General features: G+C 49.3%; 2 protein-coding genes across 5 annotated transcripts in view; one reads left to right on the forward strand and one right to left on the reverse strand.

The window, feature by feature from the left end:
- Positions 1 to 16740: 16740 nt before the first annotated feature.
- Positions 16741 to 21419, forward strand: LOC100281561 (uncharacterized). 4 transcript variants are annotated; one of them, XM_008656697.3, is made up of 4 exons: positions 16741 to 17066; positions 17684 to 18997; positions 20256 to 20711; positions 20975 to 21419. In XM_008656697.3, exons 2-4 carry the CDS (start codon positions 17936 to 17938, stop codon positions 21263 to 21265), a joined length of 1809 nt encoding a protein of 602 aa, XP_008654919.1. In that variant the 5' UTR covers positions 16741 to 17066; positions 17684 to 17935; the 3' UTR covers positions 21266 to 21419. The 4 variants fall into 4 exon arrangements, with proteins under 4 accessions (XP_008654919.1, XP_035817334.1, NP_001354959.1 ...); XM_035961441.1 differs by lacking the exon at positions 16741 to 17066 and adding an exon at positions 17122 to 17484; NM_001368030.1 differs by lacking the exon at positions 16741 to 17066 and adding an exon at positions 17279 to 17471 and having other exon boundaries at positions 20975 to 21396.
- Positions 21420 to 71506: 50087 nt separating this feature from the next.
- Positions 71507 to 72089, reverse strand: part of LOC103637251 (uncharacterized) — a 1803-nt gene continuing 1220 nt past the window's right edge. Inside the window, exons 5-6 of the mRNA XM_020543106.2 lie at positions 72076 to 72089; positions 71507 to 71779 (exon numbers count right to left, since the gene is read on the reverse strand). The exon at positions 72076 to 72089 is cut by the window's right edge and continues 51 nt beyond it. Coding sequence (XP_020398695.1) covers positions 71507 to 71779; positions 72076 to 72089 — 287 coding nt within the window. The remainder of the gene's footprint in view (positions 71780 to 72075) is intronic.

Below are 72089 nucleotides of genomic sequence, written 5' to 3' on the forward strand. Positions count from 1 at the left end.
CGGTGCGCCAGACCAGGGAGGCTTCCGGGATGTCTTTAGCACTCTATTTTGAACCCAACTTTGGTCCTTTTAATTGGCTTGTTGTGAACCTTTGACACCTGTATAACTTATACACTAGAGCAAACTAGTTAGTCCAAAGATTTGTGTTGGGCAATTCAACCACCAAAATTATATAGGAACTAGGTGTAAGCCTAATTCCCTTTCAATCTCCCCCTTTTTGGTGATTGATGCCAACACAAACCAAAGCAAATATAGAAGTGCAAAAATGAACTAGTTTGCATAATATAAGTGCAAAGGTTGCTTGGAATTGAGCCAATATAAACACTTACAAGATATGCATGGATTGTTTCTTCATTTTTAACATTTTGGACCACGCTTGCACCACATGTTTTGTTTTTGCAAAATCTTTTGTAAATCTTTTCAAAGTTCTTTTGCAAATAGTCAAGGGTAAATGAATAAGAGTTTGCAAAGCATTTTCAAGTTTTGAAATATTCTCCCCCTGTTTCAAATGCTTTTCCTTTGACTAAACAAAACTCCCCCTAAATGAAATCCTCCTCTTAGCGTTCAAGAGGGTTTTGATGAATCAATTTGAAATACTACTTTCTCCCCCTTTTTATCATAAAGGATACCAATTTGAAATTTACCAATTGAAAATCTCTCCAATTTTAGAATAGGTGGTGGTGCGGTCCTTTTGCTTTGGGCTCTTACTCTCTCCCCCTTTGGCATGAATCGCCAAAAACGGAATCATTAGAGCCCTTTAAAATACTTTCTCCTCCTTTGGTCGTAACTAAAAGAGTGAAGATTATACCAAAGTAGGAGGCCTTTTGCTTTGCCCTCTCCCCCAAGGATAGAGAGCGGCTCGGAGTGACGGCGAAGGATGAGTTACGGAGTGGAAGCCTTTGACTTCGCCGAAGATTCCAATTCCCTTTAAATACACCTATGACTTGGTTTGAAATGGACTTGAAAACACATTAGTCATAGCATATGAAAGAGACATGATCAAAGGTATATTCATGAGCTATGTGTGCAAGTTAGCAAAAGAAATTTCTAGAATCAAGAATATTGAGCTCATGCCTAAGTTTGGTAAAAGTTTGTTCATCAAGTGGCTTGGTAAAGATATCGGCTAATTGATCTTTAGTATTAATGTATGCAATCTCGATATCTCCCTTTTGTTGGTGATCCCGAAGAAAATGATACCGAATGGCTATGTGTTTAGTGCGGCTATGCTCAACGGGATTATCCGCCATGCGGATTGCACTCTCATTATCACATAGAAGAGGAACTTTGGTTAATTTGTAACCATAGTCCCGCAGGGTTTGCCTCATCCAAAGTAATTGCGCGCAACAATGGCCTGCGGCAATGTACTCGGCTTCGGCGGTAGAAAGAGCGACCGAATTTTGCTTCTTTGAAGCCCAAGACACCAAGGATCTTCCCAAGAACTGGCAAGTCCCCGATGTGCTCTTCCTATTAATTTTGCACCCTGCCCAATCGGCATCCGAATAACCAATCAAATCAAATGTGGATCCCCGAGGGTACCAAAGCCCAAACTTAGGTGTATAAGCCAAATATCTCAAGATTCGTTTTACGGCCGTAAGGTGGGATTCCTTAGGGTCGGATTGGAACCTTGCACACATGCAAACGGAAAGCATAATGTCCGGTCGAGATGCACATAAATAAAGCAATGAACCAATCATCGACCGGTATACCTTTTGATCGACGGATTTACCTCCTGTGTCGAGGTCGAGATGCCCATTGGTTCCCATGGGTGTCTTGATGGGTTTGGCATCCTTCATTCCAAACTTGGTTAGTATGTCTTGAGTGTACTTCGTTTGGCTAATGAAGGTGCCCTCTTGGAGTTGCTTGACTTGAAATCCTAGAAAATATTTCAACTCCCCCATCATCGACATTTCGAATTTCTTTGTCATGATCCTACTAAACTCTTCACATGTAGATTCGTTAGTAGACCCAAATATAATATCATCAACATAAATTTGGCATACAAACAAATCATTTTCAAGTGTTTTGGTAAAGAGCGTAGGATCGACCTTTCCGACTTTGAAGCCATTAGCAATAAGGAAATCTCTAAGGCATTCATACCATGCTCTTGGGGCTTGCTTGAGCCCATAAAGCGCCTTAGAGAGCTTATAGACATGGTTAGGGTACTCACTGTCTTCAAAGCCGGGAGGTTGCTCAACATAGACATCTTCCTTGATCGGTCCATTGAGGAAGGCACTTTTCACGTCCATTTGATAAAGCTTAAAGCCATGGTAAGTAGCATAGGCTAATAATATGCGAATTGACACAAGCCTAGCTACGGGTGCATAGGTTTCACCAAAATCCAAACCTTCGACTTGTGAATACCCCTTGGCCACGAGTCGAGCTTTGTTCCTTGTCACCACACCATGCTCGTCTTGCTTGTTGCGGAAGACCCACTTGGTTCCTACAACATTTTGATTAGGACGTGGAACTAAATGCCATACCTCGTTCCTCGTGAAGTTGTTGAGCTCCTCTTGCATCGCCACCACCCAATCCGAATCTTGTAGTGCTTCCTCTACCTTGTGTGGCTCAATAGAGGAAACAAACGAGTAATGTTCAAAAAAATGTGCAACATGAGATCTAGTGGTTACCCCCTTATGAATGTCGCCGAGGATGGTGTCGACGGGGTGATCTCGTTGGATTGCTTGGTGGACTCTTGGGTGTGGCGGCCTTGGTTCTTGCTCATCCTCCTTTTCTTGATTATTTGCATCTCCCCCTTGATCATTGCCATCATCTTGAGGTGGCTCATCTTCTTGATCTTGTCCTTCATCAAATTGAGCCTCATCCTCATTTTGAGTCGGTGGAGATGCTTGCGTGGAGGAGGATGGTTGATCTTGTGCTTTTGGAGGCTCTTCGGATTCCTTAGGACACACATCCCCGATGGACATGTTCCTTAATGCGATGCACGGAGCCTCTTCATCACCTATCTCATCAAGATCAACTTGCTCTACTTGAGAGCCGTTAGTCTCATCAAACACAACGTCACATGAGACTTCAACTAGTCCAGTGGACTTGTTAAAGACCCTATATGCCCTTGTGTTTGAGTCATAACCAAGTAAAAAACCTTCTACAGTCTTAGGAGCAAATTTAGATTTTCTACCTCTTTTAACAAGAATAAAGCATTTGCTACCAAAGACTCTAAAATATGAAATGTTGGGCTTTTTACCGGTTAGGAGTTCATATGATGTCTTCTTGAGGATTCGGTGTAGATACAACCGGTTGATGGCGTAGCAAGCGGTGTTGACCGCCTCGGCCCAAAACCGATCCGATGTCTTGTACTCATCAAGTATGGTTCTAGCCATGTCCAATAGAGTTCGATTCTTCCTCTCCACTACACCATTTTGTTGAGGGGTGTAGGGAGAAGAGAACTCATGCTTGATGCCCTCCTCCTCAAGAAAGCTTTCGATTTGAGAGTTCTTGAACTCCGTCCCGTTGTCGCTTCTTATTTTCTTGATCCTTAAGCCGAACTCATTTTGAGCTCGTCTCAAGAATCCCTTTAAGGTCTCTTGGGTTTGAGATTTTTCCTGCAAAAAGAATACCCAAGTGAAGCGAGAATAATCATCCACAATAACTAAACAGTACTTACTCCCGCCGATGCTTATGTAAGCGATCGGGCCGAATAGGTCCATGTGTAGGAGCTCCAGTGGCCTGTCACTAGTCATGATGTTCTTGTGTGGATGATGAGTGCCAACTTGCTTCCCGGCTTGGCATGCGCTACAAATCCTGTCTTTCTCAAAATGAACATTTGTTAATCCTAAAATGTGTTCTCCCTTTAGAAGCTTATGAAGATTCTTCATCCCAACATGGGCTAGTCGGCGGTGCCAGAGCCAACCCATGTTAGTCTTAGCAATTAAGCAAGTGTCGAGTTCAGCTTTATCAAAATCTACCAAGTATAGCTGACCCTCTAACACAGCCTTGAATGCTATTGAATCATCACTTCTTCTAAAGACAGTGACACCTACATCAGTAAAGAGACAGTTGTAGCCCATTTTGCATAATTGAGATACGGAAAGCAAATTGTAGTCTAATGAACCTACAAGAAAAACATTGGAAATAGAATGGTCAGGAGATATAGCTATTTTACCAAGACCTTTGACCAAACCTTGATTTCCATCCCCGAATGTGATAGCTCGTTGGGGATCGTGGTTTTTCTCGTAGGAGGAGAACATCCTTTTCTCCCCTGTCATATGGTTTGTGCACCCGCTATCGAGTATCCAACTTGAGCCCCCGGATGCATAAACCTACAAAACAATTTTAGTTCTTGACTTTAGGTACCCAAACGGTTTTGGGTCCTTTGGCATTAGAAACAAGAACTTTGGGTACCCAAACACAAGTCTTGGAGCCCTTGTGTTTGCCCCCAACAAACTTGGCAACTACTTTGCCGGATTTGTTAGTCAAAACATACGATGCATCAAAAGTTTTAAATGAAATGCTATGATCATTTGATGCAATAGGAGTTTTCTTTCTAGGCAACTTGGCATGGGTTGGTTGCCTAGACCTAGATGTCTCACCCTTATACATAAAAGCATGGTTAGGTCCAGAGTGAGACTTCCTAGAATGAGTTTTCCTAATTTTGCTCTCGGGATAACCGGCAGGGTACAAAATGTAACCCTCGTTATCCTGAGACATGGGAGCCTTGCCCTTAACAAAGTTAGACAAGTTCTTAGAAGGGGCATTAAGTTTGACATTGTCTCCCCTTTGGAAGCCAATGCCATCCTTGATGCCAGGGCGTCTCCCATTATAGAGCATACTTCTAACAAATTTAAATTTTTCATTTTCTAAGTTATGCTCGGCAATTTTAGCATCTAATAATGCTATATGATCATTTTGTTGTTTAATTAAGACCATGTGATCGTGAATAGCATTAATATCAATATCTCTACATCTAGTACAAATAGAAATATGCTCAACATTAGATGTAGAGGGCTTGCAAGACTTTAATTCAACAACCTTAGCATGTAGTATATCATTCTCACTTCTAAGGTTGGAAATAGTAACATTGCAAACATCAAAAACCTTAGCCTTAGCAATCAAATTTTCATTTTCTACTCTAAGACTAGCAAGAGAATCATTCAATTCCTTAATCTTAGCAAGCAAATCATCATTATCATTTCTAAGAATGGGAATTGAAGCATTACAAACATGGGAATCAACCTTAGCAATTAATCTAGTATTTTCATTTCTAAGGTTGTTAATGGTCTCATGGCAAGTGCTTAGCTCACTAGATAATTTGTTACATTTTTCTACCTCTAGAGCATAAGCATTTTTAACCTTAACATGCTTTTTATTTTCCTTGATTAGGAAGTCCTCTTGGGAGTCCAAGAGGTCATCCTTTTCATGGATGGCACTAATTAGCTCATTTAGTTTTTCCTTTTGTTCCATGTTAAGGTTGGCAAAAAGAACGCACAAGTTATCCTCCTCATTGCTAGCATCATCCTCATCACTAGAGGTTTCATATTTAGTGGAGGATCTTGATTTTACCTTTTTCCTTTTGCCGTCCTTTGCCATGAGGCACTTGTGGCCGACGTTGGGAAAGAGAAGTCCTTTGGTGACGGCGATGTTGGCGACGTCCTCGTCGGAGGAGGAGTCGCTTGAGCTTTCGTCGGAGTCCCACTCCCGACAAACATGGGCATCGCCGCCCTTCTTCTTGTAGTACCTCTTCTTCTCCTTTCTTCTCCCCTTCTTGTCGTCGCCCCTGTCACTATCACTTGATAATGGACATTTAGCTATAAAGTGACCAGGCTTACCACACTTGTAGCAAACCTTCTTGGAGCGGGACTTGTAGTCTTTCCCCCTCCTTTGTTTGAGGATTTGGCGAAAGCTCTTGATGACGAGCGCCATTTCCTCATTGTCGAGCTTGGAGGCGTCGATTGGTTGTCGACTTGGTGTAGACTCCTCCTTCTTTTCCTCCGTCGCCTTGAATGCGACGGGTTGAGCTTCGGATGTGGAGGGATCATCAAGCTCGTTGATCTTCCTTGAGCCTTCGATCATGCACTCAAAACTTACAAAATTCCCGATTACTTCCTCGGGGGTCATTTGTGTATATCTTGGGTTGCCACGGATTAATTGAACTTGAGTAGGGTTAAGGAAAATAAGAGATCTTAGAATAACCTTAACCACCTCGTGGTCATCCCACTTTTTGCTCCCGAGGTTGCGCACTTGATTCACCAAGGTCTTGAGCCGGTTGTACATGTTTTGTGGCTCCTCCCCTTTGCGAAGCCGGAACCGACCGAGCTCCCCCTCGATCGTCTCCCGCTTGGTGATCTTTGTAAGCTCATCTCCTTCGTGAGCGGTTTTGAGCACATCCCAAACCTCCTTGGCGCTCTTCAACCATTGCACTTTGTTATACTCCTCTCTACTTAAAGAGGCGAGGAGTATTGTTGTCGCTTGAGAGTTGAAGTGCTCAATTTGGGCCACCTCATCCTCATCATAATCTTTATCCCCTATGGATGGTACCTGTGCACCAAACTCAACAACATCCCATATACTTTTGTGGAGTGAGGTTAGATGAAATCGCATTAAATCACTCCACCTAGCATAATCTTCACCATCAAAAGTTGGTGGTTTGCCTAATGGGACGGAAAGCAAAGGTGTATGTTTGGAAATGCGAGGGTAGTGTAGGGGGATCTTACTATACTTCTTGCGCTCTTGGCGCTTAGAAGTGACGGATGCCGCGTCGGAGCCGGAGGTGGATGCCGATGAAGAATCGGTCTCGTAGTAGACCACCTTCCTCATCCTTTTCTTCTTGTCCCCACTCCGATGCGGCTTGTAAGAGGAAGATCTCTCCTTCATCTCTTTGTGGTGAGAAGAAGATTTCTTCTCCTTCCCTTTGTTGGAGGAGCTCTTCTTCTTCTTCTCCTTCCTCTTGGTGCGGGACTCTTCCGATGAAGTGCTCCCGTGGCTTGTAGTGGGCTTTTCGCCGGTCTCCATCTCCTTCTTGGCGTGATCTCCCGACATCACTTCGAGCGGTTAGGCTCTAATGAAGCACCGGACTTTGATACCAATTGAAAGTCGCCTAGAGGGGGGGGTGAATAGGGCGAAACTGAAATTCTCAAAAATAATCACAACTACAAGCCGGGTTAGCGTTAGAAATAGAAACGAGTCCGCGAGAGAGGGTGCAAAACAAATCGCAAGCAAATGAAGAGTGTGACACACGGATTTGTTTTACCGAGGTTCGGTTCTCACAAACCTACTCCCCATTGAGGAGGCCACAAAGGCCGGGTCTCTTTCAACCCTTCCCTCTCTCAAACGATCCCTCGGACCGAGTGAGCTTTCTCTTCTCAATCACTTGGAACACAAAGTTCCCACAAGGACCACCACAAGTTTGGTGTCTCTTGCCTCAATTACAGGTGAGTTTGATTGCAATGAAAGAATTAAGAAAGAAGAAAGCAATCCAAGCGCAAGAGCTCGAAAGAACACAAGCAAATCTCTCTCTCTAATCACTAGAGCGTTGTGTGGAATTTGGAGAGGATTTGATCTCTTTGGTGTGTCTAGAATTGAATGCTAGAGCTCTTGTAAGTAGTTGGGAAGTGGAAAACTTGGATGCAATGAATGGTGAGGTGGTTGGGGTATTTATAGCCTCAACCACCAAACCTGACCGTTGGTGGAGGTTGTCTGTCGATGGCGCACCGGACAATCCGGTGCACACCGGACATGTCCGGTGCCCCAGCCACGTCATCAATGCCGTTGGATTCTGACCGTTGGAGTTCTGACTTCTGGGCCCGCCTGGATGTCCGGTGGCGCACCGGACATGAACTGTTCACTGTCCGGTGCGCCAGCATGGGCGAGCCTGACGCCTGTGCGCTCTGGCGCGCATTTATTGCAGTTGCAGGCGACCGTTGGCGCGAAGTAGCCGTTGCTCCGAGGATGCACCGGACAGTCCGGTGCACACCGGACATGTCCGGTGAATTATAGCGGAGCAGCCTTCGAAAAATCCCGAGGCTGGCGAGTTCCAGAGCCGCGACCCGTTGGAGCACCGGACACTATCCGGTGTACACCGGACAGTCCGGTGAATTATAGCGCGCCGGCTCCTGGAAAATCCCGAGGCTAAGGAGTTCAGCGCGAGGCCCCCTGGTGCACCGGACACTGTCCGGTGCGCCACCGGACAGACCGGTGCGCCAGACCAGGGAGGCTTCCGGGATGTCTTTAGCACTCTATTTTGAACCCAACTTTGGTCCTTTTAATTGGCTTGTTGTAAACCTTTGACACCTGTATAACTTATACACTAGAGCAAACTAGTTAGTCCAAATATTTGTGTTGGGCAATTCAACCACCAAAATTATATAGGAACTAGGTGTAAGCCTAATTCCCTTTCAGTCGGGCTCCGGCTCGGATGTCCAGCGAGTGCTCGGCGACATCCCTCGGTATGCCGGGCATGTCCGAGGGACTCCACGCGAAGACGTCGGCGTTCGCGCGGAGAAAGTCGACGAGCACTGCTTCCTATTTGGGATCGAGCTCGGAGCCGATCCAGACTTGCTTGGAGGCGTCACTGCTGGGGTCGAGGGGGACGGACTTAACCGTCTCCGCTGGCTCGAAGTTGCCGGCATGACGCTTCACGTCTGGCACCTCCTTAGAGAGGCTCTCCAGGTCGGCAATGAGGGCCTCGGACTCGGCGAGGGCCTCGGCGTACTCCACGCACTCCACGTTGCATTCGAACGCGTGTTTGTACGTGGGGCCGACGGTGATGGCCCCGTTGGGACCCGACATCTTGAGCTTCAGGTAGGTGTAGTTAGGGACGGCCATGAACTTCGCGTAGCATGGCCTCCCCAGTACCGTGTGGTAGGTTCCTCGGAACCCGACCACCTCGAACGTCAGGGTCTCCCTTCGGAAGTTGGAGGGTGTTCCGAAGCAGACGGGAAGGTCAAGTTGTCCGAGGGGCTGGACGCGCTTCCCGGGGATGATCCCATGGAAAGGCGCAGCGCCTGCCCGGACGGAGGACAGATCGACACGCAGGAGCCCGAGGGTCTCGGCGTAGATGATGTTGAGGCTGCTGCCTCCGTCCATGAGGACCTTGGTGAGCCTGACGTCGCCGATGACGGGGTCGACGACGAGCGGGTATTTCCTCGGGCTCGGCACATGGTCGGGGTGGTCGGCTTGGTCGAAGGTGATGGGCTTGTTGGACCAGTCTAGGTAGACTGGCGCCGCCACCTTCACCGAACAGACCTCCCGGCGCTCTTGCTTGCGGTGCCGAGCCGAGGCATTCGTCGCTTGCCCACCGGAGATCATGAAGCAGTCGCGGACCTCGGGAAACTCTCCTGCCTGGTGATCTTCCTTCTTGTCGTCGTCGTGGGCCCTGCCACCCTCCGCGGGTGGCCCGGCCCTGTGGAAGTGGCGCCGAAGCATGACACACTCCTCAAGGGTGTGCTTGACGGCCCCCTGGTGGTAGGGGTACGGCTCCTTGAGCATCTTGTCGAAGAGGTTGGCACCTCCGGGGGGCTTCCGAGGGTTCTTGTACTCGGCGGCGGCGACAAGGTCTGCGTCGGCGGCGTCGCGTTTCGCTTGCGACTTCTTCTTGCCCTTCTTCTTGGCGCCGCGCTGAGTTGACGCCTCGGGGGCATCTTCCGAAGGGCAGCCCTGGGGCTGCTTGTCCTTCCAGAAGATAGCCTCGACCGCCTCCTGGCCGGAGGCGAACTTGGTGGCGATGTCCATCAGCTCGCTCGCCCTGGTGGGGGTCTTGCGACCCAGCTTGCTCACCAGGTCGCGGCATGTGGTGCCGGCGAGGAACGCACCGATGACATCCGAGTCGGTGATGTTGGGCAGCTCGGTGCGCTGCTTCGAGAATCGCCGGATGTAGTCTCGGAGAGACTCTCCCGGCTGCTGTCGGCAACTTCGAAGGTCCCAGGAATTCCCAGGGCGCACGTACGTGCCCTGGAAATTTCCGGCAAAAGCTTGGACCAGGTCGTCCCAGTTGGAGATCTGCCCCGGAGGCAGGTGCTCCAACCAGGCGCGAGCAGTGTCGGAGAGGAACATGGGGAGGTTGCGGATGATGAGGTTGTCATCGTCCGTTCCACCCAGTTGGCAGGCTAGGCGGTAGTCCGCGAGCCACAGTTCTGGTCTCGTCTCCCCCGAGTACTTCGTGATAGTAGTCGGGGGACGGAACCGGGTCGGGAACGGCGCCCGTCGTATGGCTCGGCTGAAGGCCTGTGGACCGAGTGGTTCGAACGAGGGACTCCGATCCTCCCCGCTGTCGTAGCGTCCCCCACGCCTGGGGTGGTAGCCTCGGCGCACCCTCTCGTCGAGGTGGGCTCGGCGGTCACGGTGATGGTGCTCGTTGCCGAGGCGACCCGGGGCCGCAGGCGCGGTGTTGCGCGTGCGCCCGGTGTAGACCGAGGCTTCCCGTATGAATCGGGAAGTCGCGGCATGATGCTCCGAGGGGTACCCCTGCCTTCGGGAGGCGGAGCTCTCGACCCGTCGGACCGCGGCGCCTTCCAGGAGATTCTTGAGCTCTCCCTGGATTCACCGCCCCTCGGTGGTTGATGGCTCCGGCATCGCGCGGAGGAGCATTGCTGCTGCAGCCAGGTTCTGGCTGACCCCACTAGATGCGGGTGGCGGCCTGGCCCTGACATCGTCGGCGATGCGGTGCTGGAATCCCTGGGGTAGATGACGTATTTCTCCGGCCGGAGGTTGGCCCGCCCATGCCTGCCCGACGTCCCGGCGGATTGGCTCAAGCGCTCCTGCTCCCTCGTCGAGCCTGGCCTGCACCCCACGGATTTGCTCGAGCTGTGGGTCATGGCCCCCCGCCTGAACGGGGACCACAACTAGCTCCCGTGGGATATCAACGCGAGGCACCGGCCTAGGGAGATCACCGTCCTCCGGCATGCCGAGATGGTTGCCTTCGGAGGGACCCCCTAGATCGACGTGGAAACATTCGCGACTTGGGCCGCAGTCCTCGTCGCCGAGGCTACGGCTACCGTCGGAACAGTCGGAAAGGCAGTAGTCACATGCGGTCATGAAGTCCCGCATGGCACTGGGGTTGCCAAGTCTAGAGAAATCCCAACAGAAGCTGGGCTCGTCGTCTTCCTCGGACCCAGAGGGCCCGTAGGTCGAGACGTCCGTCAGCCGGTCCCAAGGTGACCGCATACGAAACCCCAGAGGGTTTGGACTCGCCTCCACGAGAGCGTCCGCCAAAGCGAAGCCGCTAGGCGGGTCGAGGCTGGATCCGAAAGACGTGGGTTGGGAATCGGTCGGTACCTCTTGGTCGACGGGCGGCGATGAAGTCACGTCGGGGACTGACTGCACCGTCGTCTCAGGTACAGGGGTGACGTCCAGCAAGCCTTTCGCGAGCGCGCTGGCGTCGTCCGTTTGCTCGGGATTGGCGTGTTGCGGGGAGACGGCGCTCGTCTTCGTCTCAAGCGCGAGGTCGATGCCCGGTGCACCCCCCCATTGGGGTGCTGGCACTATCGACTCGCTCGACAGCCGACGAGGCGCTGCCTCCTGCTTGGCCTTGGTTGCCCCGCCTCCCCCTCCGTCGGCGGGGAAGAGGGCGGGGTGAGCTCGAAGGTTGTTCTTCCACCACGCGGGGAAGACGTCGTCGATTCCGCCGCCGGCGGGCGGGCTGTCGGGCTCCATTGTCGTTGTCGCCCGGCGGTGGAATGAGTATCATGTCATAGCTGCTGTCGAGGGACACAAACTCAAGACTCCCGAAACGGAGCACCGTCCCGGGTTGGAGAGGTTGCTGGAGACTGCCCATCTGGAGCTTGACGGGAAGCTGTTCGTCAACACGCAGCAGGCCCCTACCTGGCGCGCCAACTGTCGGCGTTTCGAGACCGGGGGGTCCCTAAGCCGACGAGTGAATGTCGCCGCGTGCCCCAGCCCAGATGGGTCGACGCGAGGCCGAGCGCGAAGGGGGAAGTGAGGTGGCCGGAGACAGGCGTGAGAGAGGTGGAAATCCCGCGGCCTTCGTGTTCGTCCCGCGCCCAGGTCGGGTGCGCTTGCAGTAGGGGGTTACAAGCGTCCACGCGGGAGAGGGAGCGAGCGGCTTCAAGCGAGCGCCTGTCTCGTCCTCGTCCCCGCGCGGCCAACCCTCTCTAAGAGGGCCCTGGTCCTTCCTTTTATATGCGTAAGGAGAGGATCCAGGTGTACAATGGGGGGTGTAGCAGAGTGCTACGTGTCTAGCGGAGGAGAGCTAGCGCCCTAAGTACATGCCGTTGTGGCAGCCGGAGAGATTTTGGCACCCAGCTGGTGTGATGTCGTGGCCGTCGGAGGAGTGCCGGAGCCTGGCGGAGGGACAACTGTCGGAGCTGTTGAGTCCTTGCTGACGTCCTCTTGCTTCCGTAAGGGGGCTGAGAGCCGCTGTCGTCACAGAGTATGCGGGGCGCCATTAGTGCCTATCTGGCGGAGCGAGCCAGATGGGACGTCGGTCTTGTTCCCGTGGCCTGAGTCAGCTCGGGGTAGGGTGATGATGGCGCCTCCTGTTGACGTGGCTGGTCTGCGCCCTAGGTTGGGTGATGTGTAAGCTCCTCCGAAGCCAAGGTCGAGTCTGTCTTCCGTGGCCGAGGTCGAGTCCGAGCCCCTGGGTCGGGCGAGGCGGAGACCGACGACTGAGGCCAGGGCGGAGTCCGAGCCCCGGGGGTCGGGCGAAGCGGAGTTCGTCGTCTTCTGGGGCTGAGCCCAAGTCCGAGCCCTGGGTCGGGCGAAGCGGAGTTCGCCGTCTTCTGGGACTTAGCCCGAGTCCGAGCCCTGGGTCGGGCGGAGCGGAGTTCGCCGTCTTCCGGGGCTTAGCCCGAGTCCGAGCCCTGGGTCGGGCGGAGCGGAGTTTGCCGTCTTCCAAAGCTTAGCGAGCCAGATGGGATGCCGGTCTTGTTCCCGTGGCCCGAGTCAGCTCGGGGTAGGGTGATGATGGCGCCTCCTGTTGACGTGGCTGGTTTGCGCCCTAGGTTGGGTGATGTGTAAGCTCCTCCGAAGCCGAGGTCGAGTCTGTCTTCCGTGGCCGAGGTCGAGTCCGAGCCCCTGGGTCGGGCGAGGCGGAGACCGACGGCTGAGGCCAGGGCGGAGTCCGAGCCCCAGGGGTCGGGCGAAGCGGAGTTCGTCGTCTTCTGGGGCTGAGCCCAAGTCCGAGCCCTGGGTCGGGCGGAGCGGAGTTCGCCGTCTTCTGGGACTTAGCCCGAGTCCGAGCCCTGGGTCGGGCGGAGCGGAGTTCGCCGTCTTCCGGGGCTTAGCCCGAGTCCGAGCCCTGGGTCGGGCGGAGCGGAGTTCCCCGTCTTCCGGGGCTTAGCCCGAGTCCGAGCCCTGGGTCGGGCGGAGCGGAGTTCGCCGTCTTCCGGGGCTTAGCCCTAGTCCGAGCCCTGGGTCGGGCGGAGCGGAGCTTCCTATGTTGCCTGCGGCCGGGCCTGACTGCCTGTCAGCCTCACTCTGTCAAGTGGCACCGCAGTCGGAGCGGCGCAGGCGGCACTGTCTTTTTGTCAGGCCGGCCAGTGGAGCGGCGAAGTGACGGCGGTCACTTCGGCTCTGTTGGCTGAAGGGCGCGCGTCAGGATAAAGGTGTCAGGCCACCTTTGCATTAAATGCTCCTGCGATTTGGTCGGTCGGTGCGGCGATTTGGTCAGGGTTGCTTCTTGGCGAAGACAGGGCCTCGGGCGAGCCAGAAATATGTTCGCCGCTGGAGGGGGGGCCTCGGGCGAGACGAAGATCCTTCGGGGTCGGCTGCCCTTGTCCGAGGCTAGGCTCGGGCGAGGCGTGATCGAGTCCCTCGAATGGACTGATCCCTGACTTAATCGCACCCATCAGGCCTTTGCAGCTTTATGCTGATGGGGTTACCAGGTGAGAATTAGGAGCCTTGAGGGTACCCCTAATTATGGTCCCCAACAGTAACACTCGACAAATATTTCATCGACAAAGGGTTCTTTACTAAGTACTTTTTTCGTACACTCGGCAAAGACTTTGCCGAGTGTCAAAAAATACTCGGCAAATTAAGAATGAAAAAATAAAAAAACAACAAAACATTTTTTTTAAATTCTAGGATCAACTCTCCAACCCTACCTATTATACCTTACCTGTTGCCCTATCATTTTTCACTATTATTTTAAATCAAATTTATATGTTTTGTAAATGGTGAGATTCGAAACTCGCAACCTCTCTCTCGTGTATACCCTCCTATACCACTATACTACTACACCAATTATGTCTATATTACGTTTTCATTCCCCATGTACTATAACAAATCGAGAGTAATTTGATTATTTAAGACACTAAATGAGTTCATTTGAAAATGTGACCAACTATAAAGTTGCATAACTTTTTGAGATCTACAAGTTTTATTTTAATAGTTTCTACATCCGAGCCCGTTTACAAAATTTGAATTTTAAATTTCAAAACTTCACACGAATTTTTCAATGATAAGATGATTTCAAATCAAAAAAATTGTCAACTACAAAGTTTCATTACATTTCAAGACCTACAACTTTTATTTTGGTGGTTGTTCCATCCGAGACCGTTTGAAAAATTCAAATTTCAAAATTCAAACATAATTTTGCATAACAAGATGATTTCAAACCAAAACATTGTCAACTACAAAGTTTCATAACTCTTCAATACCTACAACTTTCATGTTGGTGGTTTTTTCTTTTGAAGTCGTTTTCAAAATTCAAATTTTAAATTTTTTAAATTCAGACGTAGTTTTTGTTGACAATATGACTTCAAATGAAAAAGTTGTCAACTATAAACTTATATAACTTCTTAAGATGTACAAAGTTTATTTTGGTTGTTTAGTCATTTGTTTATCTCAGATGATGGTTCTAACAATATGCACTCTCGTAGTTTCATAAACTACGAGAGAGATATAGGTTTTATGAATAAATTTATTTTTATTTTGTCATATGAAGAAATGTTCAATATATAAATTGTACATCATGATGAGTTATACAAATTTGTAGTTGAAAACTTTTTCATTTGAATTAATTTACTACTTTAAAATGTGATTTTTAAATTGTCTTTGCCTAGTGTTGGAGAAAAAACACTCGACGAAGAGCTCTTTGCCGATTGTTGTATTTGTGACACTCGGCAAAGAGTCCTTTGCCGAGTGTCAAAAAAAGACACTCGGCAAAGAAACTCTTTGCCGAGTGTCAAAAATAAAACACTCGGCAAAGAGCTTCTTCGCCGAGTGTTTTCTTTTACCGAGGGTTTTTTGCGTGGCACTCGGCAAATAGCTCTTTGCCGAGTGCCCGAAATAAAACACTCGGCAAAGAATATGGCACTCGGCAAAGAGCCAAATTTCGGTAGTGATCGGTTGTTGATTAGATTAGAGCAACTCCAGCAGTAACTAAAAAGCCTATTTTGAAACCTACTATTTTATTAGCTAGGGAAAAAAAGAAGGGAAAAAAATCCAACAGCTCTCCATAACATCACCGTAAACACCCAGCCGTCCATTCCTTGGCAGCTAGCGCCCCAGCGGTGAAGTGGAGCCATAGCATCGCCACGGCCGGAGGCCACAAAGCTCTGCAAGCCAGCGATAAATATTCAAGAATGGATGTAGCATATTTTTAGAAGTAGTTGAAGATAGCTGTTCTTACCCGTACAGTCCTACTGACTACTAGGACTACTGTCCGAATAAATTCTAAATCACAGCAAAGATTATACTAATAAACCAACATAAACAACTTTTAGTACAAAAAAGAAAAGGTTGCATGGATGAGTAGAAGGTAGGGAGGGAACTGCGTTATGTATTCCGGACGAACGAAACTGCAGTGAGTAACGACGACTAACGATTGCTCTGGTCCTCTAGGGGCCGGGCCCAAAGTTGCAATGCAAAGCTGTCTGGCCGGCCGGTCGGTCGCAGTGCGCGCAGCACCTGCTGGTACTACTGCGAATGCAAAACGTCGGTTAGCTAGCATGGGCGCGCGTGGATTACGCGCGTTTAATAAGAAGGGGAACCGTGCCATCACCGGAGCGATTAGATGTTGTGTCCACTCCGTGCGCTGTCTCAGGGACGACAGGGAATCGACGCGAGCCACACAGGTTGAGGCGAAGCTTCCTTTTCCTGGTCTTTGGATGCGCACTGCTGGGATCCTGTTGTCCTGCATCCTGCTGCAGATCGAATCCACCACACGTACGGATCCTAGCCAAGCCACATGCATGATGAGAGCGCGCTCCGTCGTCGTCGTCGTCGGTGAGCAGACTTGAGAGGGCCTGCGGATCTGTCAATCAGATAACGACAAGACCGAATCAACTTGATTTGACGTACACATGCAGAAACCCCCATACCAATGGTCTCGAACTGGCCAGCCGTGTGGTTGGTCCTACGAGGCCTGCTACGGCAGCACCAGCACCGCACGTTGTGCACCGGGCCGGTTTCTCAGCCCCGCGTAGAAATGTGGTGGGCTTTTACTGGCTTCCCATTTTTTACGCCAGCCCACACCGTCCCAGGTTCCGCTCCAAGTCCTGCGACCGCCCAGCTCGAAATTGCGGCCTGCCACGGTCTCCATACGAATTTGAACTCGGGACATGGGTACATGACGCATCCTATCCTTGTCGGACTAACTTAGGAGTGTTATCTCTCCGTCTGCGAGTTTCATCGTGACAAAAAAAATATCACAAAAAAGAACTTATCCACATTTTTGCCATTTCAGAAAAAGATCAATTAGGCTATCTCCATTAAATCCCATATTTTAATTTTCTATTTCAAACTTCACCCATCGAAGCAGTAATTTGGCTATAGGCAAATTTTAGTCTTTCCGGTACAACAAGATGACTACGCCGACACGAAAAATTCGAGGTAACCCGAACGCCATTCGGAAATTCCTACTTTACGGTCGTACTTTTTTGATTCCGTACTTGTGTCTTTCACGGACGGGCAAAGTCCGAAAGGGACGCCCATTTCCGAGCAGTCTGCGCGTGCCGGCGTGCGTCAGTCTCCGCGACCGCCCGTGAGCCGTGATCTGACGAGGAGGCGCACCTGCTTCGCCCGCGCTGCGACGACTGACGACTGACGAGGCGTGCGGCGCGCGTGAGGAGGAAGGCTTCTCCATCTGGCAACCGGCGGCAGGAGGACGATCAACTCCGCGACTCCACTTCCTCACGCGGCGTGTCCTCTCCCCGGTGCTCATCCGTCTCTGTCATCCTGCTCCCATGCTTTTTTTTTAGTTCCTCGCACGGTTCACGCGCTTGGCGTTCTGTTCCGTAGCCGTGGTGATGATTGCCGTTGTTGATTGGGAGCAGCTGCGATTCGGATTTGGATTCGGATTTGATCCGGTCCGATTTGACGTGGGTATGGGTTGGTTGCTGCTTCGTCAGAGAGGGTGTGCTTGTCGCGGCGCGGAACGAGCTTCCTTCCAGTCCCATGCGGGCCGGTAGCCGCCAGCAGAGCTCGCGTCTGCCTGGGACTGGGAGCGACGTCTCGCTCGCTTTCCCCCCTTTCCTGTACCCTGTGTGATGTGAGGAATGACGGTCTCCGCACTCATGGTCCTCCCCGGTCGCGGTCGCCCTCCACGGTTGCTCACCCTTGTACGGCCCTTTGGTTGGTCCACACTTTTTCTCCGCCCCCCCCAAACCACATCGATTATTGCGTTGAGCGCTTAGACTCTTGTTGTCTTTGTTTTTGTGGTCGGCGAGCATGGTGAGCAGCTCGCGGTGGGAAATCGCCGGGGGGGTCTTTTAACGCTGATTTCGGCCTCGTCAATTGATTCGCTGTTTTTTTTGCCTGTCTGATGCCACAGGAGGAGGCGGAGGCGGCTCACGGGCTCTGATTGGCGGATGGCGCGTCGGATCGGAGCAGTCGAGCTTCGGGGATTTCCTGTCCCTCTGGAAGGGATGAAATGCGGCGACTACCTGGTGAACTGGGTGGAGCTCTAGTGCCAGCCAGTGTTCCTGCTGACGCCTGCCTCATCTAGTCCCCCCTTCGTTCAGTTCTTGTGGCGAGTTGTTAATCCACCGTGTCCGGGATCCGTTTGGCCTGGGGTTTTGAGGAGATGGACGACGAGGACTACTCGTGGGTGCGGCGCACCAGGTTCTCGCAGTCCATCGTCAGATCCAGCTCTGGCAGGGAGCAGTATGGCGCGTTCATCGAGCAGTTCAGCCGTGGCGCCGAGCTGAGGCAGAATGGGTTGGGCACAGGGTACAGGAACCCTCGCCAGAGTGTACAGCCCTTGGCGAAGGGATCCGGGGTCTCCAACTCTGCAAGGCTGCCGATTCCCAAGGCGAAGTCAGCAGTTGCCCAGTCGGAACGGAAGCTGAAGCATGCGTCTTCCGAAGGCCAATTGAACAGAGACGGTGATCGCCCGTTGCAAGAATCATCGGCGAAGCAGAGCCGGAAAGGGGCCGTCGGCCTCAGTCTGGACATTCCGCAGCTGCATGTGGTTCGGCCATCCAAGGAGAGCCCAGACGCGCTGGATTTCTCTTTCCACTCGGACGAGCACAGCCAGAGGCTCCAGAGAGTGTGTTCCAGCCCGGCTCCTTTCTCTACGAAGGATGGTACGGCACCAGCTGGTGATTCCAGAGCGAGCAGTGCATCTATGAAGATCATCGGACAAGTGTCCAAACCCGCGCCGAAACGAAGAGCCAAGTCCCCTATCCCCAAGCGCGTCATCTCGGATGTGTTTAAGGAGGCGAAAGCAGCCACCAAGAGGTTCTCCAGCCCGCAGCGGCAGAGGAAGCCCACATCTCCACGGTCACTAGATGACAGCCCTCCATTCGGCTTTGCTTCGCTAAGAACACCAAGCAAGCTGAAGATTAATAGCAGAACCTCCTCATGGCCGAGAAGGAACCTCGACAGTGGGCTGGCGAAAGTTGCTGCACTGGAGATCCTTGAGAGGTGGACGGTCGATCGCTCTGAGTTGCTCATTGGACATAGGTTTGCATCCGGGGCTTATAGCCGATTGTTCCATGGGATCTACAAGGAGCAACCTGTTGCTGTAAAGTTTATCAGACAGCCTGACGATGGTGAGGATGACGAATTATCTGCTAAGCTTGAGAAGCAGTTCACTTCAGAGGTTACCATTCTGGCAAGGCTCCAACATCGTAATGTCATTAAGGTAACCATGTGAACTTTCATGTAACAGTTTGTAACACTCTGTCCATTCCTGGACCTGCGTTAATTACTTATGGCAGCTCTCTAGGATCATATATCGTCCCTATAGACCAACACGAGTCTTTTGTGCACACTTTATCCTCACTCATGCACACCCGATAAGACTTTCCGGACGGTCACCAAACCCAAGATTGCTCTAGACTAAGCACACTTAACCTCGAGGTTTTTTCGAGATAGACTTCTAAAAAAGAAGATGCACCTTTTTGGTATGAGTACTCTATTAATTTTATTATGCATTGGGCCAGGATATCACACAGTTTTGTTGAGGTGTATCCACTAGGGCCAGGATATCACACAGTTTTGTTGAGGTGCTCTGCATAGAATTGGTGGTGAACTTGTGCATGTTTCTTTGTAAATTGGATCACGATAACTGCTACATATATTTTGTGTAGTTATGCTTTTCTACCTATTCATGGAACAATCCAATATGCGTATGCTCTCTCGTTTATTTTACTGTTGCATTAGTTTTATCATAAGTCAAACATTTCTATGTTTACCATTATTTTTTTAAAAAATGTATAGGTTAACAACATAAGATTTATGTTTTTAGATTAACTATGCAAAATACTTTCATAATATATAGTTCACATGTGATGAGACTACACTTTGCAAAAAAATTGATGGTCAAAGTTAGGAATGTTTGATGCCATTTTTCGCTGAAAGATAGGACTGGCCTATTTTATGGTTGTTGAATCAGTACAATGCACTGCACATCTAAGAAAATAATTAACACTCAAACATGCATCAGCTACTCAGCATTATATTGCAGGGTGTTGGCACATGTTTAGGACAGAAATTATGTGAGCCATCTCTATTTTATGCGTATGAATTTCTTTTTGTACCACAATATTTTAATTATCATTCGCTGAGGAATAAGGAGTACAACATAAGCATCTTTCCATAGAGACAACGAGTATGTATAGGAATATTCTTGTTAGTGGAATGACTTTGACTCATTTGTCCTATTTCAATTTAATCGAGGTTATCATATTTTTCAATCATATGACATACAGATTGTTGATTTGCATGTACCCTTGAAATAATTCAGACAAATGAAAAGCTAAAGTATTGTCGTTACTATTGACTTGTCAGAATTACGTGACAAAGGTTATATGGCAAATTCAAAATTTCAGAGTATAGATTCTGTAGGAATCTTCTAACATATATTGCTAATTCATTCATGTTTTTTTTTTCTTCTTTAGCTTGTTGGGGCCTGTAATTGCCCGCCAGTATTCTGTGTAATCACTGAGTTTCTGTCTGGGGGTTCTTTGAGGGCTTTCTTGCGAAAGTTGGAGCGCAAAGCTCTTCCTTTGGAGAAGGTCATTTCCATCGCTTTGGATATCGCCCGCGGCCTGGAATATATTCACCTCCAGGGAATCGTACACCGTGACGTCAAACCCGAGAACATCTTATTTGATGGAGAATTCTGTGCTAAAGTTGTCGATTTTGGAGTGGCGTGTGAAGAAACATACTGCAATTTGTTAGGGGATGATCCAGGTACTTATAGATGGATGGCACCAGAGATGTACAAGCACAAGCCCTATGGCCGGAAAGTTGATGTGTATAGCTTTGGGCTTCTCTTGTGGGAATTGGTCACCGGTTCACTCCCTTATGAAGATATGACTCCGCTTCAGGCAGCTTTCGCCGTTGTTAATAAGGTGTGTGTGCTCTTCTAACTGTTTATCTATGCAAGCTACTTCGATTTTTTGTGTAAATAGATAGTGCGGGGTTCGTCTCCGGCCTGGCCTGTTTATGTATAGTTTGGAGTTCCGACGATCGGTAAGAACTGAGAAAAAAAAGCTTCATGTCCAGTGTTTTCAAGAAGGAAGAAGAAAAGAGTACCAGTCAACGAGTTTACCCTTTCTGCTAGTTTAGACTTTAGTTTGTGATAGTTACTTACAAGCACGTGCTCTCATTTCAGAACTTGAGGCCGGTCATTCCATTGAGCTGCCCAGCAGCGCTGAAGCTTCTGATTGAGCAGTGTTGGTCCTGGCAACCAGAAAAGAGGCCCGACTTTCAGCAGATAGTTTCTATCCTCGAAGATCTCAAGACAGTTCTTGAAACAGACGGAACACTCCACAAGGTCCCAAGCTCGATCTGCCAGGCCTTGGAATCCAATGATCAGAACAAGAAGAAGGCCGGTAACTGGATCCAGAGGCTGTCATACGCTCAACCTGATTTCTCCGGGCCTCCACCCCCAAAGTTACTGTAGCTACGCGTCTTCTTGTTCTTGGTAGCTTGTTTATCTGGTTGGTAGCAACTGTGTAAATTGAACCTTTCTTGTTTCTTGTTGAGAGACCACAGATTTCGTCATGGTATATACTCGGACAAAGTACATACATCAATTCTTTTTTCGGCTACCTTAACAACTTCTATCTTGATGATACATGGGAGCGATATGATAGCAATCTAGCTAGCAGGTTGGTGGTCGAAGATAACTGAGATTAAAGAAATCTTAAGATAACTGAGATTAAAATCTACATTGGCTAATTAACTCCGGAAGCAAAATCCTCGGGAAATTTATTGGTAAATCCAATTCCGCTCTCACCGACAGGAAAGATGCCCCCGCTTGGTAAATTTTCCTTCTGCTATTTAGAAATGCCACTGGTGGGAATTTCCTCTTGGCTGTGAGAGGTGATCTGCATTATGCAGGAGGTGTGACGTTATCGAACTAGTACATCCAAATAAATATAGCAAAAACCATATATCATAAATCAAAATACCTCCACCATATATCACCAACGGATATACTACCTCCGTTCTCGAATATTTGTCATCCACTAGTTCATTTTTAAACTAAACAGCGACAAATAAAAAAGAACGGAGGGAGTACCTCCTATGCATATGCATATAAGTTATAAGCAACACATTTAGCAGAAACAACTTAAATGACAAAACCTCAATGCCAACATACTAGTTCATATAAGCAGCATTTTGCTCGCTTTCGTGTTGCATCGTATGGATCATACAAGCACAATATTATAACATCATAAATTATAAATTAAGGCGCGAGGAGTCCAACATGAACATAAAAGTGTTGCTATCTATATGACTCATGATAGAACTCAAGGTATCAGCACCAACATATTTAGAATAATATTACATCTATAATGTTTAAGCTGTTAGAAGAGAAGAGGAAAATGACAACTATTGTATTGTATTCCAAAGGGCTCAAAGGGCAAAAGTACGTACATATGAACATATCCGAGCCAAAAAAAATCCAAGCCAAAGAGTGATGGCAATTTGTGGTCCATCTGCTTGCCTGGAAAGAGAATGCTCACTCTATCAAAATCCCCATGCTCGTTTTTCAGGTTTAAGACAACAATTTTCAGGTTTAAGACAGCAATTACGACAACAATATTGGATCTTTTAGTTGCTTCAATACCTTCACCAAACAAATCGGTTGAGTTACAGGAAACATCCTTGCATCCAACGACAAAGGTTGTTTGTGTAGCCTTACAACTTATGCAGTGGATTACAATCCTAATTCTTCAAAAGGCAAATTAGAGGAAGAACATGCGACTAGTACGTGTCTTCCAAATATTGTACATTTACCTGCAGTGGATTACAATTCCAATCTGCAACAAAAAATGGCAAAACGAATATGGTGATTGAAAGGCTGCACTTCAACTTTTGAACTGAGCATGTATACGGCGGCGAGCCGACGACAACAGAGTCCTCGAATATCTCATGGATGTGGAGTTGTGCATGCCAAGGGCCTCCGTCACTATGGCCTCGTCGCCGACCACGCGCCACAGCAAGCGGACCCATATTTTATATGTAATTACAAGGGCCTCCGTCACTATGGCCTTGTTTCATCGTAGAGCGTAACTACAATTTCAATAGCTTTAATTTTGAAAACGTCCGCATACAAGGGTCACTAAAATGGTCAACAGAACTTTATATGTAATAGTTGCATTTGGAAAATAATTATGTTGTTTTAAAAAATTGAGAATATCAAGTGGACCCATATTTTCATGTGGAATAAGTTTTTGAAGAAAACTAAACTCCATACGTAGGTTGTTTGCATCATTTTGAGATTGTCCATCTTTTTTTTATGCAACCTAAGGATTATGACAATAAGGTTTTACCATTTTAGTCTCTCTTCCACGTGTAGAGGATTCCCTCCAAGACGAGCTGGCGTTTTTATATTTATATATTACTGACCAGCGTCGGTCTAGATCTGAGTTAGAAGTATAGGATTTGAAAGAGCAATGGGCACTACTTGAATTTTAGAGTCGAGATGCTGCTTGACGCCGTCTGTTCAGCTACCTCAAATAATTTAGCCTAGAATATCTTAAATTCAGAGGAAGAACATACGACCGGTACGTGTCTTCCAAATATTGTACATTTACATGCAGTGGATTACAATCCCAATCTGCAAAAAAATGGCAAAACGAATATTACAATGCCAATCTGGAAAAAAATCCCAACTTTTGAACTGAACATGTATACGGCAGCGAGCCGGTGACAACAAAATCCTCCTCGGATATCTCCTGTTCATGGTGTTGTGCATGCCAAGGACCTCCGTCACGACGGCCTCGTCGGCGACCGCATGCCACAACAAACGGTTGAAGGCAGTGGTGGATAGGTTGACCTGATGAGAAGGTGGCGGCGGCGCAGACAGTCCATTATCGTCGAGGCCGTGGAGTGACTCGGACCACCGCTGCGCGATCTTCTGGGTGAGCAGCGATAAGAGTGCGTGGAGTCCGTGCTTTTTGCAAAAAGAATGTGGCACCGTCGGATGTTAGATTGAATCTATTTCCATTATAAAAAACCGTTGGATCTTAGATGGAATCACCAACTGACGGATAAAAATCCGTTGGATCTATTTCCATAAAAAATGGGCCAGCAGACAGTCTATTATCGTCGAGGCCGTGGAGTGACTCGGACCACCGCTGCAAGATCTTCTGGGTAAGCAGCGATAAGAGCGCGTGGAGTCAGAGTCCGAAAAAGAATGTGGCACCGTCGGATGTTAGATGGAATCTATTTCCATTATAGAAAACCGTTGGATCTTAGATGGAATCTATTTCCGTTATAAAAAACCGTCGGATGGAATCTAAAATGGGCCAGCAGGCAGCGAGTATAGCGTCCATGGCGTGGGCAACACCAGCTAACGGATAAACCAAAAATGAGCCGTCGCTCTCCTTGCTTGCATTCCCCAGCCTATATATAAAGGCTAGCCGCGCGCAGCACCTGGACACGTCGCTCTCCTGCTTGCATTCCCCAGCCACCCACCCGACATTGCGAGGCACTCTCGCTGACCCTGCGTCATCCAGACTCTAGAGTTCTTCAATAGATCGAGACGATGGTGTGTTCTGTCCTGACGCCGTCGTCTACTCCTCCGAGCGTATGCTGCCGTGCGACGGAGCTGTCCGCGTCGGCGCGGCCGTATCAGCCGGGTCGCGTCATCTTGGTGAAGTGGTCACCGCCGCCTCGTGGATGGTTCAAGTTGAACTTTGACGGATCTGTTTATCACGATGGATCAGCGAGAGCTAGCGTCGGCGGCGTAATCCGCGACAGCGCGGGTCGCGTCGTGCTCGCGTTCGCCGAGCCGACGGAGCACTCCACGGTCGGCATCGTCGAGGCGCGCGCGATGATCCGCGGTCTCCGTTTGGCGCTCGGCCTCCGCCTGCAGCGGCTGGTGGTCGAGGGAGATGATCTCGTGCTGGTGCAACTGCTCCGTGGCGAGGAGACGCAGACACGGATCCCTGCAGCCTTGCACGAGGAAATCCTCGGCCTGCTTCGCTGCTTCTCCGGATGCGACGTGAGACACGTGTATCGTGAGGGAAATCAGGTGGCGCATACACTCTGCCGGCAGGCCTACCATTGCCCGGGAGTGTGGGAAGGAATGTTGCCGTCGTCGATCGTCTTGCGCAAGGTCGAAGAAGACTGCCGTGGTGTCTTGCACGAGCGTGCTGTGGTGGCCCGATGAGGCGATGATCGACGAAAGAAGTCATCCAGTGTTCCTGCTGACGTAATGCTACGCGATGGTGGCTTGGTGATCGGCGAAACAAGTCCCGTGCAAGTTGCATGGGTGACCTTTTGGAGAATACAGGCCCAAGAACGAGGACGCAAGTGTGGAGAACAGCAGAACGATCGAACGACGAAGGACCGGCAGCCGCGCCAAGAACCAGATGCTGCAAGAAAATACAGGCGATGATCGAACGAAGAAGGGGGAGGATGCTTTGGACAGATCTGTTTGTTTGCTTTTCCTTGTGTCCAAACTAAACAAGCGTTGATGTTGAATGAATTACTCCATCTGCGACGTGTTGTATCCCTATGATTATCATTTTAAATGTATAAAGTTGTTTACGATTCCTGGAATCCAGTTTTATGGAACATGCTCCAATGCGTTTTTTTATTATTATCAGAAACTGCAATGACTCATCTCCTCTGCCCGCACGCCCGGGCTTCCTTCACTCTCTCACTTGCAGCTGGGACCCACCATGTCTTCTCCTACCTCCGGCTACTCATAAGTCCACCATGGCCATGCAGAAATAAGCTGTCGTAACTCTATTATTCCCTGCCGTTTCACCAACCACCGCTAGCTAGTTCACTCCCTCAGGCAGGCATCGATGGCATTGTTTGACAAGATTGACTGTATTTGAAACCCTGCCAAAGACTACCTCCAAAATGGATTGAATTGAATCAGCTGCTAGTTGAATACATCTCTGATCTAAAAATGTTTATTTACAACAAAGAATTTCAGCTCTCTATCAACAATCCCTGACAAAATTTTGGCGCCCTTGGGGAGGGGAGCTAGGAGCATGAAAGGAAGTTAAAAGTAGTAAAACAATGTTGGAATGCTGTCCGTTAGATATGCAGTTGTGTAGGAGCAAAATCGCCAGCATTTACAGTTGAATTGCTTCCTTCCCACTAGTTCAATGAGTTCGTCCAGAAACATAAAGAAGCAAACTGTATCTTTCGAAAATTTGCTGATATTTTTTGGTTGTTGCATTACGTCATAATTACCTGAGAAATTTGTAAGCAAGTGTACATAGTATTTGTAAGCAAGTGTAAAAGCAATTTGTAACGAGGACTGAAATCCAAAGTTGTAGTTACCAAAAATAGCAGAGGCAACAACTGTACTCTGGCACAGCTATCTCAGAATGATCAGCTTCATCTATGTCAAACCCAGTATTAAGAGCAGGTACCTTCCCTCTTACAAATCTCGAAACAAACAGTAAGTTAGCTACAGCAAAAGAGATACTGATAATTGTAGACGACCATTACATGATCTCGAGATAAATCATATGAAATGTATAGGCATACCCACAATGTACAGTCATCGAGTCTTTTATGTCATAAGACTTATCTCGTTCCTCCAGGGATGCAAAACCTCCAAACAAAGAACCGCTCTTGGACTCTTTGGGAATCAAAATGTCTTCAAGAACATAATTTAAGCTTTGAAGGACTGGTGACAATGATGGTTTAGCTGGTCTCAGTGCCAGTGCTTGCTCAACTGGCAAATAACAAACTGGACAAGCTATACAAGCTTAAAATACATTAGTTTAGATTCAGAACTAAAGTAGCACTGAATTGGAGTAGTCAGGAATGTAGACTTACGTCGTGGTCCAGTGCGTTTTCTATCAACTGGTCTGCCTGACGATGTCCAAACAGGGTTCACAAAGCTCCGGACATGATCAGAAAACACAAGCATGGTCTCAACACCAGGTGATGCATCTTCGTCTAAAACAGGAAAAAAATGTTTAGTAGGTCAGTATTGGAACACACATACTATGGTGAAAAAAGGACAAGAAAACATATTCTTACAACTGAATGTTACATCCTACTTCAGTATGGCATTTTTTACAACAGATTTTTCAGTCAATTATTATTCAAAATAAGAATGTTTTTAGCACACAACAGTGGGTTTCGCAAACAGAAATCCAGTTGAATCACTAACGTGAACAGATGCATGTGAAAGATGTGCTCTAACTGCAGCTGCAAACTCAGAAATATGTTAATGGCATTAGCTGTAGTAGAAGATAGACTTCTTGTTTGGCATATTGCTAGAAAAAACAGTCAATTACACTAAATCCCAGTGAAACTCTTTTCTTATTTTCTCAATAAATTTTCAAGCTAATGAAAAACTGGAGGCAAGAAGATGGCGTGCATCTATAAGTAGAAAGCCATCCCATAAAATTTGTCAGAACTTATTGGCATCACATAGAATATTTTGTCCGTTAGGAGACCTTGATAAAAGGCCTTGTTGGCCTCAGCTTCCTCGAAAACATCTGGTAGTCAATTGGTCATGTAAACAAGTTTTGGTGGCTGGTTTTGTTTCAGTTTGTTTATGTTTAGTGATGAATCATACAACTGTTCCAAGGGTTGCATTTGTTATATTTCACAAATGGACAGGTAATGGACAAGGAATGCATTTAGATCACCCCTTGTTTTTAGCACATAACACATGTACCTCCTTTTTATTTGAATTTAAAACTTGGTTCTACATTTGCAGATATAGGAGATTGTGTCACAGTACTTTTGTGTGCATCTACATCACGAAAGAATATTTGCTCTGGTACTAATCTTTTTACTGCATCAATTACATTTGCACCACACAATAAATCATCTTGCTCCACATGGTTAGGTTCAAATATAAGTTACCTTCCTTTCTAATTATTGCTAGCAATTGGTTAGGTTCTGAATAAAAATGAATGCAAAAACTATAGTTCCATTCAGTTCTGTAATAGAGTTCAGTTCACTATTAAATCTAAGTTCTGGAATTAAAGTTCAGTAATACAGTTCTCAGCCACCAGGTTACATGTGCCTCTTTCAAAAAGGATTCTGTTATTAGAGTTCATTATTAGAGTTTAGTACTGGTACCTGGTACTGCTTCAGTTCTGGTGGCTGGTTTTGTTTCAGTTTGTTTGTGTTTAGTAATAAATCATACAACTGTTACATGAGTTATATTTGTTATATTTCACAAATGGACATGGAATGCATTTAGATCACCCCTTGTTTTGAGGTCTCTACATACTCCAAAATAGCACGTGAACATATGTGCCTACTTTATATTTGAATTTAAAACTTGTGTCACAATACTTTTGTGTGCATCTACATCACAAAAGAATATTTGTTCTGGTACTAATCTTTTTACTGCATCAATTACATTTGCACCACACAATAAATCATCTTGCTCCACATAGTTAGGTTCAAATGTAAGCTACTCTTGTTTTCAATTTTGTTCGTGAGCAAGCCATACCTCTTCTATCCGAGCATTCAATAGACACTGCAACAAAAAAGGACTTGTCTGTTTTCTTTGCAACATCAGCCGGTCTGCTTCTCTTTAACTAGGTATTGTTTGTCAGGAGCATTTCATTTTCGCAATTTGTGAGGAATATACACATTTCAGAGGTTCAAGAGTTTTGTTACATAACGGAATTTCTTAGGAGCACACATTTCAGAACTGAATTTTTGAGATGCACACACATTTATTTTATTTCATAATTGAATTTCTTTTGTTTTAGAACTGAATTTTCAGTGAAGAGCACACACATTTAATAGTTTTAGAGCATGACGTTTCAGAACTAATACAAAACTGAATTGGTTATAGAGCGCACACATTTCACTTTTTTGGTTGCTTGCTAAAATTTACTCTATGGAGAGATGCCATTGCATACGGCAAAAGCTGAGAGCAGCTTGTGAACGGAATTTACAGAAATAGTTTTTTGAGGTGCACACACATTTCTTTTGTTTCAGAACTGAATTTTTAGAACTGCACCTACAACGTGCTTTATGTGAGAATCATGTCTCTTGTTGTAAGCATATATAAATGGCCAACACTAACAATTTATCTTTAGGCTGGTAGATTGTCATTCAAGAGCTAGGAAAACTTTTAAAACAACTTATTTTGACAAGGTAATAGTTTCCCTTGTCTAGATAATTTATCCTTTTTTGTAAACGTGTGCACTCAAGACTGTTACTAATGGATCTACTTGCTGGAACAGAATGGGAGACGACCATTGTTGCAATTACTTCACCCTCTTTGGTCACGCTATATTTCTCCAGACGATCCCAAATTATTTTTCTGTACCTTCCATCTCAATTTTTCTGTAACTTTTCTATCTACAGAGTTTTGCTTTCGCTATGTACCCAGAAAAGTCAAAAGACTTATACTTTGAAATAAAGGAGAAAAATACTTGTATTGCAAACTGAAGTAACCATGTTTCTTTCGCTTCAAAATGAGTGCAAATTGAAGTAACCATGTTTCTTCATTTCAAAAAAGAAGAAACCATGTTTTATAGTTTGTTTAGTTAGGCTATATCCGCGAAACATGTTTGAACTACCATATACAAATAAGGTCTACTTGTAATATTTAGAGAAATCGTAGCAACACACGGGCAAATAACTAGTCAAGACATAAGAGCATCTCCAAGAAACCACGTAAAGACTCCCCAAAACCAGTTTCAGATGCAAAACCTTGTTTTTTGTGCTCAAAAGACCTCCCCCTTTGTCACCCGCATTTATTTATTTTTAGATAATGGATACTAGTCCAGCTTCTCCTCGTTTGGAGGATTAGCCAATACACCAATACACCAAAAGTTTTTACATGAAGTAGTCACACGACTAGCCACATATGGAGGGACAGACCTCCCGAAACACACCATAGAAGACCACGGTTTGATAACCAGAAAAAGACACACAATCCATAGACAAAACTACGAAGCAATTCGATTTGTAAACCTCCATCCATGTTGAGCAAAAATCTGTAGAGCCGTGCACTCTAACTGTCGACAAGCTTCCTTTATTTGGATACCCTCTTCTTGTTTATGAAGAACAACCCACGTCCTAAACCAATGCGTCGCCCTAAAGAGTACCTGCAAGTATGTTAACATGGGTTTTTTGTCAAAAACTAAATCATTCCTACTTATCCAGATAGCCCAGCATATAGCAGCAACACCTGAAATAATCAAATGTTTAGTTTTCGAAGGCATCCCAAAAAGCCAATTCCCAAAAGCGTGTCTAACTGATCTCGGTTGATTGAAACCCAAACTCCAAAAAACTAACCTCCATATGAACTGAGCATAGTGACAAGCAAAAAACAAGTGTTGAATCGATTCATCCGAGTGACAAAAGGCACACTTTCTATCACCATGCCAATTACGCCTCAGAAGATTATCTTTTGTTAAAACCACCCCTCTAATTAAATACCACATAAATATTTTTATCTTCAAAGGTACCTTCAAAGACCATAGAGTCTTATTATAAGTCACATGATTATTGTTAAGGAGTGCTCTATACATTGACCTGACCGAGAAAAGACCCGTCACAGATAAGTCCCATTTGAACATATCATTTTCCCCACATAGCTCAACCTGAGCTACTCTGAGAACCAACAGATGCCATAACCTCAGGTTTTCACCCACCAATGCTCTTTGAAAAGAAACATTAAGCGGAACTGTTTCGAAAACCGACGCTACAGTAGCACTCTTTTTGCGCGCTATATTATACAACGATGGATATTGGGTCATTAAAGGTTGCAACCCCAACCAGCGGTCCTCCCAAAACCTAATCTGAGTCCCGTTTTTCAAGATAAAAGAACCTAAATTTAGGAAGGTGTCCTTCACTTTCATCAAACCTGCCCAGAAATGGGAGTCACCTGGTTTTGAGGTTACTTTTGTGAGCGTGTATCTACTCAGATATTTTTTTCTAAGCAAAGTTTGCCACAAACCATCCTCATTCAACAATTTAAACAACCATTTACTAAGCAGACACTTGTTCTGGACGTCTATATTTTGAATACCCAAACCCCCTACTTCTTTTGGCTAGCAAAGAATTTCCCATTTAGCAAGTCTATATTTCTTTTTGTAATCACCACCTTGCCAGAAGAACCGTGATCTAAAGTAGTCTATTTTTTCTAGGACTCCCTTTGGGACCTCAAAAAAAGACAACATGAACATTACCAAACTTGTTAGAACAGAATTTAACAGAACTAGACGACCACCAACCGACATCAGTTTCCCTTTCCAGCTACTTAATTTCCTTTCAATTTTGTCTTCCACTACTTTCCAGTCAATATTACTTAATTTCCTAAAATGCATTGGGATTCCAAGATACTTGAAAGGGTATACCCCTTTTTTTGCATCCAAATAGGCAAATATAACTGTCTTCCTCATTCTCCGCCTGACCAAAACAAAACAACTCACTCTTATGATAATTAATCTTTAAACCCGACACTAGTTCAAAGGCTAACAACAAAAGCTTTAAGTTAGATGCCTTGGCCAAGTCATGATCTAGAAACAACAAGGTGTCATCTGCATATTGCAGAATGGATAAACCACCGTCAACCAGGTGCGGGATAAGACCTTCAAATTGTCCATCATTTTTTGCCCTGTTAACCAGAATAGCCAGCATATCCACTACTATGTTAAACAGAATCGGAGAAAGAGGATCCCCTTGTCTCAAGCCTGTGTAAGTCTGAAAATTTCCTCCTATCTGGTCATTGACTTTGATTCCAACATGACCCCTTGTCATGATTGAATTAATCCAATTACACCATTCGCTGGAAAATCCCTTCATACGTAGAGTCTGTTGCACAAAAGCCCAGTTCACTTTATCGTAGGCTTTTTCAAAGTCGATTTTAAGAATGACCCCACTTTGTTTCTTACGATGGAGCTCGTGGATCGTTTCATGTAAAATAATCACCCCCTCCATTATATTCCGCCCCGAAATGAAAGCAGTCTGGGTGGGGCGAATTAACTTATTAGCTATATCAGAAAGCCTATTTGTAAGTACTTTTGTAAAAATTTTGAAACTTACATTCAGTAAACATATAGGCCTATACTGCTGAATAGCTAAGGCATCCTTGCATTTTGGGAGTAGAATAATCGTTCCGAAATTAAGACTATATAACAGAAGGTTTCCCGCATGAAAATCCCCGAATAAAGTCATAAGTTCAGTCTTAATTAGGTCCCAAAAGGCTTGGTAAAACTTGACCGGGAAGCCATCAGGGCCCGGCGCCTTATTATGCTGCATTTGGAAAATCGCTTTCCTAATTTCATCTTCACTGAACTCAGAAGTAAGGTAAGAATTTTCCTTCACTGAGACCTGAGGAATATCATGAACCAGGCTCTCGTCTAGAGTAATCTCAGAAGTCGGCGCCGGTCCAAACAACCCCTTGTAGTAAGAAGTGATATACCTCTTTAGTTCGGCATCACCTTCAACCACGTCATTCCCGTTCCTGAGCTGGAAAATTCTCGACTTTCTATGCCTTCCACTTGCGATCAAATGAAAATATCTTGTGTTGGCATCACCCTGAAGCAAATGAGTCGATTTTGCTCGTTGATACCACTTAATCTCTTCCTCCCTCAACAACTCAGCTAATCTATTTTGAAGGCACTGCTTTAAATCTAACTCGTGTGCCAACAAGTTGTCATACTCCGCCTTCTTATCTAACAAATCCAGCTTATTTAAAATATTCTTCTTTTCCTTTTTATAAGCACCACTGGTGTTTTTTGCCCAACCACGAAGATGTTGACGTAATCTTCTTATTTTGTTTTGCCACTTCTCCATAGGTGTTTGACCACTAACTTCATTTGTCCAGATGTCATGAACCATATCATGAAAACCATCCCTAAGCAACCAACCTAATTCAAATTTAAAAGGTTGTTGGCAGGGACAAGATGTGGCTTCCCCTGAGTTCAGTAACAGCGGTGTATGGTCAGATATATCACGGTTGAGGGCAACAACCGAAGATAATGGAAATTTCTGATCCCATTCCGTTGTAACAAGGGCCCGATCTAATTTCTCATATGTGGGTTTCGGAAGGTTATTTGCCCAAGTAAACTGGCGACCCGACATCTCTATCTCTTTTAAGTTAAGCCCATCAATAACGACATTAAAAAGGAAAGGCCAACGTTGGTCAGTCAAAGGTTTATTTTTCTCGTTTTGATTCCTAAGAATATTAAAATCACCGCCTATGGCGAGGGGCAGAGTCGCATGACTAGTAAACTGCACCAACTCAGCCAAAAAAAGCTCCTTCTTTTCCACTTGTGCAGGTCCATAAACCACTGCCAACACCCATTTAAAAGCATCACTCTTATTACACAGAGTAAACTTAACATAAAACTCTCCCTCGTCAATCCCTCCAATATCAAACACATTCAAATCAACACCCAACAAAATGCCTCCTGATCGACCATCTGGCTCCTTACAGTGCCACAAGAAGTTTTTACCTCCACTTAAATTGCGCAAAAACGGATTAGTAAACGAACGACGTACTGTTTCCGAAATGGCAATGAAGGATAGATTTTGTTCCTTAATCAGGTCAGACACAAATCTATGTTTTTTGGGGTCTTTAAAACCATCTGAATTCCAAAAAATGCCCTTCATTTTGAAATACTAGAGAGTTTAACTGAATTTTTACCAAATTTTGGCTGATGATGAGACTTCACTGTACGAGCAAAAACCTCATGCTCACTGTGTGCGTCCATCACCTCCTCTAAAACCACGCTACAGAGATTACTTAACATGAGCTTATCAAGCTCTGCTTCTTCTAACAACTCTCTCTCGCCTTTTTCTATAGCTCTACTAACAACATCATGACTAACCTGCAAACTAGGCCCAGAATTTTTATTATTAACCAGAAATTCTACACACTTGCGTAACCCAACAGATTCATTATGGAAAGAAAAGCCTAATGACTGTAGGTTTGAAAGAACTTCATTGTGATCAAAATTTGTAACAGAAGATGAGTGCACCATACCTTCACTGAACGCAGTGTCCAAATTCCTTGCAGCCTTAAGCTTGGAAGCTCTCACAATGGAGTCACCTGCGCTTGATGCTGCTCTCCTCTTACTTCTCTTCATGACAGAGGAGCCAACCACTGCCTCCGGCACTGCCGCAAGTGCTAAGCCTTCAGGAGTTAACAAACTTGAAATCTTGCTAATTACGGCCCCATCACCAAAAGACAAATCTGGAGCACCTGAGCCTGGTACCAGATCGGATCCCTCCATCTCACTGTCCATGAGTACCTCTGTCTCTTGCCCTCCTAGCAGCCCCACTTTCTTTTCGTTCACATCCTTGTTCTTTGGTTCCCCTTCAATGTTGCTAGCTGACCCAATGACATTAGGAGCAGCTCCCCCTTTATGATTATCTGGGGCATTATTATTTGATGAGTTCGCATTATTTTCTCCACTATCATAATCATCCATATCCATCGGCACAGGATTATCCTCCAACGTTTTCTCTTCCACCCGGAACTGCAGTTCGTATAGAAAATCACCAATCACAACATCCACAAATTGTGGAATGATGCTAGGATCAAGCACGCAAACCTGAAGACGACCAACATTATATTTGTTTGTAAAACTCATATCCACCACTTTGGTCACCCCAAGAACTGAACCTACCGCCCAAATCAACTTGAACTGCAACATATCAGGAGGAATTCCAATGAACTGAACCCAAACTTTCTTGAGTTCCGACTTGGCAAGAGACTTCCCCGATGCTTCTTCAATTTTCATCACTGCATTGTATCTGGTATGCACCGCTCCCCATTCTAACATATGAGCTAGATTATCTTGAGACGGGAAAAATGTCCTGAACAAGTTAGGACCGACTTTCACAACCTCCCAATTCCACTTGCTGGAGACTAGCCTTTCCAATTCAGAAATGATCCGAGCCTCAGAAAGTGTGCCATCAGAGACCCTCACAGAAGCAGCCTGAGCTTCGACCTTCTGAATCTGCTGATGAACAAAAGGGATGTAGAAAAAACCCAAACCATCCACAGCGTAACCACACGTTAATGCAGATGGTTTAACCCGCATTTATACGTGACCCAAAAATGAGGCATCGCGTCCCACAAATATGCGTGAGAAAAGTACTCTCCCAATCGCTTCCGCGCACATCCTCCGCGTCATACGCCCGTGCATCCTGGAAACGAGGCATGGTGCCCGCGCTTTTTTGGCTTGCTAGCTAGCTGGCTGATTGAGTCCAGTACTCAAGTGCTTAAAGGAAGGAGGACGTGGTTTTCATTCCAGCAAAGACACAGAAAGAAGCACAGAGTATGTGAACCATAAATATTTGTGAACTAAAACATAAATCCTAGCGTTGGCGTCACAATTACTGACGGGGTGCATTGGACGATTACTGTTATAGCGAGAAGCAAAAATAAAAGGGGCATTGACATGTATCAATGGGCTAGCCATAGAGGCAAACTGGGCTGGCGTCAAAACCTAAAATTTGTAAATGTTGGCCCAGTTTCGTTTCAGCTTTTTATTTTGGGAAACCGCTGGAGTATTTGTTTGTTCCACCACTGAAAAAGATTTAATATGTCCCTCATAATCAGTTTTGGGGAATTTTTAGCACAAACTCTTGGAGATGCTATAAAAGAATAGGTGGTTACTCGTTCTATAATAAACATGCCATCACAAAGAGTGTGCTGTTTTCCCTAAGGCCCGTTTAGATCCTTGGAATGGAATTCCATTCTAATAATACTAATAATTAACACATATCAACTAAGCTAAAACAGTTTTATGAACAAAAATCGACCTAACCAACTCAGCTAGCAAAAAACGGGGATTTTTATTAAACAATTGCATAAAATTCGCTCACATAATAAGGAGTTGAATCCAGGACACAAGGAGTGTTATTCAGACCACCTAACCAACTCAACTAGAAGCCATTTGACATTTTATGCAAAATATATTTATATACTATTATTAGGAAGATGACGAAAATATTTATGTGCTGAAAGGAAAATGGCATTTACCATTCTCTCTAAATTGTTTTTGATGATTGATGACCATTACAACTTAATGGACTAACTAGTTTGCCTAGTTGATTAATTCTCAGGTGCATAAGTCCATCCATCTTAACTCTAAGTAGACTGGGTGGTGGCAATGCAAGAGGAGCTCAACAACTTCACAAGGAATGATGTCTGACATTTAGGTCCACGTCCTAACCAAAATATTGTAGGCACCAAATGAGTATTCCACAACAAACAGGACGAGCATGGTGTGGAGACTAGGAATAAAGCCCGACTTGTTGCCAAGGGGTATTCACAAGTCAAAGGTTTGGATTTTGATGAAACATATGCACCACCCATAGCTAGGCTTGAGTCAATTCGAATTTTACTTGCCTATGCTACTTACCATGGCTTTAAGTTGTATCCAATGGATGTGAAAAGTGTGTTTCTCAATGGCCCTATCAAGGAAGATGTGTATGTTGAGCAACCTTCCGACTTTGAAGAGAGTGATTATCTTTCACATGTGTTTAAGCTCTTAAAGGCACTTGATAGGCTCAAACAAGCCCCTAGAGCATGGTATAAATGCCCGAGAGACTTTTTTATTGCCAATGGTTTCAAAGTCGGAAAAGCTGACCCTACTCTCTTCACTAAAAAGTTGTCAAAGACTTGTTTATATGCCAAATCTATGTTGATGATATTATCTTTGGGTCTACTAACAAGTCATCTTGTGAAGAGTTTAGTAGAATTATGATACATAAATTTGAGATGTCCATGATGGGGAGTTGAAGTATTTCCTTGGATTCCAAATCAAGCAACTCCAATAGGGCACCTTCATCATCTAAACAAAGTACACTCAAGACATTATCAAGAAATTAACTAACTATAATGGATGCCAATAATAAATAATAATAATATATTTTTAATGCATGAAAAATGGTTTTAAAGAGTCCAAGAATTATAGAAAAAAATCCTAGACATGTTTTAGAGCCCAACAATCTCGAATAAAGTGTTTGGAGCTTATAAAAAATGTTTTTAAGTGCCCTAAATAAATAGAATTTGTTTTCTTGAAAAATGAGAAAATTACTCGAAAAATATGGAAAAGTAATGGAGACTTCAAGGAGGTATGCTAACACATTTCGAACATCTTTTGCATTTAAAAACACTATGCAACAATCAAAGCTTCTCTAGGGTTTTATTTACTAAGCTAACACTTATATATATACAAGAGAAAAGCTTATCAACGACCATAAAATGACGACCACCTGTAATATGTGGTTGTGAGGAGTCTCGGTGGCACAATGCAAGCTCTGTCCAACCCAACCGACGACCAAAAACATGTCATCGTTAGCGAGCTGACCTCTGTGGTCGTTAAACATAGAATCCAACTTTGCCTTCACGACGACCACAGTGATTGGCGTGAATACCTACCTCTCCCCGCGCGTAAACAGAAAAGTAATTGACACGATCTACAACAACCCCGCATGAATCGAAGCTCACTCGATCTCCTTCAAGATTTCCTCTCATTCCCTGTCAATAGATCAATCTACGGAGTAGGGGCGGCCACAATGTCTTCCTCCTCCCCTCGGTAATTCCTAACCAGCCACCACGTCTTCCTCCTTCCCACTGTAATTCCTAGGTCAAAGGGAGCAGGAGCGGCCATCCCCCATCCCTTCCCTTCCAGGTCGCGACCATCTTCTCACCTTGGGAACCACATTCACCTCCCTAAAACAACATCCCCCTCATCCCAAGTGACCCTAATTTATATTTTGGAACCACACAAGGCAGTTCGTCCAAGCAAAAGGGTGTTCCTGCTGTAATCTTCAGAGAATATATGCGTTGGGGACCGTAATTAGGGGTACCCCCAAGACTCCTAAATCTCAGCTGGTAACCCCCATCAGCACAAAGCTGCGAAGGCCTTATGGGTGCGATTAAGTCAAGGCTCAGTCCGCTCAAGGGACACGACCTCGCCTCGCCCGAGCCCAGCCTCTGGCAAGGGCAGCCGACCCCGGAGGATTCACGTCTCGCCCGAGGGCCCCCTCAAGCAATGGACACACCTTCGGCTCGCCCGAGGCCTAGTCTTCGCCGAGAAGCAACCTTGGCCGGATCGCCACACCGACCGACCGTATCGCAGGTGCATTTAATGCAAGGATGGCCTGACACCTTATCCTGACGCGCGCCCTTCAGTCCACAGAGCCGAAGTGAACGCAGTCACTTCGCCGCTCCACTGACCGGCCTGACAAGAAGACAGCGCCGCCTGCGCCGCTCCGACTGCTGTGCCACTCGACAGAGAGAGGCTGACAGCAGCCAAGTCCGGCCTCGGGCGCCATAGGAAGCTCCGCCTCACCCGACCCCAGGGCTCGGACTCGGCCTCGGCCCCGGAAGACGACGAACTCCGCCTCGCCCGACCCCAGGGCTCGGACTCGGCCTTGGCCCCGGAAGACGACGAACTCCGCCTCGCCCGACCCCAGGGCTCGGACTCGGCCTCGGCCCCGGAAGACGGCGAACTCCGCCTTGCCCGACCCCAGGGCTCGGACTCAACCTCGGCTCCGGAAGACGACGAACTCCGCCTCGCCCGACCCCAGGGCTCGGACTCAGCCTTGGCCTCAGACGATGGTCTCCGCCTCGCCTGACCCGGGGCTCGGACTCGAGCTCGACCTCGACCTCGGAGGAGCCTCCGCCTCACCCAGGGCTCGGACCGACCACGTCACAGGGGGGCATCATTACCCTACCCCTAGCTAGCTCAGGCTACGGGGAACAAGACCGGCGTCCCATCTGGCTCGCCCCGGTAAACAAATAATGATGGCGCCCCGCGTGCTCCATGATGACGGCGGCTCTCAGCCCCTTACGGAAGGAAGAAGACGCCAGCAAAGACTCGACAGCCCCGACAGCTGTCCTTCCGCAAGGCTCCAGCACTCCTCCGACGACCACGACATCACATGAACAGGGTGCCAAAACCTCTCCGACTGCCACGACGACATGTACTTAGGGCACTAGCTCCTCTCTGCTACATCTCCTATTGTACACCTGGACCCCCTCCTTACGCCTATAAAAGGAAGGTCCAGGGCTCTCTTACGAGAAGGTTGGCCGCGCGGGAGGACGGGACGGCGCGCGCATGCCTCTCGCCCCCTCCCACGCGGACGCTTGTAACCCCCTACTGCAAGCGCACCCGACCTGGGCGCAGGACAAACACGAAGGCCGCAGGTTTCCCCTTTACGCCCGTCTCCTTGTTTCCCCCCTTCGTGCTCCGTCTCGCGCCGACCCATCTGGGTTGGGACACGCGGCGACAATTTACTCGTCGGTCCAGGGACCCCCCGGGGTCGAAACGCCGACAGTTGGCGCGCCAGGTAGGGGCCTGCTACGTGTTGACGAACAGCTTCCTGTCAAGCTCCAGATGGGCAGTCTCCAGCAACCTCTCCAGCCCGGGACGGTGCTCCGTTTCGGGAGTCTCGAGTTCATGTCCCTCGACGGCAGCTACGACATGATACTCCTTCCCCCGCCGCACGACAGCGACGATGGCGGCCGACAACCCGCCCGCCGGCGGCGGAATCGATGACGTCTTCCCCACGTGGCGGAAGAAAAACATTCGGGTTTTTCCCGTTGCCTCCCCCGCCGACGGAGGAGGAAGCAGGGCAACCAAGGCCAAGCAGGAGGCGACACCTCGTCGGCTGTCGAGCGAGTCGACGGCGCCGGCGCCCCAACGGGGGACACGTCGGGCGTCGACCTCGCGTCTGAGACAAAGGCGAGCGCCGTTTCCCCGCAACACGCCAACTCCAAGCGGACGGACGACGCCAGCACGCTCACAAAGGACTTGTTGGGCGTCACCCTCGTACCCAAGACGGCGGTGCAGTTTGCGCCTGACGCGACTTCGTCACCGCCCGTCGACCAGGAGGTACCGACCGATTCCCATCTCGTGCCTTTTGGATTCAGCCTCGACCCACCAAGCGACTTCGCTTCGGTGGAAGCCTTCATAGAGGCATGTCCAAACCCTCCGGGGTACGGTATGCGGTCACCCTGGGACCGGCTGACAGCCGTCTCGACCTACGGGCCCTCGGGTTCCGAGGAAGATGACGAGCCCGACCTTTGTTGGGATTTCTCCGGACTCGGTAACCCCAGTGCCATGCGGGACTTCATGACCGCATGCGACTACTGCCTTTCCGACTGTTCCGACGGTAGCCGCAGCTTCGGCGACGAGGACTGCGGCCCAAGTCATGAATGTTTCCACGTCGATCTAGGGGGTCCCGGCAAAGGCAACCATCTTGGTATACTGGAAAACGGTGATCCCCCTAGGCCTGCGCCTCACGTTGACATCCTTCGGGAGCTAGCTGTGGTCCCAGTCCCTGCGGGGGGTCAGGACGCACAACTCGAGCAAATCCGCGAGATGCAGGCTAGGCTCGACGAGGGAGCAGGAACACTTGAGCCGTTCCGGCGGAACATCGGGCGGGAATGGGTAGACCAAGCTCCGGCCGGAGAAGCGCGTCATCTACCCCAGGGCATCCAGCACCGCATTGCCGACGACATCAGGGCAAGGCCGCCACCGGCTTCCAGTGGGGTCGGCCAGAACCTGGCTGCAGCAGCGATACTTCTCCGCGCGATGCTGGAGCCATCAACCACCGAGGGGCGGCGTATCCAGGGAGAGCTCAAGAATCTCCTGGAGGATGCCGCGGTCCGACGGGCCGAAAGCTCTACCTCCCGAAGGCAGGGGTACCCCTCGGAGCATCGCGCCGCGACTTCCCGATTCATGCGGGAAGCCTCGGTCCACACCGGGCGCACGCGCAACACAGCGCCTGCGGCCCCGGGTCGCCTCGGCAACGAGCACCACCACCGCAACCGTCGAACCCACCTCGATGAGAGGGTGCGCCGAGGCTACCACCCCAGGCGTGGGGGACGCTACGACAGCGGGGAGGATCGGAGTCCCTCACCCGAACCACCCGGTCCACAGGCTTTCAGCCGGGCCATACGACGGGCGCCGTTCCCGACCTGGTTCCGAACCCCGACTACTATCACAAAGTACTCGGGGGAGACGAGGCCGGAACTGTGGCTCACGGACTACCGGCTGGCCTGCCAACTGGGTGGAACAGACGATGACAACCTCATCATCCGCAACCTCCCCCTGTTCCTCTCCGACACCGCTCGAGCCTGGTTGGAGCACCTGCCTCCGGAGCAGATCTCCAACTGAGACGACCTGGTCCAAGCCTTCGCCGGCAACTTCCAGGGCACGTACGTGTGCCCTGGGAACTCCTGGGATCTCCGAAGCTGCCGCCAGCAGCCGGGAGAGTCTCTCCGGGACTACATCCGGCGATTCTCGAAGCAGCGCACCGAGCTACCCAACGTCACCGACTCGGATGTCATCGGCGTGTTCCACACCGGCACCACCTGCCGCGACCTGGTGAGCAAGCTGGGTCGCAAGACCCCCACCAGGGCGAGCGAGCTGATGGACATCGCCACCAAGTTCGCCTCTGGCCAGGAGGTGGTTGAGGCCATCTTCCGGAAGGACAAGCAGCCCCAGGGCCGCCAGCCGGAAGATGTCCCCGAGGCGTCCACTCAGCGCGGCACCAAGAAGAAAGGAAAGAAGAAGTCGCAAGTGAAACGCGACACCGCCGACGCGGACCTTGTCACCGCCGCTGAGTACAAGAACCCTCGGAAACCTCCCGGAGGCGCCAATCTCTTTGACAAGATGCTCAAGGAGTCGTGCCCCTATCATCAGGGGCCCGTCAAGCACACCCTTGAGGAGTGCGCCATGCTTCGCCGCCACTTTCACAAGGCCGGGCCACCTGCGGAAGGTGGCAGGGCCCACCACAACGATAAGAAGGAGGATCACAAGGCAGGGGAGTTCCCCGAGGTCCACGACTGCTTCATGATCTATGGTGGGCAAGTGGCGAACGCCTCGGCTCGGCACCGCAAGCAAGAGCGTCGGGAGGTCTGCTCGGTAAAGGTGGCGGCGCCAGTCTACCTAGACTGGTCCGACAAGCCCATCACCTTCGACCAGGGCGACCACCCTGACCGCGTGCCGAGCCCGGGGAAATATCCGCTCGTTGTCGACCCTGTCATCGGCAACGTCAGGCTCACCAAGGTCCTCATGGATGGAGGCAGCAGCCTCAACATCATCTACGCCTAGACCCTCGGGCTCCTGCGGATCGATCTGTCCTCGGTCCGGGCGGGCGCGACGCCTTTTCACGGGATCATCCCCGGGAAACGCGTCCAGCCCCTCAGACAACTCGATCTGCCCGTCTGCTTCGGGACTCCCTCCAACTTCCGAAGGGAAACCCTCACGTTCGAGGTGTTCGGGTTCATAGGAACCTACCACGCAGTGCTGGGGAGGCCATGCTATGCCAAGTTCATGGCCGCCCCCAACTACACCTACCTCAAGCTCAAGATGCTGGGCCCCAACGGGGTCATCACCGTCGGCCCCATGTACCGACACGCGTACGAATGCGACGTGGAGTGCGTGGAGTACGCCGAGGCCCTCGCCGAATCCGAGGCCCTCATCACCGACCTGGAGAGCCTCTCCAAGGAGGCGCCAGATGTGAAGCGCCATGCCAGCAATTTCGAGCCAGCAGAGACGGTTAAGTCCGTCCCTCTCAACCCCAGCAACGACGTCTCCAAGCAGATCCGGATCGGCTCCAAGCTCGACCCCAAATAGGAAGCAGTGCTCGTCGACTTTCTCCGCGCAAACACCGACGTTTTCGCGTGGAGTCCCTCGGACATGCCCGGCATACTGAGGGAAGTCGCCGAGCACTCGCTGGACATCCGAGATGGAGCCCGACCCGTGAAGCAGCCTCTGCGCCGATTCGACGAAGAAAAGCGCAGAGCCATAGGCGAGGAGATCCACAAGCTGATGGCAGCAGGGTTCATCAAAGAGGGTATCACCAAATCAGGATGAAAGAGTCCGACCAGCTCGCGACTTCTTTCATCACACCTTTCGGCATGAACTGCTACGTTACTATGCCGTTTGGTTTGAGGAATGCGAGTGCGACATACCAAAGGTGCATGAACCACGTGTTCGGCCAACACATCGGTCGAACGGTCGAGGCTTACGTCGATGACATCGTAGTCAAGACGAGGAAAGCCTCCGACCTCCTTTCCGACCTTGAAATGACATTCCGGTGTCTCAAGGCGAAAGGCGTAAAACTCAATCCCGAGAAGTGCATCTTTGGAGTACCCCGAGGCATGCTCTTGGGGTTCATCGTCTCCGAGCGGGGCATCGAGGCCAACCCGGAGAAAATCGCGGCCATCACCAACTTGGGGCCCATCAAGGACTTGAAAGGCGTATAGAGGGTCATGGGATGCCTTGCGGCTCTGAGCCGCTTCATCTCGCGCCTCGGCGAAAGAGGCCTACCCCTGTACCGCCTCTTAAGAAAGGCCGAGTTCTTCACTTGGACCCCCGAGGCCGAGGAAGCCCTCGGGAACCTGAAGGCGCTCCTCACGAACGCGCCCATCTTGGTGCCCCCCGCTGCCGGAGAAGCCCTCTTGATCTACGTCGCCGCTACCACTCAGGTGGTCAGCGCCGTGATCGTGGTTGAGAGACAAGAAGAGGGGCATGCATTGCCCGTCCAGAGGCCGGTCTACTTCATCAGTGAGGTACTGTCCGAGACCAAGATCCGCTACCCACAAATTCAGAAGCTGCTGTACGCGGTGATCCTGACGCGGCGGAAGTTGCGACACTACTTCGAGTCTCATCCGGTGACTGTGGTGTCATCCTTCCCCTTGGGGGAGATCATCCAGTGCCGAGAGGCCTCAGGTAGAATTGCAAGGTGGGCGATGGAAATCATGGGCGAGACAATCTCGTTCGCCCCTCGAAAGGCCATCAAGTCCCAAGTCTTGGCGGACTTTGTGGCTGAATGGGTCGACACCCAGCTTCCAGCGGCTCCGATCCAACCGGAACTCTGGACCATGTTTTTCGACGGGTCGCTGATGAAAACAGGAGCGGGCGCGGGCCTGCTCTTCTTCTCACCCCTCGGAAAACACCTCCGCTACGTGCTGCGCCTCCATTTCCCGGCGTCCAACAACGTGGCCGAGTACGAGGCTCTGGTTAACGGGTTGCGCATCGCCATCGAGCTAGGGGTCCGACGCCTCGACGCTCGCGATGACTCGCATCTTGTCATCGACCAAGTCATGAAGAACTCCCACTGCCGCGACCCGAAGATGGAAGCCTACTGCGACGAGGTTCGGTGCCTGGAAGACAAGTTCTACGGGCTCGAGCTCAACCACGTCGCTCGACGATACAACGAGACTGCAGACGAGCTGGCTAAGATAGCCTCGGGGCGAACAACGGTTCCCCCGGACGTCTTCTCCCGAGACCAACATCAACCCTCAGTCAAGACCGATGACATGCCCGAGCCCGAGAAGGCCTCGACCCAGCCTGAGGCACCCTCGGCTCAGCCTGAGGCACCCTCGGCCCCCGAGGGTGAGGCACTACGCGTCGAGGAAGAGCGGAGCGGGGTCACGCCTAATCGAAACCGGCAGACCCCGTACCTGCAATATCTCCACCGAGGAGAGCTGCCCTCCGACCGAGCCTAAGCTCGGTGATTGGCGCGGCGCGCCAAGTCGTTCGTCTTGCTGGGGGACGGGAAGGAGCTCTACCACCGCAGCCCCTCAGGCATCCTCCAGCGATGCATATCCATCGCCGAAGGCCAGGAGCTCTTACAAGAAATACACTCGAGGGCTTGCGGTCATCACGCAACGCCTCGAGCCCTTGTTGGAAACGCCTTCCGACAAGGTTTCTACTGGCCGACCGCGGTGGCTGACGCCACTAGAATTGTCCGCACCTGCCAAGGGTGTCAATTCTACGCAAGGCAGACCCACCTGCCCGCTCAGGCTCTGCAGACAATACCCATCACCTGGTCGTTTGCTGTGTGGGGCCTGGACCTTGTCGGTCCCTTGCAGAAGGCACCCAGGGGCTACACGCACCTGCTGGTCGCCATCGACAAATTCTCCATGTGGATCGAGGTCCGACCCCTAAACAGCATCAGGTCCGAACAGGCGGTGGCGTTCTTCACCAACATCATCCATCGCTTTGGGGTCTCGAACTCCATCATCACCGACAACGGCACCCAGTTCACCGGCAGAAAGTTCCTGGACTTCTGCGATGATCACCAAATCCGGGTGGACTGGGCCGCCGTGGCTCACCCCATGACGAATGGGCAAGTAGAGCGTGCCAACGACATGATTCTGCAAGGACTCAAGCCACGGATCTACAACGACCTCAACAAGTTCGGCAAGCGATGGATAAAGGAGCTCCCCTCGGTGGTCTGGAGTCTAAGGACAACGCCGAGCCGAGCCACGGGCTTCACACCGTTCTTTCTAGTCTATGGGGCCGAGGCCATCTTGCCCACAGACTTAGAATACGGTTCGCCGAGGGCGAGGGCCTACGACGACCAAAGCAATCGAGCTAACCGAGAAGACTCACTGGACCAGCTGGAAGAGGCTCGGGACATGGCCTTACTACACTCAGTGCGGTATCAGCAGTCCCTGCGACGCTACCACGCCCGAGGGGTTCGGTCCCGAGACCTCCAGGTGGGCGACTTGGTGCTTCAGCTGCGACAAGACGCCCGAGGGCGGCACAAGCTCACGCCTCCCTGGGAAGGGCCATTCGTCATCGCCAAGGTTCTGAAGCCCAGGACATACAAGCTGGCCAACAGTCATGGCGAGGTCTACAACAACGCTTGGAACATCCGACAGCTACGTCGCTTCTACCCTTAAGATGCTTTCAAGTCGTTCGTACACCTCGTTCACACACAAAGTCTAACCATCAAGGAAGGGTCAGCCTTGCCTCGGCAAAGCCCGACCCTCCCTCGGGGGCTAGAAGGGGGGAACCCCCTCCGCGTCAAAATTTTCCTCGGAAAAGATCTTTTCTGCCAGAACGTCTTTCGTGCTTTTCGACTACTTCGAAAGTGGGATCCTGAAAACGACGGAGTACACGTAAGCAGCCAAGGCTGACCGAGCCGAGGGACTCCTATGCCTCCGGGATACGGATACCTCACTCATCACCTTCTGCGATAAGTAACTCTTGCTCAGATAAGCGATTCCGCGGACCGAACAAGTCTTAACGCTCGAAAACTCTTCTACCGAAACGATTTTTTGTGCCTTCTCAACTATATCGATAGCAGAATCCTACGGACGGGTAACAGTACACGTAAGCGACAAGGCCGACCGAGCCGAGGGACTCCTACGCCTCCGGGATACGGATACCTCACACGTCACCTTCCGTGAGAAGTAACTCTCGCTCGGACAGACAATTCTGTTACCGACAAATAAGTCCAGATACTCGAAACAAGGGGAAAAGAAACACAGCTTTACAACACGACGACAGTATGTTTGGGCCTCGTCGGCCGCAGAAAACATACGCACACTACAGGATGAACCGATCCTGCAGGCTCAGACGTCGACGGAGGGGGAGCAGCAGCACCCTCGGCGTCAACTCCACCTTCGGCGAAGTCCGACCGAGCCTCGGACGGCAATACGGTCGGAGGGTCTCCACTCCGAAGGACGACATCAGCACCGCGCCCGGGCCATCGCCACCAGGGTCTCCTCCAGGAATCCGGCCCGAGCAGACGGCTCGGCCGGCCGCCCCGAAGCCTCAACTAGCTGTCCCCCGAGGACACCAGTCCGGCTCGTGGCTTCGGCAACTCGACTCCGGCGTCGATCCCGCAAGTGGACGGCTCGGCCAGGCTCCGGCCGACAAAGTCTTCTTTTTGAGCCAACTCTGCCTCTATCCATGCTAACACCACTGCCTCCGGCTTTGGCTCATCGAAGAGCGACCGAGGGTTCCCTTAACTAAGCAAGAGAAGCCTCGGGCGGCAAGGCCGACCGAGCCGAGGGACTCCTACGCCTCCGGGATACGGATACCTCACTCGTCACCTTCGCACGAGGCAACTCACACTTGGTTAAGCGGTTCAGTTAGCCGACAGGCGAGTCCTAGTGCTCGAAATGAGGAAAAACACGGCTCCGTGCCAAAAATACATACATGTTCAGTCCCCGACAGCCACAATGAACAAGACACCGGCACTCAAGGTGCCATTACAAACGGAACTCCGGTTCCGCCTCCGCGGGTACGAACAACCCCCCACATTGGAGGGCCCGCGGGGCGACCAGGCCCCAGGTGGCTCACCGCCGCTTGCTCCGGCAGCAGCGACAACGACCTCTGCTCCAGGTGGCCAAACTGCAGCGGCGATGGCCTCAGGGCGGACGCCGCTGCAATAATGCCCTCGCCCACGTCTAGTAGGTGAAGGTACCAAATGCCCAATATAACCAGCAAAGACAGGTTTCAGAACATCAATAGCAGTTTTGTTAGATGAGGCATTATCAAGCACAATGGCAAAAATCTTATCAGTAATGCTAAAGTCATTTGCAACCATTTCAACACGTTCAGCAATGTTAAGACCTGTATGAGCTACCTCTATAGGTCTAAGACCAAGTAATCTCTTTTCTAAACACCAATCAGAGTTCACAAAATGAGCAACAACACTTATATAGTCCTCTTTAGCTTTACCAGACCATATATCAGATGTCAAAGCAACAGATGAAACATGTTTAAGTACTTCAATCAGTTGTTCAACACGCTCATTAAACAGTCGGATCAAGTCTCTAGCAGTAGTTTGCCTAGAAGATTTAATAAACCTTGGATTGTGGGCATGGGTTATATACTCCTGAAAAGCACTAGATTCACCAAAACAAAGTGGCAGGTCTAGCCTAGCTATTAAACGACAGAGCTCAGTTCTAGCAACAGAAGGGGAATACTCCCAGTGATTAACAGATCCATCAACATTATATTTAAGCAAAGAATGTGTTTTTCCAGTTCTGTCTTTTTCTTTCTTAGCAGGGCAAACATCCAGGTGTCGGATCAAATGGCCAGTTCCAGATGAAGATTTAGCAGACATGGTATTCTTGCAGTGAAGACAAATGGCAGATACTCTTACCTCCTTACCATTTTGAACGGCAGTTACCTCCTCAAAGTGCAGCCATACCTTAGAGGTCGGACCTCTCCTTCTAGAACGTTTACCAGCCACAGGGACAGAGGTGCTCCCGTCGGCCGTCGGGCTTGTGGAGCCCGTCCCCGTTTGTGCACCGGCGCCGTCCAGATCGATGGCACCAGCGGAGGTGGTACCAAGGAGGAGGTACCGGGCATCGTCGGCCTCGTTCTGCGCTTCAAGCCTCCGCTCCTCGATCACTGCTTCGAGACTGAGCTCGTCGTCAGCCGAGGCCGTGGACATGGCCACCGCCTCGGTCAGCTTCTCCGGCTCCTCACGGCGCGCGACGCACACACACGGTGCACACCTAGACGAATCGAAGCAACAAGATCAAGCACAAGAAGACGAATCGAATTAAGAGAGAGACGAGACCAAGAGCAAGAAAACCTTACCTGCAACACCGGAGCACCGGATCCACAGACCGGATGGTTGACGGCAGAGGCAGAGGAGCGAGCTTGGCGAAGATCGAGTTCTAGGGTTAGGGTTAGTGAGGGTCGAGGGAGAGAGGAGCGAGGATGGAGCAAGAGAGGAGAGGAGCAGCGAGCAGGAGGCGAGGACACCGGAGTTCACCGCTCCGTCGACACCGTAGGGCGGAGGCGAGGACACCGGAGCGGCGAAGCCGAATCGCCTGTCGCCGGTCACGAGCTGGAGAGGAGAGGAGACGGAGAGGCCGAGACAGAAAATGGGATGCTAGGGTTACGCACGCGGCACGCGTACTCCTTACGCGACGCCTTATTACGGCTTAACGGGCCGGCGCCGTGCCGCGGCTTACGTGGGCCGGGCTCGTGCCTGCACCACGGGCCCACATGGCAGCCCAAGCATGGCACGGGCACCGTGCCGGGCTGGCACGGGCACGCCGGCCGTCGTGCCGGGCCGGGCTTCCCCCGTGCTTGGGCGTGCCGGGTGCCGGGCTGCACCACGGGCCGACCCGTTTTGGACATGTATAGCTGGGACCCACCATGTCTTCTCCTACCTCCGGCTACTCACAAGTCCACCATGGCCATGCAGAAATAAGCTGTCGTAACTCTATTATTCCCTGCCGTTTCACCAACCACCGCTAGCTAGTTCACTCCCTCAGGCAGGCATCGATGGCATTGTTTGACAAGATTGACTGTATTTGAAACCCTGCCAAAGACTACCTCCAAAATGGATTGAATTGAATCAGCTGCTAGTTGAATACATCTCTGATCTAAAAATGTTTATTTACAACAAAGAATTTCAGCTCTCTATCAACAATCCCTGACAAAATTTTGGCGCCCTTGGGGAGGGGAGCTAGGAGCATGAAAGGAAGTTAAAAGTAGTAAAACAATGTTGGAATGCTGTCCGTTAGATATGCAGTTGTGTAGGAGCAAAATCGCCAGCATTTACAGTTGAATTGCTTCCTTCCCACTAGTTCAATGAGTTCGTCCAGAAACATAAAGAAGCAAACTGTATCTTTCGAAAATTTGCTGATATTTTTTGGTTGTTGCATTACGTCATAATTACCTGAGAAATTTGTAAGCAAGTGTACATAGTATTTGTAAGCAAGTGTAAAAGCAATTTGTAACGAGGACTGAAATCCAAAGTTGTAGTTACCAAAAATAGCAGAGGCAACAACTGTACTCTGGCACAGCTGCATCTCAGAATGATCAGCTTCATCTATGTCAAACCCAGTATTAAGACCAGGTACCTTCCCTCTTACAAATCTAGAAACAAACAGTAGGTTAGCTACAGCAAAAGAGATACTGATAATTGTAGACGACCATTACATGATCTCGAGATAAATCATATGAAATGTATAGGCATACCCATAATGTACAGTCATCGAGTCTTTTATGTCATAAGACTTATCTCGTTCCTCCAGGGATGCAAAACCTCCAAACAAAGAACCGCTCTTGGACTCTTTGGGAATCAAAATGTCTTCAAGAACATAATTTAAGCTTTGAAGGACTGGTGACAATGATGGTTTAGCTGGTCTCAGTGCCAGTGCTTGCTCAACTGGCAAATAACAAACTGGACAAGCTATACAAGCTTAAAATACATTAGTTTAGATTCAGAACTAAAGTAGCACTGAATTGGAGTAGTCAGGAATGTAGACTTACGTCGTGGTCCAGTGCGTTTTCTATCAACTGGTCTGCCTGACGATGTCCAAACAGGGTTCACAAAGCTCCGGACATGATCAGAAAACACAAGCATGGTCTCAACACCAGGTGATGCATCTTCGTCTAAAACAGGAAAAAAATGTTTAGTAGGTCAGTATTGGAACACACATACTATGGTGAAAAAAGGACAAGAAAACATATTCTTACAAGTGAATGTTACATCCTACTTCAGTATGGCATTTTTTACAACAGATTTTTCAGTCAATTATTATTCAAAATAAAAATGTTTTTAGCACACAACAGTGGGTTTCGCAAACAGAAATCCAGTTGAATCACTAACGTGAACAGATGCATGTGAAAGATGTGCTCTAACTGCAGCTGCAAACTCAGAAATATGTTAATGGCATTAGCTGTAGTAGAAGATAGACTTCTTGTTTGGCATATTGCTAGAAAAAACAGTCAATTACACTAAATCCCAGTGAAACTCTTTTCTTATTTTCTCAATAAATTTTCAAGCTAATGAAAAACTGGAGGCAAGAAGATGGTGTGCATCTATAAGTAGAAAGCCATCCCATAAAATTTGTCAGAACTTATTGGCATCACATAGAATATTTTGTCCGTTAGGAGACCTTGATAAAAGGCCTTGTTGGCCTCAGCTTCCTCGAAAACATCTGGTAGTCAATTGGTCATGTAAACAAGTTTTGGTGGCTGGTTTTGTTTCAGTTTGTTTATGTTTAGTGATGAATCATACAACTGTTCCAAGGGTTGCATTTGTTATATTTCACAAATGGACAGGTAATGGACAAGGAATGCATTTAGATCACCCCTTGTTTTTAGCACATAGCACATGTACCTCCTTTTTATTTGAATTTAAAACTTGGTTCTACATTTGCAGATATAGGAGATTGTGTCACAGTACTTTTGTGTGCATCTACATCACGAAAGAATATTTGCTCTGGTACTAATCTTTTTACTGCATCAATTACATTTGCACCACACAATAAATCATCTTGCTCCACATGGTTAGGTTCAAATATAAGTTACCTTCCTTTCTAATTATTGCTAGCAATTGGTTAGGTTCTGAATAAAAATGAATGCAAAAACTATAGTTCCATTCAGTTCTGTAATAGAGTTCAGTTCACTATTAAATCTAAGTTCTGGAATTAAAGTTCAGTAATACAGTTCTCAGCCACCAGGTTACATGTGCCTCTTTCAAAAAGGATTCTGTTATTAGAGTTCATTATTAGAGTTTAGTACTGGTACCTGGTACTGCTTCAGTTCTGGTGGCTGGTTTTGTTTCAGTTTGTTTGTGTTTAGTAATAAATCATACAACTGTTACATGAGTTATATTTGTTATATTTCACAAATGGACATGGAATGCATTTAGATCACCCCTTGTTTTGAGGTCTCTACATACTCCAAAATAGCACGTGAACATATGTGCCTACTTTATATTTGAATTTAAAACTTGTGTCACAATACTTTTGTGTGCATCTACATCACAAAAGAATATTTGTTCTGGTACTAATCTTTTTACTGCATCAATTACATTTGCACCACACAATAAATCATCTTGCTCCACATAGTTAGGTTCAAATGTAAGCTACTCTTGTTTTCAATTTTGTTCGTGAGCAAGCCATACCTCTTCTATCCGAGCATTCAATAGACACTGCAACAAAAAAGGACTTGTCTGTTTTCTTTGCAACATCAGCCGGTCTGCTTCTCTTTAACTAGGTATTGTTTGTCAGGAGCATTTCATTTTCGCAATTTGTGAGGAATATACACATTTCAGAGGTTCAAGAGTTTTGTTACATAACGGAATTTCTTAGGAGCACACATTTCAGAACTGAATTTTTGAGATGCACACACATTTATTTTATTTCATAATTGAATTTCTTTTGTTTTAGAACTGAATTTTCAGTGAAGAGCACACACATTTAATAGTTTTAGAGCATGACGTTTCAGAACTAATACAAAACTGAATTGGTTATAGAGCGCACACATTTCACTTTTTTGGTTGCTTGCTAAAATTTACTCTATGGAGAGATGCCATTGCATACGGCAAAAGCTGAGAGCAGCTTGTGAACGGAATTTACAGAAATGGTTTTTTGAGGTGCACACACATTTCTTTTGTTTCAGAACTGAATTTTTAGAACTGCACCTACAACGTGCTTTATGTGAGAATCATGTCTCTTGTTGTAAGCATATATAAATGGGCAACACTAACAATTTATCTTTAGGCTGGTAGATTGTCATTCAAGAGCTAGGAAAACTTTTAAAACAACTTATTTTGACAAGGTAATAGTTTCCCTTGTCTAGATAATTTATCCTTTTTTGTAAACGTGTGCACTCAAGACTGTTACTAATGGATCTACTTGCTGGAACAGAATGGGAGACGACCATTGTTGCAATTACTTCACCCTCTTTGGTCACGCTATATTTCTCCAGACGATCCCAAATTATTTTTCTGTACCTTCCATCTCAATTTTTCTGTAACTTTTCTATCTACAGAGTTTTGCTTTCGCTATGTACCCAGAAAAGTCAAAAGACTTATACTTTGAAATAAAGGAGAAAAATACTTGTATTGCAAACTGAAGTAACCATGTTTCTTTCGCTTCAAAATGAGTGCAAATTGAAGTAACCATGTTTCTTCATTTCAAAAAAGAAGAAACCATGTTTTATAGTTTGTTTAGTTAGGCTATATCCGCGAAACATGTTTGAACTACCATATACAAATAAGGTCTACTTGTAATATTTAGAGAAATCGTAGCAACACACGGGCAAATAACTAGTCAAGACATAAGAGCATCTCCAAGAAACCACGTAAAGACTCCCCAAAACCAGTTTCAGATGCAAAACCTTGTTTTTTGTGCTCAAAAGACCTCCCCCTTTGTCACCCGCATTTATTTATTTTTAGATAATGGATACTAGTCCAGCTTCTCCTCGTTTGGAGGATTAGCCAATACACCAATACACCAAAAGTTTTTACATGAAGTAGTCACACGACTAGCCACATATGGAGGGACAGACCTCCCGAAACACACCATAGAAGACCACGGTTTGATAACCAGAAAAAGACACACAATCCATAGACAAAACTACGAAGCAATTTGATTTGTAAACCTCCATCCATGTTGAGCAAAAATCTGTAGAGCCGTGCACTCTAACCGTCGACAAGCTTCCTTTATTTGGATACCCTCTTCTTGTTTATGAAGAACAACCCACGTCCTAAACCAATGCGTCGCCCTAAAGAGTACCTGCAAGTATGTTAACATGGGTTTTTTGTCAAAAACTAAATCATTCCTACTTATCCAGATAGCCCAGCATATAGCAGCAACACCTGAAATAATCAAATGTTTAGTTTTCGAAGGCATCCCAAAAAGCCAATTCCCAAAAGCGTGTCTAACTGATCTCGGTTGATTGAAACCCAAACTCCAAAAAACTAACCTCCATATGAACTGAGCATAGTGACAAGCAAAAAACAAGTGTTGAATCGATTCATCCGAGTGACAAAAGGCACACTTTCTATCACCATGCCAATTACGCCTCAGAAGATTATCTTTTGTTAAAACCACCCCTCTAATTAAATACCACATAAATATTTTTATCTTCAAAGGTACCTTCAAAGACCATAGAGTCTTATTATAAGTCACATGATTATTGTTAAGGAGTGCTCTATACATTGACCTGACCGAGAAAAGACCCGTCACAGATAAGTCCCATTTGAACATATCATTTTCCCCACATAGCTCAACCTGAGCTACTCTGAGAACCAACAGATGCCATAACCTCAGGTTTTCACCCACCAATGCTCTTTGAAAAGAAACATTAAGCGGAACTGTTTCGAAAACCGACGCTACAGTAGCACTCTTTTTGCGCGCTATATTATACAACGATGGATATTGGGTCATTAAAGGTTGCAACCCCAACCAGCGGTCCTCCCAAAACCTAATCTGAGTCCCGTTTTTCAAGATAAAAGAACCTAAATTTAGGAAGGTGTCCTTCACTTTCATCAAACCTGCCCAGAAATGGGAGTCACCTGGTTTTGAGGTTACTTTTGTGAGCGTGTATCTACTCAGATATTTTTTTCTAAGCAAAGTTTGCCACAAACCATCCTCATTCAACAATTTAAACAACCATTTACTAAGCAGACACTTGTTCTGGACGTCTATATTTTGAATACCCAAACCCCCTACTTCTTTTGGCTGGCAAAGAATTTCCCATTTAGCAAGTCTATATTTCTTTTTGTAATCACCACCTTGCCAGAAGAACCGTGATCTAAAGTAGTCTATTTTTTCTAGGACTCCCTTTGGGACCTCAAAAAAAGACAACATGAACATTACCAAACTTGTTAGAACAGAATTTAACAGAACTAGACGACCACCAACCGACATCAGTTTCCCTTTCCAGCTACTTAATTTCCTTTCAATTTTGTCTTCCACTACTTTCCAGTCAATATTACTTAATTTCCTAAAATGCATTGGGATTCCAAGATACTTGAAAGGGTATACCCCTTTTTTTGCATCCAAATAGGCAAATATAACTGTCTTCCTCATTCTCCGCCTGACCAAAACAAAACAACTCACTCTTATGATAATTAATCTTTAAACCCGACACTAGTTCAAAGGCTAACAACAAAAGCTTTAAGTTAGATGCCTTGGCCAAGTCATGATCTAGAAACAACAAGGTGTCATCTGCATATTGCAGAATGGATAAACCACCGTCAACCAGGTGCGGGATAAGACCTTCAAATTGTCCATCATTTTTTGCCCTGTTAACCAGAATAGCCAGCATATCCACTACTATGTTAAACAGAATCGGAGAAAGAGGATCCCCTTGTCTCAAGCCTGTGTAAGTCTGAAAATTTCCTCCTATCTGGTCATTGACTTTGATTCCAACATGACCCCTTGTCATGATTGAATTAATCCAATTACACCATTCGCTGGAAAATCCCTTCATACGTAGAGTCTATTGCACAAAAGCCCAGTTCACTTTATCGTAGGCTTTTTCAAAGTCGATTTTAAGAATGACCCCACTTTGTTTCTTACGATGGAGCTCGTGGATCGTTTCATGTAAAATAATCACCCCCTCCATTATATTCCGCCCCGAAATGAAAGCAGTCTGGGTGGGGCGAATTAACTTATTAGCTATATCAGAAAGCCTATTTGTAAGTACTTTTGTAAAAATTTTGAAACTTACATTCAGTAAACATATAGGCCTATACTGCTGAATAGCTAAGGCATCCTTGCATTTTGGGAGTAGAATAATCGTTCCGAAATTAAGACTATATAACGGAAGGTTTCCCGCATGAAAATCCCCGAATAAAGTCATAAGTTCAGTCTTAATTAGGTCCCAAAAGGCTTGGTAAAACTCGACCGGGAAGCCATCAGGGCCCGGCGCCTTATTATGCTGCATTTGGAAAATCGCTTTCCTAATTTCATCTTCACTGAACTCAGAAGTAAGGTAAGAATTTTCCTTCACTGAGACCTGAGGAATATCATGAACCAGGCTCTCGTCTAGAGTAATCTCAGAAGTCGGCGGCGGTCCAAACAACCCCTTGTAGTAAGAAGTGATATACCTCTTTAGTTCGGCATCACCTTCAACCACGTCATTCCCGTTCCTGAGCTGGAAAATTCTCGACTTTCTATGCCTTCCACTTGCGATCAAATGAAAATATCTTGTGTTGGCATCACCCTGAAGCAAATGAGTCGATTTTGCTCGTTGATACCACTTAATCTCTTCCTCCCTCAACAACTCAGCTAATCTATTTTGAAGGCACTGCTTTAAATCTAACTCGTGTGCCAACAAGTTGTCATACTCCGCCTTCTTATCTAACAAATCCAGCTTATTTAAAATATTCTTCTTTTCCTTTTTATAAGCACCACTGGTGTTTTTTGCCCAACCACGAAGATGTTGACGTAATCTTCTTATTTTGTTTTGCCACTTCTCCATAGGTGTTTGACCACTAACTTCATTTGTCCAGATGTCATGAACCATATCATGAAAACCATCCCTAAGCAACCAACCTAATTCAAATTTAAAAGGTTGTTGGCAGGGACAAGATGTGGCTTCCCCTGAGTTCAGTAACAGCGGTGTATGGTCAGATATATCACGGTTGAGGGCAACAACCGAAGATAATGGAAATTTCTGATCCCATTCCGTTGTAACAAGGGCCCGATCTAATTTCTCATATGTGGGTTTCGGAAGGTTATTTGCCCAAGTAAACTGGCGACCCGACATCTCTATCTCTTTTAAGTTAAGCCCATCAATAACGACATTAAAAAGGAAAGGCCAACGTTGGTCAGTCAAAGGTTTATTTTTCTCGTTTTGATTCCTAAGAATATTAAAATCACCGCCTATGGCGAGGGGCAGAGTCGCATGACTAGTAAACTGCACCAACTCAGCCAAAAAAAGCTCCTTCTTTTCCACTTGTGCAGGTCCATAAACCACTGCCAACACCCATTTAAAAGCATCACTCTTATTACACAGAGTAAACTTAACATAAAACTCTCCCTCGTCAATCCCTCCAATATCAAACACATTCAAATCAACACCCAACAAAATGCCTCCTGATCGACCATCTGGCTCCTTACAGTGCCACAAGAAGTTTTTACCTCCACTTAAATTGCGCAAAAACGGATTAGTAAACGAACGACGTACTGTTTCCGAAATGGCAATGAAGGATAGATTTTGTTCCTTAATCAGGTCAGACACAAATCTATGTTTTTTGGGGTCTTTAAAACCATCTGAATTCCAGAAAATGCCCTTCATTTTGAAATACTAGAGAGTTTAACTGAATTTTTACCAAATTTTGGCTGATGATGAGACTTCACTGTACGAGCAAAAACCTCATGCTCACTGTGTGCGTCCATCACCTCCTCTAAAACCACGCTACAGAGATTACTTAACATGAGCTTATCAAGCTCTGCTTCTTCTAACAACTCTCTCTCGCCTTTTTCTATAGCTCTACTAACAACATCATGACTAACCTGCAAACTAGGCCCAGAATTTTTATTATTAACCAGAAATTCTACACACTTGCGTAACCCAACAGATTCATTATGGAAAGAAAAGCCTAATGACTGTAGGTTTGAAAGAACTTCATTGTGATCAAAATTTGTAACAGAAGATGAGTGCACCATACCTTCACTGAACGCAGTGTCCAAATTCCTTGCAGCCTTAAGCTTGGAAGCTCTCACAATGGAGTCACCTGCGCTTGATGCTGCTCTCCTCTTACTTCTCTTCATGACAGAGGAGCCAACCACTGCCTCCGGCACTGCCGCAAGTGCTAAGCCTTCAGGAGTTAACAAACTTGAAATCTTGCTAATTACGGCCCCATCACCAAAAGACAAATCTGGAGCACCTGAGCCTGGTACCAGATCGGATCCCTCCATCTCACTGTCCATGAGTACCTCTGTCTCTTGCCCTCCTAGCAGCCCCACTTTCTTTTCGTTCACATCCTTGTTCTTTGGTTCCCCTTCAATGTTGCTAGCTGACCCAATGACATTAGGAGCAGCTCCCCCTTTATGATTATCTGGGGCATTATTATTTGATGAGTTCGCATTATTTTCTCCACTATCATAATCATCCATATCCATCGGCACAGGATTATCCTCCAACGTTTTCTCTTCCACCCGGAACTGCAGTTCATATAGAAAATCACCAATCACAACATCCACAAATTGTGGAATGATGCTAGGATCAAGCACGCAAACCTGAAGACGACCAACATTATATTTGTTTGTAAAACTCATATCCACCACTTTGGTCACCCCAAGAACTGAACCTACCGCCCAAATCAACTTGAACTGCAACATATCAGGAGGAATTCCAATGAACTGAACCCAAACTTTCTTGAGTTCCGACTTGGCAAGAGACTTCCCCGATGCTTCTTCAATTTTCATCACTGCATTGTATCTGGTATGCACCGCTCCCCATTCTAACATATGAGCTAGATTATCTTGAGACGGGAAAAATGTCCTGAACAAGTTAGGACCGACTTTCACAACCTCCCAATTCCACTTGCTGGAGACCAGCCTTTCCAATTCAGAAATGATCGAAGCCTCAGAAAGCGTGCCATCAGAGACCCTCACAGAAGCAGCCTGAGCTTCGACCTTCTGAATCTGCTGATGAACAAAAGGGATGTAGAAAAAACCCAAACCATCCACAGCGTAACCACACGTTAATGCAGATGGTTTAACCCGCATTTATACGTGACCCAAAAACGAGGCATCGCGTCCCACAAATATGCGTGAGAAAAGTACTCTCCCAATCGCTTCCGCGCACATCCTCCGCGTCATACGCCCGTGCATCCTGGAAACGAGGCATGGTGCCCGCGCTTTTTTGGCTTGCTAGCTAGCTGGCTGATTGAGTCCAGTACTCAAGTGCTTAAAGGAAGGAGGACGTGGTTTTCATTCCAGCAAAGACACAGAAAGAAGCACAGAGTATGTGAACCATAAATATTTGTGAACTAAAACATAAATCCTAGCGTTGGCGTCACAATTACTGACGGGGTGCATTGGACGATTACTGTTATAGCGAGAAGCAAAAATAAAAGGGGCATTGACATGTATCAATGGGCTAGCCATAGAGGCAAACTGGGCTGGCGTCAAAACCTAAAATTTGTAAATGTTGGCCCAGTTTCGTTTCAGCTTTTTATTTTGGGAAACCGCTGGAGTATTTGTTTGTTCCACCACTGAAAAAGATTTAATATGTCCCTCATAATCAGTTTTGGGGAATTTTTAGCACAAACTCTTGGAGATGCTATAAAAGAATAGGTGGTTACTCGTTCTATAATAAACATGCCATCACAAAGAGTGTGCTGTTTTCCCTAAGGCCCGTTTAGATCCTTGGAATGGAATTCCATTCTAATAATACTAATAATTAACACATATCAACTAAGCTAAAACAGTTTTATGAACAAAAATCGACCTAACCAACTCAGCTAGCAAAAAACGGGGATTTTTATTAAACAATTGCATAAAATTCGCTCACATAATAAGGAGTTGAATCCAGGACACAAGGAGTGTTATTCAGACCACCTAACCAACTCAACTAGAAGCCATTTGACATTTTATGCAAAATATATTTATATACTATTATTAGGAAGATGACGAAAATATTTATGTGCTGAAAGGAAAATGGCATTTACCATTCTCTCTAAATTGTTTTTGATGATTGATGACCATTACAACTTAATGGACTAACTAGTTTGCCTAGTTGATTAATTCTCAGGTGCATAAGTCCATCCATCTTAACTCTAAGTAGACTGGGTGGTGGCAATGCAAGAGGAGCTCAACAACTTCACAAGGAATGATGTCTGACATTTAGGTCCACGTCCTAACCAAAATATTGTAGGCACCAAATGAGTATTCCACAACAAACAGGACGAGCATGGTGTGGAGACTAGGAATAAAGCCCGACTTGTTGCCAAGGGGTATTCACAAGTCAAAGGTTTGGATTTTGATGAAACATATGCACCACCCATAGCTAGGCTTGAGTCAATTCGAATTTTACTTGCCTATGCTACTTACCATGGCTTTAAGTTGTATCCAATGGATGTGAAAAGTGTGTTTCTCAATGGCCCTATCAAGGAAGATGTGTATGTTGAGCAACCTTCCGACTTTGAAGAGAGTGATTATCTTTCACATGTGTTTAAGCTCTTAAAGGCACTTTATAGGCTCAAACAAGCCCCTAGAGCATGGTATAAATGACCGAGAGACTTTTTTATTGCCAATGGTTTCAAAGTCGGAAAAGCTGACCCTACTCTCTTCACTAAAAAGTTGTCAAAGACTTGTTTATATGCCAAATCTATGTTGATGATATTATCTTTGGGTCTACTAACAAGTCATCTTGTGAAGAGTTTAGTAGAATTATGATACATAAATTTGAGATGTCCATGATGGGGAGTTGAAGTATTTCCTTGGATTCCAAATCAAGCAACTCCAATAGGGCACCTTCATCATCTAAACAAAGTACACTCAAGACATTATCAAGAAATTAACTAACTATAATGGATGCCAATAATAAATAATAATAATATATTTTTAATGCATGAAAAATGGTTTTAAAGAGTCCAAGAATTATAGAAAAAAATCCTAGACATGTTTTAGAGCCCAACAATCTCGAATAAAGTGTTTGGAGCTTATAAAAAATGTTTTTAAGTGCCCTAAATAAATAGAATTTGTTTTCTTGAAAAATGAGAAAATTACTCGAAAAATATGGAAAAGTAATGGAGACTTCAAGGAGGTATGCTAACACATTTCGAACATCTTTTGCATTTAAAAACACTATGCAACAATCAAAGCTTCTCTAGGGTTTTATTTACTAAGCTAACACTTATATATATACAAGAGAAAAGCTTATCAACGACCATAAAGTGACGACCACCTGTAATATGTGGTTGTGAGGAGTCTCGGTGGCACAATGCAAGCTCTGTCCAACCCAACCGACGACCAAAAACATGTCATCGTTAGCGAGCTGACCTCTGTGGTCGTTAAACATAGAATCCAACTTTGCCTTCACGACGACCACAGTGATTGGCGTGAATACCTACCTCTCCCCGCGCGTAAACAGAAAAGTAATTGACACGATCTACAACAACCCCGCATGAATCGAAGCTCACTCGATCTCCTTCAAGATTTCCTCTCGTTCCCTGTCAATAGATCAATCTACGGAGTAGGGGCGGCCACAATGTCTTCCTCCTCCCCTCGGTAATTCCTAACCAGCCACCACGTCTTCCTCCTTCCCACTGTAATTCCTAGGTCAAAGGGAGCAGGAGCGGCCATCCCCCATCCCTTCCCTTCCAGGTCGCGACCATCTTCTCACCTTGGGAACCACATTCACCTCCCTAAAACAACATTCCCCTCATCCCAAGTGACCCTAATTTATATTTTGGAACCACACAAGGCAGTTCGTCCAAGCAAAAGGGTGTTCCTGCTGTAATCTTCAGAGAATATATGCATTGGGGACCATAATTAGGGGTACCCCCAAGACTCCTAAATCTCAGCTGGTAACCCCCATCAGCACAAAGCTGCGAAGGCCTTATGGGTGCGATTAAGTCAAGGCTCAGTCCGCTCAAGGGACACGACCTCGCCTCGCCCGAGCCCAGCCTCGGGCAAGGGCAGCCGACCCCGGAGGATTCACGTCTCGCCCGAGGGCCCCCTCAAGCAATGGACACACCTTCGGCTCGCCCGAGGCCTAGTCTTCGCCGAGAAGCAACCTTGGCCGGATCGCCACACCGACCGACCGTATCGCAGGTGCATTTAATGCAAGGATGGCATGACACCTTATCCTGACGCGCGCCCTTCAGTCGACAGAGCCGAAGTGAACGCAGTCACTTCGCCGCTCCACTGACCGACCTGACAAGAAGACAGCGCCGCCTGCGCCGCTCCGACTGCTGTGCCACTCGACAGAGAGAGGCTGACAGCAGCCAAGTCCGGCCTCGGGCGCCATAGGAAGCTCCGCCTCACCCGACCCTAGGGCTCGGACTCGGCCTCGGCCCCGGAAGACGACGAACTCCGCCTCGCCCGACCCCAGGGCTCGGACTCGGCCTTGGCCCCGGAAGACGACGAACTCCGCCTCGCCCGACCCCAGGGCTCGGACTCGGCCTCGGCCCCGGAAGACGGCGAACTCCGCCTTGCCCGACCCCAGGGCTCGGACTCAGCCTCGGCTCCGGAAGACGACGAACTCCGCCTCGCCCGACCCCAGGGCTCGGACTCAGCCTTGGCCTCAGACGATGGTCTCCGCCTCGCCCGACCCGGGGCTCGGACTCGAGCTCGACCTCGACCTCGGAGGAGCCTCCGCCTCACCCAGGGCTCGGACCGACCACGTCACAGGGGGGCATCATTACCCTACCCCTAGCTAGCTCAGGCTACGGGGAACAAGACCGGCGTCCCATCTGGCTCGCCCCGGTAAACAAATAATGATGGCGCCCCGCGTGCTCCATGATGACGGCGGCTCTCAGCCCCTTACGGAAGGAAGAAGACGCCAGCAAAGACTCGACAGCCCCGACAGCTGTCCTTCCGCAAGGCTCCAGCACTCCTCCGATGGCCACGACATCACATGAACAGGGTGCCAAAACCTCTCCGACTGCCACGACGACATGTACTTAGGGCACTAGCTCCTCTCTGCTACATCTCCTATTGTACACCTGGACCCCCTCCTTACGCCTATAAAAGGAAGGTCCAGGGCTCTCTTACGAGAAGGTTGGCCGCGCGGGAGGACGGGACGGCGCGCGCAGGCCTCTCGCCCCCTCCCACGCGGACGCTTGTAACCCCCTACTGCAAGCGCACCCGACCTGGGCGCAGGACAAACACGAAGGCCGCGGGTTTCCCCTTTACGCCCGTCTCCTTGTTTCCCCCCTTCGTGCTCCGTCTCGCGCTGACCCATCTGGGTTGGGACACGCGGCGACAATTTACTCGTCGGTCCAGGGACCCCCCGGGGTCGAAACGCCGACAGTTGGCGCGCCAGGTAGGGGCCTGCTGCGTGTTGACGAACAGCTTCCTGTCAAGCTCCAGATGGGCAGTCTCCAGCAACCTCTCCAGCCCGGGACGGTGCTCCGTTTCGGGAGTCTCGAGTTCATGTCCCTCGACGGCAACTACGACATGATACTCCTTCCCCCGCCGCGCGACAGCGACGATGGCGGCCGACAACCCGCCCGCCGGCGGCGGAATCGATGACGTCTTCCCCACGTGGCGGAAGAAAAACATTCGGGTTTTTCCCGTCGCCTCCCCCGCCGACAGAGGAGGAAGCAGGGCAACCAAGGCCAAGCAGGATGTGACACCTCGTCGGCTGTCGAGCGAGTCGACGGCGCCGGCGCCCCAACGGGGGACACGTCGGGCGTCGACCTCGCGTCTGAGACAAAGGCGAGCGCCGTTTCCCCGCAACACGCCAACTCCAAGCGGACGGACGACGCCAGCACGCTCACAAAGGACTTGCTGGGCGTCACCCTCGTACCCAAGACGACGGTGCAGTCTGCGCCTGACGCGACTTCGTCACCGCCCGTCGACCAGGAGGTACCGACCGATTCCCATCTCGTGCCTTTTGGATTCAGCCTCGACCCACCAAGCGACTTCGCTTCGGTGGAAGCCTTCATAGAGGCATGTCCAAACCCTCCGGGGTACGGTATGCGGTCACCCTGGGACCGGCTGACAGCCGTCTCGACCTACGGGCCCTCGGGTTCCGAGGAAGATGACGAGCCCGACCTTTGTTGGGATTTCTCCGGACTCGGTAACCCCAGTGCCATGCGGGACTTCATGACCGCATGCGACTACTGCCTTTCCGACTGTTCCGACGGTAGCCGCAGCTTCGGCGACGAGGACTGCGGCCCAAGTCATGAATGTTTCCACGTCGATCTAGGGGGTCCCGGCAAAGGCAACCATCTTGGTATACTGGAAAACGGTGATCCCCCTAGGCCTGCGCCTCACGTTGACATCCTTCGGGAGCTAGCTGTGGTCCCAGTCCCTGCGGGGGGTCAGGACGCACAACTCGAGCAAATCCGCGAGATGCAGGCTAGGCTCGACGAGGGAGCAGGAACACTTGAGCCGTTCCGGCGGAACATCGGGCGGGAATGGGTAGACCAAGCTCCGGCCGGAGAAGCGCGTCATCTACCCCAGGGCATCCAGCACCGCATTGCCGACGACATCAGGGCAAGGCCGCCACCGGCTTCCAGTGGGGTCGGCCAGAACCTGGCTGCAGCAGCGATACTTCTCCGCGCGATGCTGGAGCCATCAACCACCGAGGGGCGGCGTATCCAGGGAGAGCTCAAGAATCTCCTGGAGGATGCCGCGGTCCGACGGGCCGAAAGCTCTACCTCCCGAAGGCAGGGGTACCCCTCGGAGCATCGCGCCGCGACTTCCCGATTCATGCGGGAAGCCTCGGTCCACACCGGGCGCACGCGCAACACAGCGCCTGTGGCCCCGGGTCGCCTCGGCAACGAGCACCACCACCGCAACCGTCGAACCCACCTCAACGAGAGGGTGCGCCGAGGCTACCACCCCAGGCGTGGGGACGCTACGACAGCGGGGAGGATCGGAGTCCCTCGCCCGAACCACCCGGTCCACAGGCTTTCAGCCGGGCCATACGACGGGCGCCGTTCCCGACCTGGTTCCGAACCCCGACTACTATCACAAAGTACTCGGGGGAGACGAGGCCGGAACTGTGGCTCACGGACTACCGGCTGGCCTGCCAACTGGGTGGAACAGACGATGACAACCTCATCCGCAACCTCCCCCTGTTCCTCTCCGACACCGCTCGAGCCTGGTTGGAGCACCTGCCTCCGGAGCAGATCTCCAACTGAGACGACCTGGTCCAAGCCTTCACCGGCAACTTCCAGGGCACGTACGTGTGCCCTGGGAACTCCTGGGATCTCCGAAGCTGCCGCCAGCAGCCGGGAGAGTCTCTCCGGGACTACATCCGGCGATTCTCGAAGCAGCGCACCGAGCTACCCAACGTCACCGACTCGGATGTCATCGGCGTGTTCCACGCCGGCACCACCTGCCGCGACCTGGTGAGCAAGCTGGGTCGCAAGACCCCCACCAGGGCGAGCGAGCTGATGGACATCGCCACCAAGTTCGCCTCTGGCCAGGAGGCGGTTGAGGCCATCTTCCGGAAGGACAAGCAGCCCCAGGGCCGCCAGCCGGAAGATGTCCCCGAGGCGTCCACTCAGCGCGGCACCAAGAAGAAAGGCAAGAAGAAGTCGCAAGTGAAACGCGACACCGCCGACGCGGACCTTGTCACCGCCGCTGAGTACAAGAACCCTCGGAAACCTCCCGGAGGCGCCAATCTCTTTGACAAGATGCTCAAGGAGCCGTGCCCCTTTCATCAGGGGCCCGTCAAGCACACCCTTGAGGAGTGCGCCATGCTTCGGCGCCACTTTCACAAGGCCGGGCCACCTGCGGAAGGTGGCAGGGCCCACCACAACGATAAGAAGGAGGATCACAAGGCAGGGGAGTTCCCCGAGGTCCACGACTGCTTCATGATCTATGGTGGGCAAGTGGCGAACGCCTCGGCTCGGCACCGCAAGCAAGAGCGTCGAGAGGTCTGCTCGGTAAAGGTGGCGGCGCTAGTCTACCTAGACTGGTCCGACAAGCCCATCACCTTCGACCAGGGCGACCACCCTGACCGCGTGCCGAGCCCGGGGAAATATCCGCTTGTTGTCGACCCTGTCATCGGCAACGTCAGGCTCACCAAGGTCCTCATGGACGGAGGCAGCAGCCTCAACATCATCTACGCCTAGACCCTCGGGCTCCTGCAGATCGATCTGTCCTCGGTCCGGGCGGGCGCGACGCCTTTTCACGGGATCATCCCCGGGAAACGCGTCCAGCCCCTCGGACAACTCGATCTGCCCGTCTGCTTCGGGACTCCCTCCAACTTCCGAAGGGAAACCCTCACGTTCGAGGTGTTCGGGTTCATAGGAACCTACCACGCAGTGCTGGGGAGGCCATGCTATGCCAAGTTCATGGCCGCCCCCAACTACACCTACCTCAAGCTCAAGATGCTGGGCCCCAACGGGGTCATCACCGTCGGCCCCATGTACCGACACGCGTACGAATGCGACGTGGAGTGCGTGGAGTACGCCGAGGCCCTTGCCGAATCCGAGGCCCTCACCACCGACCTGGAGAGCCTCTCCAAGGAGGCGCCAGATGTGAAGCGCCATGCCAGCAATTTCGAGCCAGCAGAGACGGTTAAGTCCGTCCCTCTCAACCCCAGCAACGACGTCTCCAAGCAGATCCGGATCGGCTCCAAGCTCGACCCCAAATAGGAAGCAGTGCTCGTCGACTTTCTCCGCGCAAACACCGACGTTTTCGCGTGGAGTCCCTCGGACATGCCCGGCATACTGAGGGAAGTCGCCGAGCACTCGCTGGTCATCCGAGCTGGAGCCCGACCCGTGAAGCAGCCTCTGCGCCGATTCGACGAAGAAAAGCGCAGAGCCATAGGCGAGGAGATCCACAAGCTGATGGCAGCAGGGTTCATCAAAGAGGGTATCACCAAATCAGGATGAAAGAGTCCGACCAGCTCGCGACTTCTTTCATCACACCTTTCGGCATGAACTGCTACGTTACTATGCCGTTTGGTTTGAGGAATGCGAGTGCGACATACCAAAGGTGCATGAACCACATGTTCGGCCAACACATCAGTCGAACGGTCGAGGCTTACGTCGATGACATCGTAGTCAAGACGAGGAAAGCCTCCGACCTCCTTTCCGACCTTGAAATGACATTCCGGTGTCTCAAGGCGAAAGGCGTAAAACTCAATCCCGAGAAGTGCATCTTTGGAGTACCCCGAGGCATGCTCTTGGGGTTCATCGTCTCCGAGCGGGGCATCGAGGCCAACCCGGAGAAAATCGCGGCCATCACCAACTTGGGGCCCATCAAGGACTTGAAAGGCGTACAGAGGGTCATGGGATGCCTTGCGGCTCTGAGCCGCTTCATCTCGCGCCTCGGCGAAAGAGGCCTACCCCTGTACCGCCTCTTAAGAAAGGCCGAGTTCTTCACTTGGACCCCCGAGGCCGAGGAAGCCCTCGGGAACCTGAAGGCGCTCCTCACGAACGCGCCCATCTTGGTGCCCCCCGCTGCCGGAGAAGCCCTCTTGATCTACGTCGCCGCTACCACTCAGGTGGTCAGCGCCGTGATCGTGGTTGAGAGACAAGAAGAGGGGCATGCATTGCCCGTCCAGAGGCCGGTCTACTTCATCAGTGAGGTACTGTCCGAGACCAAGATCCGCTACCCACAAATTCAGAAGCTGCTGTACGCGGTGATCCTGACGCGGCGGAAGTTGCGACACTACTTCGAGTCTCATCCGGTGACTGTGGTGTCATCCTTCCCCTTGGGGGAGATCATCCAGTGCCGAGAGGCCTCAGGTAGAATTGCAAGGTGGCGATGGAAATCATGGGCGAGACAATCTCGTTCGCCCCTCGAAAGGCCATCAAGTCCCAAGTCTTGGCGGACTTTGTGGCTGAATGGGTCGACACCCAGCTTCCAGCGGCTCCGATCCAACCGGAACTCTGGACCATGTTTTTCGACGGGTCGCTGATGAAAACAGGAGCGGGCGCGGGCCTGCTCTTCTTCTCACCCCTCGGAAAACACCTCCGCTACGTGCTGCGCCTCCATTTCCCGGCGTCCAACAACGTGGCCGAGTACGAGGCTCTGGTTAACGGGTTGCGCATCGCCATCGAGCTAGGGGTCCGACGCCTCGACGCTCGCGATGACTCGCATCTTGTCATCGACCAAGTCATGAAGAACTCCCACTGCCGCGACCCGAAGATGGAAGCCTACTGCGACGAGGTTCGGTGCCTGGAAGACAAGTTCTACGGGCTCGAGCTCAACCACGTCGCCCGACGATACAACAAGACTGCAGACGAGCTGGCTAAGATAGCCTCGGGGCGAACAACGGTTCCCCCGGACGTCTTCTCCCGAGACCTACATCAACCCTCAGTCAAGACCGATGACATGCCCGAGCCCGAGAAGGCCTCGACCCAGCCTGAGGCACCCTCGGCTCAGCCTGAGGCACCCTCGGCCCCCGAGGGTGAGGCACTACGCGTCGAGGAAGAGCGGAGCGGGGTCACGCCTAATCGAAACCGGCAGACCCCGTACCTGCAATATCTCCACCGAGGAGAGCTGCCCTCCGACCGAGCCTAAGCTCGGTGATTGGCGCGGCGCGCCAAGTCGTTCGTCTTGCTGGGGGACGGGAAGGAGCTCTACCACCGCAGCCCCTCAGGCATCCTCCAGCGATGCATATCCATCGCCGAAGGCCAGGAGCTCTTACAAGAAATACACTCGAGGGCTTGCGGTCATCACGCAACGCCTCGAGCCCTTGTTGGAAACGCCTTCCGACAAGGTTTCTACTGGCCGACCGCGGTGGCTGACGCCACTAGAATTGTCCGCACCTGCCAAGGGTGTCAATTCTACGCAAGGCAGACCCACCTGCCCGCTCAGGCTCTGCAGACAATACCCATCACCTGGTCGTTTGCTGTGTGGGGCCTGGACCTTGTCGGTCCCTTGCAGAAGGCACCCAGGGGCTACACGCACCTGCTGGTCGCCATCGACAAATTCTCCATGTGGATCGAGGTCCGACCCCTAAACAGCATCAGGTCCGAACAGGCGGTGGCGTTCTTCACCAACATCATCCATCGCTTTGGGGTCTCGAACTCCATCATCACCGACAACGGCACCCAGTTCACCGGCAGAAAGTTCTTGGACTTCTGCGACGATCACCACATCCGGGTGGACTGGGCCGCCGTGGCTCACCCCATGACGAATGGGCAAGTAGAGCGTGCCAACGACATGATTCTGCAAGGACTCAAGCCACGGATCTACAACGACCTCAACAAGTTCGGCAAGCGATGGATAAAGGAGCTCCCCTCGGTGGTCTGGAGTCTAAGGACAACGCCGAGCCGAGCCACGGGCTTCACACCGTTCTTTCTAGTCTATGGGGCCGAGGCCATCTTGCCCACAGACTTAGAATACGGTTCGCCGAGGGCGAGGGCCTACGACGACCAAAGCAATCGAGCTAACCGAGAAGACTCACTGGACCAGCTGGAAGAGGCTCGGGACATGGCCTTACTACACTCGGTGCGGTATCAGCAGTCCCTGCGACGCTACCACGCCCGAGGGGTTCGGTCCCGAGACCTCCAGGTGGGCGACTTGGTGCTTCGGCTGCGACAAGACGCCCGAGGGCGGCACAAGCTCACGCCTCCCTGGGAAGGGCCATTCGTCATCGCCAAGGTTCTGAAGCCCGGGACATACAAGCTGGCCAACAATCATGGCGAGGTCTACAACAACGCTTGGAACATCCGACAGCTACGTCGCTTCTACCCTTAAGATGCTTTCAAGTCGTTCGTACACCTCGTTCACACACAAAGTCTAACCATCAAGGAAGGGTCAGCCTTGCCTCGGCAAAGCCCGACCCTCCCTCGGGGGCTAGAAGGGGGGAACCCCCTCCGCGTCAAAATTTTCCTCGGAAAAGATCTTTTCTGCCAGAACGTCTTTCGTGCTTTTCGACTACTTCGAAAGTGGGATCCTGAAAACGACGGAGTACACGTAAGCAGCCAAGGCTGACCGAGCCGAGGGACTCCTATGCCTCCGGGATACGGATACCTCACTCATCACCTTCTGCGATAAGTAACTCATGCTCAGATAAGCGATTCCGCGGACCGAACAAGTCTTAACGCTCGAAAACTCTTCTACCGAAACGATTTTTTGTGCCTTCTCAACTATATCGATAGCAGAATCCTACGGACGGGTAACAGTACACGTAAGCGACAAGGCCGACCGAGCCGAGGGACTCCTACGCCTCCGGGATACGGATACCTCACACGTCACCTTCCGTGAGAAGTAACTCTCGCTCGGACAGACAATTCTGTTACCGACAAATAAGTCCAGATACTCGAAACAAGGGGAAAAGAAACACAGCTTTACAACACGACGACAGTATGTTTGGGCCTCGTCGGCCGCAGAAAACATACGCACACTACAGGATGAACCGATCCTGCAGGCTCAGACGTCGACGGAGGGGGAGCAGCAGCACCCTCGGCGTCAACTCCACCTTCGGCGAAGTCCGACCGAGCCTCGGACGGCAACACGGTCGGAGGGTCTCCACTCCGAAGGACGACATCAGCACCGCGCCCGGGCCATCGCCACCAGGGTCTCCTCCAGGAATCCGGCCCGAGCAGACGGCTCGGCCGGCCGCCTGTCCCCCGAGGACACCAGTCCGGCTCGTGGCTTCGGCAACTCGACTCCGGCGTCGATCCCGCAAGTGGACGGCTCGGCCAGGCTCCGGCCGACAAAGTCTTCTTTTTGAGCCAACTCTGCCTCTATCCATGCTAACACCACTGCCTCCGGCTTTGGCTCATCGAAGAGCGACCGAGGGTTCCCTTAACTAAGCAAGAGAAGCCTCGGGCGGCAAGGCCGACCGAGCCGAGGGACTCCTACGCCTCCGGGATACGGATACCTCACTCGTCACCTTCGCACGAGGCAACTCACACTTGGTTAAGCGGTTCAGTTAGCCGACAGGCGAGTCCTAGTGCTCGAAATGAGGAAAAAACACGGCTCCGTGCCAAAAATACATACATGTTCAGTCCCCGACAGCCACAATGAACAAGACACCGGCACTCAAGGTGCCATTACAAACGGAACTCCGGTTCCGCCTCCGCGGGTACGAACAACCCCCCACATTGGAGGGCCCGCGGGGCGACCAGGCCCCAGGTGGCTCACCGCCGCTCGCTCCGGCAGCAGCGACAACGACCTCTGCTCCAGGTGGCCAAACTGCAGCGGCGATGGCCTCAGGGCGGACGCTGCTGCAATAATGCCCTCGCCCACGTCTAGTAGGTGAAGGTACCAAATGCCCAATATAACCAGCAAAGACAGGTTTCAGAACATCAATAGCAGTTTTGTTAGATGAGGCATTATCAAGCACAATGGCAAAAATCTTATCAGTAATGCTAAAGTCATTTGCAACCATTTCAACACGTTCAGCAATGTTAAGACCTGTATGAGCTACCTCTATAGGTCTAAGACCAAGTAATCTCTTTTCTAAACACCAATCAGAGTTCACAAAATGAGCAACAACACTTATATAGTCCTCTTTAGCTTTACCAGACCATATATCAGATGTCAAAGAAACAGATGAAACATGTTTAAGTACTTCAATCAGTTGTTCAACACGCTCATTAAACAGTCGGATCAAGTCTCTAGCAGTAGTTTGCCTAGAAGATTTAATAAACCTTGGATTGTGGGCATGGGTTATATACTCCTGAAAAGCACTAGATTCACCAAAACAAAGTGGCAGGTCTAGCCTAGCTATTAAACGACAGAGCTCAGTTCTAGCAACAGAAGGGGAATACTCCCAGTGATTAACAGATCCATCAGCATTATATTTAAGCAAAGACTGTGTTTTTCCAGTTCTGTCTTTTTCTTTCTTAGCAGGGCAAACATCCAGGTGTCGGATCAAATGGCCAGTTCCAGATGAAGATTTAGCAGACAAGGTATTCTTGCAGTGAAGACAAATGGCAGATACTCTTACCTCCTTACCATTTTGAACGGCAGTTACCTCCTCAAAGTGCAGCCATACCTTAGAGGTCGGACCTCTCCTTCTAGAACGTTTACCAGCCACAGGGACAGAGGTGCTCCCGTCGGCCGTCGGGCTTGTGGAGCCCGTCCCCGTTTGTGCACCGGCGCCGTCCAGATCGATGGCACCAGCGGAGGTGGTACCAAGGAGGAGGTACCGGGCATCGTCGGCCTCGTTCTGCGCTTCAAGCCTCCGCTCCTCGATCACCGCTTCGAGACTGAGCTCGTCGTCAGCCGAGGCCGTGGACATGGCCACCGCCTCGGTCAGCTTCTCCGGCTCCTCACGGCGCGCGACGCACACACACGGTGCACACCTAGACGAATCGAAGCAACAAGATCAAGCACAAGAAGACGAATCGGATTAAGAGAGAGACGAGACCAAGAGCAAGAAAACCTTACCTGCAACACCGGAGCACCGGATCCACAGACCGGATGGCTGACGGCAGAGGCAGAGGAGCGAGCTTGGCGAAGATCGAGTTCTAGGGTTAGGGTTAGTGAGGGTCGAGGGAGAGAGGAGCGAGGATGGAGCAAGAGAGGAGAGGAGCAGCGAGCAGGAGGCGAGGACACCGGAGTTCACCGCTTCGTCGACACCGTAGGGCGGAGGCGAGGACACCGGAGCGGCGGAGCCGAATCGCCTGTCGCCGGTCACGAGCTGGAGAGGAGAGGAGACGGAGAGGCCGAGACAGAAAATGGGATGCTAGGGTTACGCACGCGGCACGCGTACTCCTTACGCGACGCCTTATTACGGCTTAACGGGCCGGCGCCGTGCCGCGGCTTACGTGGGCCGGGCTCGTGCCTGCACCACGGGCCCACATGGCAGCCCAAGCATGGCACGGGCACCGTGCCGGGCTGGCACGGGCACGCCGGCCGTCGTGCCGGGCCGGGCTTCCCCCGTGCTTGGGCGTGCCGGGTGCCGGGCTGCACTACGGGCCGACCCGTTTTGGACATGTATAGCTGGGACCCACCATGTCTTCTCCTACCTCCGGCTACTCACAAGTCCACCATGGCCATGCAGAAATAAGCTGTCGTAACTCTATTATTCCCTGCCGTTTCACCAACCACCGCTAGCTAGTTCACTCCCTCAGGCAGGCATCGATGGCATTGTTTGACAAGATTGACTGTATTTGAAACCCTGCCAAAGACTACCTCCAAAATGGATTGAATTGAATCAGCTGCTAGTTGAATACATCTCTGATCTAAAAATGTTTATTTACAACAAAGAATTTCA

Source organism: Zea mays, chromosome 8 (genome assembly GCF_902167145.1).
Source record: "Zea mays cultivar B73 chromosome 8, Zm-B73-REFERENCE-NAM-5.0, whole genome shotgun sequence".
NCBI classification, from domain to species: domain Eukaryota; kingdom Viridiplantae; phylum Streptophyta; class Magnoliopsida; order Poales; family Poaceae; genus Zea; species Zea mays.

Coding starts and splice junctions, on each gene's coding strand:
- LOC100281561 (XM_008656697.3), top strand. CDS start 17,936: ATGGACGACGAGGACTACTCGTGGGTGCGGCGCACCAGGTTCTCGCAG. Junction 18,998..20,255: donor AACATCGTAATGTCATTAAG/GTAACCATGTGA, acceptor TTTCTTCTTTAG/CTTGTTGGGGCCTGTAATTG. Junction 20,712..20,974: donor CTTTCGCCGTTGTTAATAAG/GTGTGTGTGCTC, acceptor CTCTCATTTCAG/AACTTGAGGCCGGTCATTCC.